At 33.9% G+C, this 72,089-nt stretch overlaps 1 protein-coding gene across 5 annotated transcripts; it reads left to right on the forward strand.

The window, feature by feature from the left end:
- Positions 1-2,181: 2,181 nt before the first annotated feature.
- LOC145662135 (uncharacterized) lies at positions 2,182-57,951 on the forward strand. Of its 5 annotated transcripts, XR_014126999.1 has the most exons (5): positions 2,182-2,336; positions 8,397-8,908; positions 48,404-48,576; positions 55,415-55,554; positions 57,865-57,951. XR_014126999.1 is itself a non-coding variant. In XM_081727488.1 (4 exons), exons 1-3 carry the CDS (start codon positions 8,884-8,886, stop codon positions 55,511-55,513), a joined length of 297 nt encoding a protein of 98 aa, XP_081583614.1. In that variant the 5' UTR covers positions 8,869-8,883; the 3' UTR covers positions 55,514-55,554; positions 57,865-57,951. The 5 variants fall into 5 exon arrangements, 4 of the variants coding, with proteins under 4 accessions (XP_081583597.1, XP_081583614.1, XP_081583619.1 ...); XM_081727488.1 differs by lacking the exon at positions 2,182-2,336 and having other exon boundaries at positions 8,869-8,908; XM_081727493.1 differs by lacking the exons at positions 2,182-2,336; positions 8,397-8,908 and adding an exon at positions 42,016-42,410.
- The last annotated feature ends 14,138 nt before the right edge of the window (positions 57,952-72,089 follow it).

Below are 72,089 nucleotides of genomic sequence, written 5' to 3' on the forward strand. Positions count from 1 at the left end.
ATTACAATCAAATCTTCGGAAAAACGTTAAAGTTATTGTCACCTACTGATTTTTTTCCAGTAGCTTCTCTGTACATCTTCCAGGAATCAATACGCACAACTCACATTGTGTTTCTTCACCATTTGATCCACGATGTCTACACTAAACTTCATCTGATTGTAATACATTATAGTTTCGCTATTTTTTCTTATAGTGTGCTGGAAATTGACACTGACTCACGCATGGAACTCAGCACACAGACACTTTTGTTGCTTTTACATTTGTAGACAGCTAATTCATTACCAATCTGATCGCGGTAAACATCACAGTGATACAGGTCTTTCAGATAGTTTTCTTGTTGTGAAGAAGTTATTATATTTCTCACATTTATTCCTTTTCCAGCAAAATAATTTATCAAACTAGACACTAGAATTTCACCTAACTCTGTCCCAGTATGACGTTACAAATAATTGTCCAGATATGGAAAGCCATTGAGGATAGGCTGATTGTACATCAGCTAGTAACCAGATTTTGATGCCAAATTTATCGGGTTTATTTGGCATATATTGCAGAAATCGAACTCTGACTTTCGTAGGATAAAGTTGTCCGTCAAGCTCACGTTGTCATGTGACTTGTAACATTTTATACCGTTCTCAATAAACTCATCCCACAGTTCCGACTCGAGTTTGTTCCCTTGATGTCATGCAGATCTTGTGCCTTTTCATCAAGTATCAAGTACCGTTTTGTTCCACAGAACCTATCCCTACTCATTATTTTCCTATAAATTGTGGTTCTCTTGATCTTTCCCACAAGACCTCACTGGGCAATGCTGAAACACCTCCATAAATAATAAGCCCAAATAAGACTGTAGTTTTGAAAGAGACTGTAGTTGTTGCTGGCTGCAGTTGCGTATATGATTCAAAATGGCGCACTTTAGGATATGCCTCATCATAAATTTATCAAATAGTAAACGAAAAGCACTACCACATTTTTCCTCAGACACTTGCCACTTGGCAACATTTGTCAGTCCTGGAACTTCGCGAACAAAATTATGCTTAGATGTACAGCCAACGTCACCTTGTCCCAAATCCAATTTTTTCTACAATGTTCCATCTGGAGCAATAAAACCGTCACCACTACTGGCGTTGTCATAACCATCACTGTCTTCCCCTCCTTCATCACTTGAATATAAAATGTTCTCTTCAGGTTCAAAATCACTCGTTTCCATACCATTCACTCGAATCCGCAGACTCATCTTCCAAGAGATTATGTAAAAGTATTTCTTGAGTTCTCATCGTAAAATGTAAATGTACACGGTTCAGCTCAAACAACTCCAAGTGCACACTAACATGTAGATATTGGCCGCATGTATCTAAACTAATTTGTTTTTCGACCATACAACACTGAGAGATATCTCATAACAAAAACATGAAGTTATAGTTGGAACTATGTATCGCAATATACCTAATAAAACAATAAATCATCTTCAATTTTTCTCTCTCAAATTACAATGCATAAAGGTGTCAATTTTTCTTTTGTCTAGAAATAAGAAATATTTAAAACTGTCATCTGTAACTTACAAACAGAAACACTATTTCCTATACTCTTTACAAGGCAGTCAAAATGACTGCTTCGTGCTTCTAGGTATAACTGACAATAGCGCCCCTGTAAAAAGAAGCATAAACTTATTATTAATGGTATCAACAAGTGGACACAAAAATATTAAAAGTCAATGAATTTCAGGGCCTTAGCGAAAATATTACAGACGTGATACAAAATTATGTTTCTTGAAGCAGTCAAAATGACTGCTTCGTGCTTCTAGTGATATATATATATATATATATATATATATATATATATATATATATATATATATATATATATATATATATATATTCAGGGGCGGATCCAAGGCTGGGTATAGGGGCCCTTGACGTTCAAATATTAACTGGATAAAATGGACTTTAATCCTGCTTTACACTAGATAAAGCCGAAACCTATGATTTAGCCCCTCCCTTAATCATATCCGGGATCCGCCACTATATATATATATATATATATATATATATATATATATATATATATATATATATATATATATATATATATATATATATATATATATAATAGGGGCAGGTCTTTCAAATTAGGTCCGAAAGATGATTTGAAAATCTGGCAGAATTTCCAAAAATCTAGCATAATTCAGGCCCGTGTTTGGGATCATCACAAGTCTCGAGTGTGGCAACCCTGGATGGTGCTACCAACGACGAAGAAGAAGAAAAGATATTGGACATACGGTCTGTCATGAAGTGCGTAGTATCTAAAATTTAGGCAGACCCATTTTCCAAAATTCACAGGTAAACTTCAATATTATGGATGAATATATGTACCGTTCAGGTCATGTTTTTGCATAAAACTGGAAACAATTGTTAAAAATTGTATTTCTGACGCTAATTTTCTTCTTATTGTTCTCTAAATTAGTTGCGCTGGGCAACTTGTCATTACCCCACGTGGTATAGATAAAATTCAAGGCGGGAAGCAATTGAGTAATAATTGCATTTCTTTCACAATTTCTGTATAGATACAGCGACTGGGCATATATCAGAAACCTAAGTGCAAAATACACAAACCAGCCTGTACCAGGTTGCTACTGAAAAATATGAATGCCATCTTACCGAACTAGACCAGTGTGAAGTAGTGATAGGTAAATTCCCGGGAAGATTCCCAAAATGGGAATTTATGTACAATCAGAAAGAAAATTGTATTCTATTACTATATTATGATTTCAAAGTTGAATTAATTTTTATATCACAGCATATTATTACTGTTGTCCACAGAGGATTCTTTAAAATCTATATATTCTGAACGGTACTATCTTACTTTATTAACACTTTATTATATTTAGAGAGTACGCATAAATGTATATTTATTTACAATATGTTCTATCAATTAAATATGTGTGAAAAAATTATATAGTAACAGTTTAAATTTATATGTAAGTGGATTTGGTCAACTTGACTCTATTACTGATATTATAAACACATTAAATTTATAAATGTTACAAACCAATTAGATTGGGTAAATGCTAGAATATACATGTCTCACCAATTTATCAACATTTGCGCCTACATATTTATGTTCACAAAATTTGCAAGATACTTACTTATCTTTATATTTTAGCACGCAACATTGCCATACACGACATTTCATTCTACTTATTTCTCGAAATTCCATACGTTAATTTACATGTAAAAGAAGTCTGAGTACCTCTTCAGAAATTCGAGTCAGAGGGAGGAGACAGACCGACGTCTATTACCAATGGTGGTTCAGGGTTTATTAATAGTACATCATCTCTATTTCTACATAATTCTAAATTACTTTACAAAATGGTTCCTTTTCATCTTTTGTAAATTAGTAATTTGCTAATTTTGGCTGTCCTTTAAAATTGGGGGCCAGCTTTTACACGTACTTTTTTGCGATATTGTATTCCGATGCGGTTGTTTTATGGTTTCATACGGTAAATTACGTTACCAACATTAAATTCAGACAGCATTGCAGAGCGAGCGTTAGCGAATGAAGGCGGGTTAGAGCCACCCCATGGCACGTTGTTTTCTATCTTCTTTAACAACAATTCACTTTCTTTTCTCACATAAATCACTTGCACTTACCTTTACGTTTTGTATAAATCCTCTACTGCTTTAAAAAACACATGTTCGATACTTCCTTGGCTACTTGAACATCACTATCAACCCATTTCTTCCGTAAATCATCCCATTTTTCGCTAGTTTTGTCCTCCAATACTAAATAATTACCCTACTTCTTAGTGCAAATGGAAATGCAACTTAAAATATCATATTATTATTTATATAAAGTACCATCAAATAATTTTAAATTTTTTAACTTCCAAATTCTTTAAAACCTAGAAGTAAATCATAATATAATAAAATAAAGTAAGTAGTCATATGGTTCTTATAATTTGGAAGATAAAGTAAAGAAAAGGAAATAAATTCCTTCCCGGGAATTTATAGGCCAGGGAAAAAACCCGGGAATATTCCCACTTTTTAATTCCTTCCCACTGGGAATATTCCCACTGCCCATCACTAGTGCGAAGCTAATAAGTGCGCGGAGGGGTACATCCGCGGAATACAGACGCGTCAGCATTGATGTATATGCATGAATGCAATAGGAATGACAACTTGTGGGTTTTTGCCATAGTATGAGTTCCCACTAGGGTAAGTCTTTACTTTGACTCCAACTGTGACTTTAATCGGTTCTTATAGGTTCAGTTACTTCCTGGAACTGTTTGTGCGTGAGTCACTTGTTAGAACTGTTCGTGCCTTTGGTGTGACGTCTTAGTTCATATTTTTCCCACTAGGTGTTTGTGTAGTCATATGGTAGTTGGTTAGTAATCACATGTTCTGTGTGCATGTATGTGTGTGCTGCTGTTTGTGGCATGCGGGAGCGCGTAATTGAATTGGTTGAATTGAGTTAGAGAAAACCTATCATAGTTGTGGTCTAAACTGAAGATATTTTCGACGTATTCTAAAAGTGGACGTTTATTGGTTTCTTGTTTGTAATAATAGCAAGTGTGCTCGGTTTAATAAAACGACGTGTGTGCGGAAAGGAACATTTTTCAGTAATGTTGAGTATTGTGCATGTGTTCTTGGTGTCTTATTTTTTCGTGTGTGGAATCAGCAGTTATGAGTTCATTATTCATGAGATTTCTCCTATGGCGAAATGGTGAGTGTTTTCTTTTTTTAATTCATATTATTTTTATTCTTGATTTGTTTTGCATTTGAGTATTAGGCAAAGTATTTGGTTTGCTGCTGCTTGTCCTATTGTCTTGTTGAGATGTAATTTTTTTTTCTTTGTCATGCACTGATTTATGATTAGAGACGAGTGTTTTTTTTTTAATTTTTCCCTTCTTATCTTAGCTTTATAGTAGTGGTGTGATTATTTATTATTATTTTGGATGTTTTTATGGTAGTTGAGCGGGGGGGTTGGGGGGCGGTAGCCCCCCATTTAGATCTCAAAATTCATAGTCACCGCTTCACCTGAATTGATGTTTAGTAACATTGTGGCCCTTGTACTTATAGTATAATTCTTAACTTCGTATAGTAACATTGTGGCCCTTGTACTTATAGTATAATTCTTAACATCGTATAGTAACATTGTGGCCCTTGTACTTATAGTATAATTCTTAACATCGTATAGTAACATTTTGGCCCTTGTACTTATAGTATAATTCTTAACATCGTACATTACTATCACTGTGTTAGTAATTGTAATCGATTCATGTGATCCGGTTCCGGGAGCAGTTTAGGAATGATTCCTAAACTGCTCCGGGAACCGGATCACATGAATTGGTTGAAGTCACAGTTGGAGTCAAAGTAAAAATTTGCCCCCACTAGTAACTGCTTTCTGTTCTTCAGATTGTACTTTTAATGATAGTTGTGTTTTATGACTGTAGTGTTTCGAGACTATATAGAAATCGCAAGAGCAATATAATCTTTTCAACACCTACATCTAGTGGCTTCGTTGAACTTTATCAGTGTAAAGAAAGATATTGCCATATTCCCGAGTGTAAATCGTCTAGAGGATAATAAATAGGTATTTAATGAAAAAAATGCGTATTTTTTCAACAATTATTTCAAGAAGTTTGCCTAAATGTCACCTGCATCAAATCAATGCTCATATTTCTAGTTCTATCGCCGTCTGGAACTAGGCCGTCGGCGTCTCCTCTGGGATGTAACTGAGTTATATAATTAATGAAGACAGAGGAGAAGGAAAGAAACATCTCCCGTGTTCAGCTTCTCTTTAGCCTGCATCATTTGTGAAGGCATAATCATTCCAAACTTCAACATTAAGAGAATACATAATAGAAGAGCCAAAGAAGTTTCATTTTGGGGAACATTAGTCGTTCAGATACTCTAGCTTATAAATCCGAACGCTATGTTGAATCAAATGCTATTTCACAATTTATAGCTTAAAATTTCTGATGTTAATTTGCCTTTTACATATAACCCTGTATTGATTGTCAATTTTATTTTTTCTTCTATCGTTTTCTATGCTCTTTCTTTTTTAAAATTGATGAAACCAAATAATATCCATCTATTAACATGCTAGAATAGCAATTAAGAACGACTGAGCTCAAACCTATAACTTTAGATTTCAAACCTTTGATTTACGGTTATTTGTGATTTCACGTTTATAACAAAGAAAAGAATTTTCAAAAGGTGTACTTTAAATAACTTACTTAAAGAGATCTTTTTTTAGAAAGTTTATCCTTTTTAATTATTGTTCAAAGCCTTTGCATTTTAATAAGCCTTCTCCGAAATAAATGCAAATGAATTGTGTTGCCATCTCTGGAGTTCTTTAAACTATACGTTTGTGGAAAATCGTTTCGACCGTGAGATTCGGAAACTACAGGCTCTAGAAAGATGACGATTTCAGTTATAGATGGCAAATTTGCGTAGATTGTCCAGTTCTAACTCAATATTAAAAAAAAAAAAAATGGGCATTATTTATTTATTACATTTTTACGGGTACACTGGAAGTGTTGAAATTAAAAAAAAAAACTAAAGCATCATATCCTACCTATGAACATTTCAACACCATATAATTGTATACAAAAGCTGCATATCTCTCAGGTGTTTGTTTCATCGCCAAATTATAGTGAAAAACGAAGGAAACCATTTCTTCAGTCTAAGTTGAATCTTTATTGTTTGGAGTGTTTTGTCTAATGAACATCATAAATCACTGGCATTATAATTGATTGTATGTGTAATATATTAGCTTATTTTAAAATGTATGAAACGATAATCATGCCTGTTGTTCTGTATGGTTGCCAAATATGGTCTCTTACTTCGAACGAAGAACATAGATTTAAAGTATTTGAGAACAAGATCCTGAAACGAACATTCGGACCCAAGAGAAGCGGGAATAAGGCATGGCGGAATCTTCATAACGAGGAAACACATAATTTATACGGTTTATCCAACAAATCTAGGGGGCTCAAGTGGGCAGGTAATGTGGCCAGGATGGAACAAAGTACGAATGCTTTCAAAATCTTAACTGGAAGACCAGCTGGAAAACTACCGTTAGGAAGACGTAGTCGCAGAACAATATTAAGATGGATCTCGCAAGATAAGAATATAGAGTAGAAACTGGATACAATTGGCTAAGGATAGAATTCAATGGAGAGCTTTTGCGAACACGGCATTGAACCTCCGGGTTCAACAGGCCATAGACACTTAGTTTATGTATTTGCTTATTACATACTACATGCATGAAGAAAAAAAAAACACAGATCATACATGAATTAAAAACTGCAACCGGAAGTAGGCTGAAAGCTTGCAAGCGGTACGAGATATTGAAAAAGTATCGAAAAAAAACTCCCCTTTACGGTATCTCTTGCCGCTTTTTACCAACACTTCTTTCACTTGTGTCTGCAAAGTGACATGTACAGATGTGAGGAATAACAAAAAGATTCATGCTCATATTTGAATTTGGCGCTATGTTCAGCTAGTACATTACTAATATCCTAGGTGTGAGGAGCATGAATTGGAAAGGTCAATGAAAATGAGTTTCCTGTTAGGTCCCTTTAAATCTCTTACAGACAATCAGGTGTCTGCATACCAATTTGGGACACTTTGATACATAATGAATTTGTATAGTGCTGTAGTCAATTTTACTATCATATTATAGTAGTATATGATAGATAAGAATTAAACGTTCACTGCGTTTTGACTTTCACTGCGTATTTGATGTTCTATGGGTTGGCAATATAAGTTCAAAATCACGAGTTACGTTTAGCCACAAAGTAAATATTTTTAATGGTTATGTCTTGCTGAAAATGGACTAACCTTTACTGTGAGTAATGGCACTAATACATTTACATTATTATTTCAAATAAAGTGTTTTACAGTGTGTAGCCTTATATCGACGTTCCGACTGTTACTTTTTAAAGACTTTTTGCATCTGTTTGAATGTCTACTTTTCGCCAGTCAACATTAAGTCTTAGGATTCCACAGAATTTCTGTTTACTATCACTTTCTGTTCGAATTTGGCAATACCTCATACAAATAATAGTCATACCACTTTTCCTTCTGTATAAATATATAAGTTTTTTTTTTTTTTTTTTTTTTTTTGTGTGTGTAATTCTGCAGTGAGTCTTGCACTTGTTATATACTGCTGTAGTTAGAGGTTTAGCCTCTCATGATCTTCCGTAGCTTTTCAGTTTCATTTAAAAAAAAATCACGATATGTTATATCCATTGCTTTGCACAGTACTTTGATGTTATATGGAAATATTGCTGGTCCTGCAAAGAGAAGTTTGGTAATTGATCTCAATATATTTTTGTTTGTTTGCTGTTAATGAAAAGTTATTTTGTATTTATTAACTTTTTTATTTTTTAGGTTTTGCTGCGTAGATAAAATGAAAATTCAACATGAATATATGAAGAACTGAATCATAGATCTTAATTTGTGTTTCGTAGTTGTAATCACCTTATTGAAAAAGGTCATCCGTACTATATAAAACACTGCACCAAAATGGAAGATGAATACGAAATAAAATATGAACAAAGTAATACAAAATGTAACATTTTCTCCGAAATTAAAAGCAATGTTTGTTCCGTTAAGGATGATGCAGTGGGCCGGAAATGTGTAGAATTAACTGAAATCAAAGACCTTCCTTTGCCAATATTCACAGATCAGAATATATTTGAAAACAAAAGCCCAAATTGTACGCGAACTTCCAATGAGACTTACTCAATGAATTCAGAAGCTAACCTTAAGAAGGATGTTACGATTAGGAATCCAGTAGTTTGTCTTAAAAGACTGGAAGTCGAAGGAACTAATATTCGTGTAAAATTAATCCAAAGTGGGAATTATGTTTTAGAATATGCAAATGATAGCAGACTTCGAAAGTAAGCATTTTTAATTTTTATATTGGTAAATTTCTATGTAATCATGTACTCTTGTATTGAAAAGTGCATGTTAAACATTATTTCCAATAGACTTTATGAGCAACTGTGATTGTTAAATCAATATGAGTGTTGTGCGCAGCGGTTTGTTACCGTTCCAAAATATTTACTAACACCAATTGCTCAAGATACACATTTTATATCTTGTGTAAAATCAAAATCTTTTTAATCATCTTTTCTGGAAATAAATTAGTGAAAATATGAGATCACCTTTTCTGGTATTACATGCTATTGATGTTTCTCGTTTCGACGTTCAGCAACGCACTTTCGATGCAACAAAAGAGAAAGTTGAGTTCTAACACTTCGGGCTTACAAATGGAAGGGACGATTTACAAATTGTTTTTCCTTGGTTAAACTTTTTAAATAGTGCATACATTAGGTTGTAATTTTATATTTGTTGCGAAACTAGATCTAGTATGAAGTATGACCACCGTCTGCTACGAGTGTGTAGGATACACTAGTAGGCCTATTTGGTAAACACCGGTTACATCACAGTCTTAAGCCGGATCCTTACCAACAAGAATGCATATCTGGTTACAAATCCTTGTCTGCGATTACATCCCGGGTAATCACGCGAGATATTGCACTTCGTGCTTTTGAACATAAGGGCAACTATATTTACTTTTCAAAAGTGTGCGATCTATTTCTGTAAAAAAAAAAAAAAAAAAAAAAAATGAAAGGAAGAAAACTTCCATCTGACCTTAGCATATTAAGTGTTGGTACCAGATTTATTATATTTATCTACTTAACAAAGTTCTTGATACTGTCTGTAGCATGGAAGCCCTGGTTCATCGATGGAGAAGCACCTCCAAAACTTTTTCCCGATGTTCATACTCTGATTGATGTTTTGCACTAATTTCTTCAGAAGTTAAGTTGCGAACGTAACGATATATTTGGCCCTGTACAACAAAATGAGTGACATCGAAAAATAAAACCTATTCTTTTGATTTTGTCCAAACCAATCTCGTCCTTTGCATTGCTGTTTTAAGGAGTTCTCTCTCCTGCAGTCTTACACCTTTTAAATCAACTATCCAGATGCCTTTGTCTCTCAGTTGAATCGTATCCTCTAACCCCAGGTCGGTTTAATTCTCTCTGATAATCACAAATTCTTATGTTGTGGTTATTTTTTTGAAATTCCGTGCAGAGGTCCTTCTATGCATGTTGATGTCCTTCCCAGTGCCCTCCTTTCAATCCTTAGCAAATTTATTTACAGTATTTACTTATACCTTATAATTCTTCGCAATTTGTCTCTTAGTCACAGATATGTGTTTATGGAGTGTTATAATTTTTTTTCTCAATAAAATATTCATGACATCAAAAAACAAATAACGGAATATCACATACACACAATACTCACTAGTCAAACAGCCATAATTTTACATTTCATTTTAAACAACTTGTAACTCAGGAACAGATTTGTTGCTACATTTACAGATTATTTTAACCGGAAAAAAAGTGCAGAAATGCTGCGAACTGAAACAGATAACTTAGTAGACAAATACGCAGATCTACCATCTTTGCTATAACAGGAGTGTAGATATGTTGTTTTATATTTTTTTAAAAAATACAAGTTCACATTAATTTTCACATAACTGTTTCTAATAGTCATTCATTTGTAAATGAATATCTATATACTCTTGAGACTTCTTAAGAAGCACGAAACAGAATGAAAATAACTTGGATTCATAAAAATATTGTTTCTAAGGACAACCGTTTGGAAAGGAATTGCAGAAGAAAATGTAATTGTAGGGGTAAATCATGTTTATTTTGTTTTACGGTACAGTCTACTTTCAGTTGATCATGGAGAGTCTACACATTGAGGACAATGTTTCAGTAAGTAAGAAGTGGAGAATTTAAATGTATTAATCTTAAAATAATATGACCTAACAGAATATTAAACTCGTAATATTGTGATGAAAGCCTGCTTGAGAGAAAGTACTTAACGGGATGATCTACCTTTTCCCGGCACAAAAAACTTTATATTGGACCTTATGGTTAGAACATGGATACCGAATTTCCTCATTTTCTAAGGAACTAGGTATCTCTAATGGGAAAGAAAAATTTTGCAGCATTCTACAGAAGTTTATTAACGGGTTGAAATACTTAAATTGTATATTTGTCTGCTAGTTTAGCACAAATAAATTATTAAAAAATAAATAAATTAGTTTTTTTTTTACAAATTATAATATGTCTAACTTTGGAACCAATTATGGTAGAAAGATCAACTTTTTTTTTTTGTTTTGTTTTGTTCCTTGGGAAGAAACGACTCTAATAGTTTTAATCCCAACCATATCTGATACGCCCATTAAAAAATAGTATTTTAATATAAGTATTAAAGTCCACCTGTCAAGAAGTTTGACGAGGGTAAGGCATCCGCGCCCACCCTTTTCTTCTGTTTTCGTCCCGGGAGATATGAAATGAAGGGTCTTCACAAATCTCTTTCAGCTATGTACCCAGACCGTTTTCACAGCGTGTGTCAATGCGAATGTAAACATCCTGTCCTCACGTTCAATAGCTCAAGTTCTGCCACTTTCTCTCTCTTACGAGGTGTTGTTTCTACCCTGTAAGAAAATTATAGATAAGTAGAGAAAATGGTGATCAATTATTTCTGATAACCAGATGATAGACAAGCATTCTAAAATGCCTTCGAATTCCAAAAATGTATCGACCATAACTTTACCATGTGGTTATTTTCAGGAGGCAAAAGTTATTATTATTATTATTATTATTATTATTTGGTCCCTTGTCCCCATATAACAATGCACAGTATGGACACCCTTCCAAATGAGTCTTATAGGAGCTATCATGGCAACATTTTTGAATAAGGCAATTGGTGTGTGTCGTCTGCATCGTTGTCTGGGGACAAAAAAGGGAAACATGTTTTTCAATAAATAAAGAAAGAAAGAAAGAAAGAAAACGTGCATTTTTCAATTCCCATATCCTCGTTCTACGAAGGCGCTTAGCGCAACGAGCCTAAACTTGAAATGCTTTGAAAGTTTGTTCTTTTTTGCGTATCCTGCTTCTTGTTTCAACTTCCTAGGACAGTGATGATTTCAGGGGTGATTCTGGGGGGAATTCTCAAAAAGAGCTACGAAATTCACCCTCGGGTGCTTGAGATCTTCGCAGAAATTTCTGTGGAGCACGCAATTTTTAGTCGCTTTCCCCTCTGTACGTGGTGCCTCCGGAGGAAATGATCTGAAATTAACACTGCTATAGGATAATTAGAGATTGGCTTACAGTGCTTAGTCTTAGCGAAGTAAGCACGACAAACCAGAAATATCACAAAAAACAGGGCTTTTGCTCCGCTGTTCCCCCGTGAACATGCACGGTTTACACAATACAGATTGGATCTAACGGGGCTATTTAGAGAACGTCTTATAGAACATTTGGTGTGCAGTGTTATCTGCGGACAAGGAGGCAAAACCGTGTTTTTCATTAAAAAATGGAGTATTTTAAATTTCCCTCGCTCCCTCAGGAGACGCTTCTTCAATGAGACCGTATCCTGCCTCTTTCTCCCATTCTCTAGACCAATTAGGACTGACAGGCATTTGAATAAGTCCATTACTTGGTTGCCTAGTAATTAGCCATCATATTGTCTGCCATATTGGATTTAGACATATGTTCTCTCATGTTAGCATGTAAAATATGTCTTGTCGTGATGAAAGTTACCAGAAAAAGTAGGTTTCCTTTAGTCCTGAGGAAGTATGCTACATCCTAGAGTAATGCTTGCATATACGCATTTGTAACTTTGTACAGTTAATCGTTGGACAACAGTGTTGCCAGGTTGTAAGGTTTCTAAGTGGCAATAAGCAATGCCATATTTAAATTCATCGGCCTCAGAAACCCCTCTCTGACACCAAAATTCTTTCTAAGTGCCTTGATTCACGATCTCTCTCTTTATATATATATATATATATATATATATATATATATATAGAGAGAGAGAGAGAGAGAGAGAGAGAGAGGGAGATATTTACGTAGGCCGGCGGCCATATTGAAAAATGACGGCTACCAGGAAAACACTTCAAATTTGATATATATTCCCAAGACATTATTAAAAAAATTTAGGAGACATTTTTTTACGGACACCTATATATGGGGACCAAGACTTTACATTGTCGGAATCCTGTGGGGGCACCCCTCTGCCCCCATTCACCACTACTCTATGCTATAATATTTGTTCAAAAGGGGAATATTCCCAAAATAACAGAGTTTTCTGATATATACTGTTCTTCCCGCGCAGTCTAGAATGCATCTTGATGAACTTCCAGAGGTAATATGGAAAAGAGGATACTTCACACCACATCGTCCAGTCTCTTAGTGTGGAACCATTGAGGGAGACAAACTCCATAAAGCTAACAGTATTTGGCAGCTGACAGGTAATCTCAGGAACTGGTCGAAAACCTGTTTCATTCAGACATCCACCCCCTTTTTCCTCCATTTCGCCAACCCCCGCCCTTTCCGCGGCCAAGCTTAGAGTGGGGCGTAACTTACCCTCGTCAAATTTTAATAAGTGGACTTTAATACTTTCATTAAAATACTATTTTTTAATTGGCGTATCAGATATGGTTGTGATTAAAACTATAAGGATCGTCTCTTCTCATGAAATAATACAAAAAAAGTTCATCTTTCTACCATAATTGGTTCCAAAGTTAGACATATAATTTGTATAAAAAGAAACTAATTTATTTATATTTTTAATAACTTATTTCTGCTAAACTAGCAGACAAATATACAATTTAAGTATTCCAACCTGTTAATAAACTTCTGTAGAATGCTGCAAAGTTTTTCTTTCCCATTAGAGATACCTAGTTCCTTAGTAAATGTGAAAATTCGGTAGCCATGTTCTCCCCATAAGGTCCAATATAAAATTTTTGTGCGGACCAAAGGTAGATCATCCCGTTAAGGAACTAAGATGTACATTTTATAAACAAGAAATGTTCTTAATTGAAGGAAGCATTAGTAAAAATAAGTAAATTTGCTGCTAAGGGATCTCTACTACTGAAACTATTTGTCTGCGTCAGGGCATGGTAAGATCTTAAAAACTTAACAGTTTATAAACTCTCTACGAAAAATTACGTATTATCCGCATAAGATAAGTAGATAAAAATAAAAATATTCACGAACCACAAAATATTAAAGGATGAAACGAAGAAGAAGTCTAGGAGAGTATGATAAAAAACCTGAAAAAATTTTAAATCATCAGGTAGAGAATATGGAGCATTGAGAAAAGACAATAAATAAAACTAGATGAAAGAAGAAAGGTAAAAGAATAACTTACAGAGCCCTGCGAGGATTTTGCCGATGAAGTACACTAAATTTAATGCTTTGATTTCAAGACCATTAATTTTTTCGTCATATCACTTATAAATTTTGTATAATCTATTCAATTATATGAAATACGTAACACGTGATGTATTTATAAGTAATGTTTTACCAACATGTGTATAACGGTAATTTAAACGTTTAGACATTTCCAAATGTCTTTTGCAAAAAAAAAAAAAAATCGTTCCTTAGAGAACAGAATGAGCTTGTTTCGTTATTCTGCGATAACATTTTTTCTCTGCAATATTTTTTAAACATTCACATCGATATCTTGGAAACTATTTGTCATCTGCTTTAAACATATCATAGAAAAAACTGTGCTGTTTCATTTTGAGCGTGCTTTTGCTGTGACAATACAGCATGTAAGCATACAATCAAATCAGAAAAGTATGTGTGTGAGAAATCCGAACTTTTTTTCTATATATGTAAATCTGAAGGTTTAATTGATCGCATAGCGTTTGTTTCTGTAATCAATCTGAAGAAGTTTAAAGGAATTTCTTCCAATTATTCTCCGTGCCAATACTACATTCTGTATCTCATAAAAATCATACTACCGTTTATTTATTCTAATGATAACATATAAGTACTGTTAGCTTTGATCTGAAGATGTGGTTTATTGGTCCAGCTACAAGGCTATACTAAAGCACCATGCTTATTGTGAGAAAGAAATAGCAGATCATGTGAAATACAATAGAAAGTTTCGAACAGATCCATAACAAAGATTTATTCTCAGGAACAAGAATTTAATGCATTCACCCTAATTCTCGGAACTCTCTATCACTCTTACATATTAAATTCATATAATCAAGCAATTGATCTAAGCATTTCGCATGAATATGTAATCCCGTATCTAACTCAAAGTTTTCGTTTCTTGCCGAATGAAAGAATATGGCGTATATTTTTGATGGTGGATATATTGTGAGCCCATAAGAGTTTCTTTGTTCAGAAATATCAGGAACAATCTGGAACTTTGGACATGGAACTCATTTATCAATGTTTTCAAGAACTTTCTCAGAAACGTCAAACGAGACAGATACAAACAAAATATCTAAACCATGCTTAAAAGAAAGCATGCTGCAAGTGCCACATCAGATGGAAGTTACGTTTCCTTCATGCTCTCCTTAAGTACCTTCCACTAACTTTAAACATACTAAGCAGAGAACAGTAGGAGAGGCCCACCAAGATATTAAAAGGTAGAAATTCAGTATTACGCTCAATCGCAGCATGTTCGTGATCGCAGGTTTCGCTAAAAGAGATAGTCGGCTTACTATCTTGCTAAAATATCAGAAACAATCTTGAATGATGTACTGAAGCGTCGTTTCGATGAATACTGATAGTGCTGATCTCGTTCCTGGGCACTTAAAACTCTTGCAAATTGGCAGCAGAATCTTCCCCTAGTAGTACACTAAGTTGATTTTCCATATCTTTTGTTTATGCTGCATGTCTTCAGTCTCCCTCGGTTCAAATCTGAACTGATACTATGGAAAGTGGTACACAACTTCAGCTACTGGTATGCAAGCGTCATTTCAGTTCCATTTGTGTTGAAATGAGTAGAACTTAGTAAGTTAAATTACTTCTACACTGTTTAATGTCCAAGACAAATTCCGGGAACAAATTTATCTCTTTTATTCGTATTCCTATCTAAATACAGTTATATTTAATTTCGCAATTTCAGTTCGCACGTGCGAGTCCCTACGAGAATTGGCTGTTTATTCTGATCGGAATATTGTAAATGTAGATTGTAGAATCTTTGTTGACTCATCATTTGTTATTTTAATTTCCACACAAATACAGAAATATTCCAAAACTTTTTTCCTGAAATTCCGAATAAGGACGGCCTCCACCCTTATTAATTGTTTTAGTGACGTTATAAACAGTTATCGGCTACCGAATGTGCAAATGGTTGCCCGCCAAGATGAAAAAACAAATTCTGTTGCCTTTTCAAATTTGAATACTCCACGTCAATACAGTACTGTATAAGCTGTAAATATTTCTTTGGCTTATTATGTAGTAGGGGAAGTTGCTGTACCTAAGGCCAAATGTACATAGGGACAATACTGCATTTCTCTGTTGTTCTGCAGTGAAAATCTGTAGCTTGTGGTTAGTGCAACCTCGCAGCAAGGTTCCGGAAGTCACAGTGAGTGGCCGAGTATGTTACTGGGAAGTAGTGCTACAGTGTACATGTTCATTTTTTTCTAACAAAAAGTGCAAATCTGGTAGGTTTGAAATATTTTTTTTTATAGTTTTGTTTACAGTTTACCTCAGAATTTTATAGACGCATGATGAAAGTAGTCTTTATGTGCGTCTATACTATTTATTTAAGATGGTAAATGCTATTGCTTGAGGTGTACTATCTTTACAACGAAAGTGTGCGCGAATATGTGCCTTGGGACGACGTACCTGGGGAAAGTGTCCTTAGGTACATACGAGTGCAATTTGTTTTGTTTCTCTTTTCTGAGAAATGTCACGAAGTAAAGAGAGTAGAAAGCGCCTTGGTCCTCAACCAGATGATGTCGAGAACACTGTGAAGTATGTCCTAAAGAACAAACTATCGATACGAAAAGCAGCCGGGAAGAACAACGTTTCAAAATCAGCACTGGCACGTATCATCGCTGACTTGAAGAAAAAATACCCGGATTCTGGCGTCGATCAGTATAAATACAAGCCTAATTATGATAACCGTTTAATCTTCCCTGAAACAGAAAAGGAGTAGTTTACGGAACACATTGTACTTAGTGCCCGTCTACAACATGGATTAACTACACAGGGGCTGAAAGAACTTGTGTACTTATGGGCTAAGAAAAACAAGAAGACTTATCCTGAAGAATGAGAAAAGAATTTATCTGCAGGTGACGAATGGTTTCGCGCATTTAGAAAAAACTATGAAAATGAAACATCTTTGCGAAAGCTTGAAAGCAACAGCATTCTACGGTTTGTATCTTTTACGAAAGAAAATGTTGCTTCGTTCTTTTCTGTTTACTCAGACGGTCTATTGCGTTACAAATTTCCACCGTCTAAAATTTACAATTTTGGTGAGACAATGATTTCCACTGTTCACAACACACCACGTGTTCTTGCTAAAAAAAGGGAAAAAAACAACTAGTAGCTGCAACTGCAGGAGAAAGAGGCCCTAACGTAACAATGATTTGTTGTATCAATGCTATAGGCAATACAATTCCAGCACTACTTGTATTTCCGCGTGTCAATTTTTGCGAATCTAGCATGCTAACATGCACCTCCTGGATCTATAGGTACTGCACACGTTTCAAGATGGTCCAACCAGGACACTTTTTAGAAGTTTCTGGAGCATTTTATAAATCACGTAAAACCTTCAAAAGAGAATCCTGTGGTATTATTATTAGATATTCACGAAAGTCATTTGGCAATAGCAATTATTACACTAGCAAAGCAGTCGTAAATTGTTCTTACATTCCACCCTCATACAACACACAGAATGCAGCCTTTAGATGTCGCCTTCTTTGGACCTTTCAAAACATTCTATGACAGAGCCGCAGCTGAATTCTTGGCCACATCAACTTCCAGTAATACCAAGGGATCAATTACATAATATGATGCTGCAAGTCTAGAAGGCACAGCCTACAAACAAACATTTATACCGTCGAACATAATTAATGGGTTTCAGATGTGTGGTTTGGTTCCATTAAAGATAAATCCGTTCAGAGATGATGAAATTACTAATTCTATTTCAACAGAGAAGAAAGACATTCCCACTTTTGATCAAAATTTTGCATCGATTGGAGCATCTGCTTCTGTTCAAGTGCTTATGTCAAATGAAGTTCAGGCATCCCCATCCACGCAATCCTCCACATCGGTTTTAAATTCTACATCTGTTGAAATTACTACATCAGAGCACTCCTGCATCATATCAAGCGTCGTTATGGGCTACTGCTAATCAATCTTTTTCACCGGTTCAGTCTTCAATTCCTAAGGTGCTAGTCGACCACTTCCTATCAGAGCACCTGAAACATCACGAAGAGGTCGAATAGGTCTGACTGGAAAAACACGAGTTTTGAAAGATGCACCAGAAAAACTGGAAATAGAACAAAGGAATATGCGCAGAACCAAAGGAAACTCAAAAAATAAGGATTCGAAGAAACTGAGGAAGTCACGAATGAGAATACGCTATACGCAGAAAGAGGAATCAGAAGAGGAAGAAGAGATAATCATGAATATATGCAACGATGATTCAAGTGATTATATGACAATGTTTGAAGAAATGATTACAGTTAAAGAAACTAAAGACTCTGCCTAAACGCAAAAGATTAATGTTGGCGATTTCATTTTAATCAAACTGGCTAGTAAGAGAACAAGTAAATACTATGTGGGAAAGATAGTCAACAAGGAATCTTCCGAAGAATTCTGCGTGCAATATCTCAACAAAGCGAAGTCAATTGGTAAAGAATATTTCACATTTCTTGAAGAATCGAATGTATATTCTCTAAGATTGGAAGACATCATCCTAAAATTGGCACCTCCAACATTTGCATGCGGTTCGTCCTCAAGGCATCTTCAAAAGTAATTTTTTCCTGTTTCTTTGAATGGCTATGACTTAAGTTAAAGACAAGTTGAGGATTCATGAGAAACATAATTTGTCTTTTATTTTCTGTTAAATATTTCGCAATTTCAAATAAGAGAGTTTTTCTCTTCGGATAAGTCTAGGGATACGTAAGGTATTAGTTGTTTTAAGGAAAAACTGATAGATTGTTTGGTTACTTTTACACTCCTTTATAGAGAAATATTCATGCTCTATAAAACTATTTGAAAATTTTCAGGTTATTCAAAAATGTGTTTTGAAACTGATACTATTTTCTGTTTACATTTTAAAAATCACACGAAAATAAAATTATTACCAAACATTCATATTCATTTGCGTTTTAGTAATATTATCACTACCTCGAAAACCTTGTGCATGTCACAAAAACCATGGTTTTTGTCTGTCCCTAGGTACATCTTCATTGTTCCCTGGTACATCAAGAAAATGTACCTTGGGACAAAACTAGACAATCGAAAGATAGGTAATTTTTTTTTTTTTTTTTTTTTTTTTTTTGTTAAATGCACTATCGAATTACTGGTCAGCGCAAGTGATGAATGAACCCTTGCTCTTGAAAATCATTTATTCAAATAATAGGAAACACAAATTCTACTTACGTAATATATCAAAATGTAAAAAATGTCCCTAGGTACAGCAGCTTCTCCTAACTAGTAGATGATAATTTCACTTTTGCGACATTCCGATATTTATAAAACTTGAGCTATTCCGTGTGGGAAACCAGTGTAATATGTACTTTCTTTTAAATTTTCTCGAAGATAGTTTATTCCCATTTTAAGGAAGTAAAATTTTCCCCCATGTTTTGAATTTGTAAAATGACTGAGCACATGTTGTTCCTCTACTGCCATTAGCAGGTACGTTCTTGAAAATCATTTTAAATTACAAAAGGGTCTACATTTAATATTTTCATTGAATATCCAATTGGTAAACTTTCCTTATAAGTCGCACTGTCGGTTAAATATGTATGTAAATTATTAACAGTCTCTAATAGTAGTAGTTTTCTTATTTCAGAAAATCTGTTACCTGCTGTAATTCCAGCAGAAATACTAAGAACCAAAAAATACACACTTCAAACGTGCCTCATGCACAAACAGAGATACAATGTACTTACGAATTTACGAAGACTCCTAGCCTTAAGGAACACAGAAAAGAATCCAAAGGTTTGGTTTCATATATTTCTGGAGAAAGTCAGACGTCCTTAGCAGGAAAGACCTCCTTCCGCAGAAAGTTGTTAATGAACGCGGCTGAGAAACAGCACTCCGATAAAATGAACAAGAAATTTTGTACATTTATGTATGAAGCTCATTCCTCCCAGCACTATGAGGAAATGTCAAGTGAAGTGAATAATATGAAAATACAGACGCTATTCCAAGCAGATAAAAAATATTTTTCCTGTCAGAAGTGTAGCAAAATTTTCAATCGTATGTGTGGTTTGGAAAAACACATGTTAGTGCATAAACTCAAGCCTTTAACTTGTAATGACTGTGGGAAAACATTCAGCCAAAAATCTTCTTTGAGGAACCACATCGTACTACACACGAAAGCCACACCTTTCTCTTGTAATGAATGTGGCAAAGAATATTTTTACGAACGTACTCTTAAACAACATATGTTAATACATTCCAAGGAGAATCGAGTATCTTGTCACAATTGTAACGAAACATTCAGTACACAATCTAAATTGAAAAAACATATGACACATACAGGGAGGCAATATTTTTGTTGCGAGCAATGTGGGAAAAAATTCACTAATAAATTCAGCTCAAAGGAACATAGTTCAATTCATACAGGCATTAAACCGTTCTCTTGTCACGAGTGTGGCAAAATGTTCCATTATAAAAATAATTTGAAGTCACATGTTCTAATACATACAGGGATAAAACCTTTCTCTTGCAGCGAATGTGGAATAGGATTTTACCGCAAGTTTTCTTTAATGGAACACACAAGAGTACACACAGGCGAGAGACCATTTGATTGTCAAGTATGTGGCATACGCCTAAAATGTAAAAAAACTTTGAAATACCATATGAGAACGCATACGGGTGAGAAACCATTTCCGTGTCTGGAGTGTGGTAAAAGATACACTAGAAAGGCAAATTTGGACGATCACATGTTGATACATCGAGGAGAAAAACCTTTCTCATGTCAGGAGTGTGGCGAAAAGTTTCGTATGAAAAAATTTTTAACAACTCATTTGTCAAAACATACAGGAGAAAACCTTTATTGTTGTGAGGAATGTGGAAAAATGATGTATCATAAGTCTAATTACAAAACACATATGTTACTTCACACCGATAAAAGGCCCTTTAAATGCGAAAAGTGTGGTAAGAGTTTCAAGCAAAAATCTGTTCTGCAAAAGCACAAGTTAATACATACAGTAGAGAAAACATTTTCATGTGATAAGTGTGGAAAATGTTTTAAGGTAAGTTCATATTTAAAGATGCATATGTTGATACATACAGGAGAGAAAAAATTGTCTTGTCACGAATGTAACAGATGTTTCTATAGTAGAAGTAATTTGGTGAGTCATATATTAACTCACAGGAAAGAAAGACCCGTCTCGTATAAAAAGTCTTACAAAGCTTGAAGAGGTATTCCTGTTTGAAGAACCATACATTAATGCACTCACCATGGAAAAAATTTTTTATCATTTATATCATAAAATGACAGCTAGAATTGTTATTCTCAACGCTGCAAGTTTCTACGTTAGAATTTGAAACATTCTTTAGCTATAAGTGTCTTAATTGTTAATTATAAAATTTGAAGTGCAAAAAAAAAAATAAATAAATAAATAAATAAAGAAGTACAAAACTGAAAATTATGTTCAATCGTAAATTGTAGTTCAAGCCGCAAACTAGGACAGTATAATAATACTTCCTCTCCAGTGATGAATTAACATTTGAAAGTTATGCTTGAGCTAAGCATACGTTTGGTAAGCAAGTCAAATATAAATTTGCTAGAATTTATGCGCTTCCTTTGAAGTTTTCATTAAAGATCAAAATTTACAGAAAAATGACCCACCTGAATACATAAATGTTTTTATTCGAAAAGATCGTAACGGAGTTTATAGTGCAAGCCTAGTTTGAAGTACGAATGTTGGTGAATATACAGTCTATGAAAAATAAAACCGCAAAACTAAGGACTTTGTTTCTCACATCAAATCAAATTATACAGGTGCAGAGGGACTTTAAGCTGTATTGAGGCCAGAAAATGGACAGCATAACAACTGGAAACGCTCTTCTTGGAGTGCATGACCTGTTATAAGAACTGCAAACCTATTTGGCTCTTTTTATGTACTCTGTTATGTATTCATAAATTTCAGTCATTCTGTACTTGTAAAACGAATTGTTGAGCATGGACCACAATAACGTTTATCATCATAAACTACTATGTATATCGGGTACACTTAGAATAATGATTGATAGCTCGTTAAATTCAACAACTCAACTATGTAGGTTTTTCATTTTTGGCATTTACGAAAACGTGCTTAATATGTGGGCACTGTGTACTTAAGGTGTATTTCCACTAGTATCAATACAAGTTTCGATGCTAATCTTGTTCAAGACTAATTAATGTCTTCAATTTCTATATAGATTATTTCTAGGTATATGCTACGTTCTTCTAGTAGTACACAAAAAAATGGATGGTCAGACGATATTGGTAATCAAGGGATAGTCACTGCCTCTTTCAAAGATAGACGGGCAGTGAAATGGAGATGTCAAATAAACGATGATGTTCCAGATGTTACGCCGTTTTGTTTGAACGACAATTTTCGTATGCCAATGCGAATGAGGGAATGTTGTAAATTCCAAGTGTCCCAACATGTCTTTCGGAACTTACTGTCGTGTTTTGCCATTGTCTTAAAAAATTTAAGACCCTACGATAAAGCTTGCCACGATACCATGTCATAATATAACTTCCATTAAGTTCAGTGTAATATAAAATTGCTCAGCACTCACTTACTCTCCCCAAAATTTTAGATTCCTCTTCACAAACTTTCAGATACACTGAGGTTCGTTAATATAGAGCGTTGTCAAGTTGATCATCAAACATTTCCAATACTGTCCTATGGAATTCCTACTCCCTTTTTTTATAAGCCGATAACTTCTTCATTGAACTTTGTACGAAAAGAGATTTAAATCTTTGTGCAATATCCTGGTCAGTAAGTCCGAAACCCCAATCAAGCTAATCTATATTTGGTCTAATTGTAAGAACTACGCAAAACATCTTCCGTTATCCTTTCGATATATTAGGTGTTAAAATTCGTGTTGATTCCCTCCTGTCCTTCCTGGAGATTTGCGTTGTTGATTACATATTCCGATTTTTCATTATTTGAAAAATTCTGGACAGAAAGTGCACTTCTAAACTTCCTCGCCAGGGTTACGGATGATTTCAGTTTTTCTTATACTCGTTCATTCTGCTTAACATTGTATAAACTCGCCCTCTTTCGTAATTCTATATATATGTCTGTCGGTAGATAGCCCTGAGATTAGTGTTGCTAGACAAGAAAGACAAAAACCTATTAGGTGCTTAATCAAATATACATGTATCGTTAATGTACATGTTTCCTATACGAAGTTATTAACGTTTATAATGGTGATCCTTATTGTGGCTCCAGTCCTAAAAATGAAGCTGAAAAAAGGGAAAATACTTCAAGTATTAGTTAATGGTAAATATTAAAGTATGAATATGAAATTAACACGTGTCCTGAAAATGAATAATTTCCGTTTCTTTTCTTTTTCTTGTACACTTTAGTTGCGGCATGTCTATCTCACAATAATGGAACACAACGCGGTTTATTTTACATTATCGGGGGAAAAAAAGGACTCCGGGGTAGACGGAGATGAGTCTGTATATATTCCCATACGTCTCTCGAGAGCTGTTCGTACAATGTTGTGCAACTTAATCTTGCAATTGTTTGGTACAGTGCGTAATTACGCACGATCGTCTTTGAATCAAAAATTTTCGTTTTCATTGTTCGAGGTCTATTACTTCTCAGTGTCAGAATCTATGGAATCGTTAATGACAAAGAAACACTTATTTTTATAATTTCCTTGGAAATTAGTTTTCATATTAACCACGATGTAAAAGAACCACTATCTTAAAATTTGTTAGATAATATATGTAGCTCTATTCGTTTGCTAAATAGTGAAAAATATCTCTTCATGTAAAGAATTTGCAGTGATTCAGACACGCCTATTTGAAATTATAATTCAATTTAAAAAATAATTAAGAATACATTAAAGCAAATGAAAAAAGGGATCTGAGAGATGCCCGAAGTTCAAATACTAAGAATTTTAAATTATTGATTATATTCTGAACAAAAACAAGTTAGAATTTTAATTAATATTTAATACGATGCCTGGACATATAATGTAACATGTTTTGACTTTTGGAGCTAAAGGAAACGCATCTAGTATCTAAAAAAATAAGATATATATAACATAGAAAATCTCTTAGCTTCCTATTCTCCATTTAAAGCTTAAAAATGAAAATTATTAAAATACTTTATATCTTATACATTTACTGTGATGAATATCTTCAAGTGTTTATGATCTAAACTGTTTAATAAAAGTGAACAATATTTTATATCTCTTGACTCTTAAAAGGAACACGTATGACAAATAACTGTGTTTCCTTCAACTGATAGAAAATTAACCTGTGTATTACGTTTTCACGACCGTTCCAAATTCAATGACATTATTAGAGCGAGAAATTTTTCCGACAATGCTTCATTATCTTGTATGGAAATTAAATAGTTAGAGTTACTTATATATTTATTTTTCACGTCTTAAATAGAAAATATTTGTCTCAAACGCTTTATTTTAATAGTCTTCAAGAGCACATAATCTTTCTCGCCTATGTTCAGTGCTCTCCCCCCAAAATATTCAAAATTTAAAAATTACATACCACCAATAATTAGCCAAAATTAATTAGCAATAAATGTGTTCACTATATCCCAAAATTTGTTCCCACTCATTTAAGAAAGCAGACCAAAAGCAAAGTGTTGATGTCTCATAATTGGTTTACGCTTATTTAAGGGGGTGAGAGCGCGAAGAAGGTAGGAGCTTAATTACATATTGCCCTCCTCACATTCAAAATTTAAAAATTGGTAAGAATTTCTTCATTACGTCCCATAATTTGTTAACGCTAATTTAAGGAGAGATAGACCAAACCAAACTGAGGGAGCTAACACTTCAGAATTTAAAAGATAGGTATAACCTGTAACTACATAATTATTCGGTTATTATATCCCATTATTAGTTAATTCATATTTAAGGACAAAGAGAGAGTAAAACAAGGTACGAGGCAACTTTACACAACAGAATCAATTTAAACCATACCTAAAATTAGGACACACTTTGTTCTCTATGTTCTGTAACATGCTCACGCTTACTTAAGAAGAAAAGGCGCAGTGCAAAGTGGTGAGACTAATTTCGTATTTGTATACTCAGTGTCATAGAACCAATCTACACCACTTGAATAAGCAAGTGATAATTTGTTTCATTTTATTGACTGTCCCTCAATTGTTGATTCTTACTTAAGGGGAGAAAGACCAAAGAAAATAGTGGAAGTTCATATATCTAAACCACTAACAACAATTATGTCATACTTTGCTCCAATTTGTTCATTATATTCCTTAATTTGTTTGTGCTTATTTAAGGAGGCCAAAACTGCCAACTACACATTTATATACTTAATGTCACAGAATCAATTAATTGATTGATTTTTGATTTAACGTCCAGTTCAGCAGCGAGGCTATATGAGACGTGGACCTAGTGATAACGGGGAATTAAAACCACATAAGCTCCCGCCGAGAATCGAACCCATGTCTCCCACGCCAAAGGCACGTACGCTAACCGCTTAGCCAAGAAGGAGGTCTTGTCACAGAATCAACCCAAACCACTACGACTAGATAAAAATTTGTTCAATTTGTCTCAAAAATTTGTTGACAATTATTTAGGGAGATCGAAACGACGCAACTTCACACTGCCATAAACAGTTTTGGAGATTCAATCCAAACCACTATTAAAAATTAGGTCACAAATTGTTTAATATGTCGCTTAATTTCCTTGTGTTTATTTAAAGAGAGACCAAAACAAAAACAGGGGCAACTTCACACTTGGCTTGTGAATATCAAAGAACAAATCAAAATAGTAAAAACATCATAATTAGTTCCAGTTTGTTCACGTTAATTTAATGTGAGAGAGACGAAGGCAAAGTGGATTGACGTAACTTCACACTTTCTACTCAATGTCATATAACAAATCCAAGCCACTAGCAATAATTGGATTGGTTGAAAGCCAAATGGACTAATGCCAAAGAATGCAAAATTGGACTAGTAATTTCATTCACTTCTATAAATGGGTATACGTACGAAACGATTTTTGTAAACAGGAATTCATAAAACAAAAGTACACAGTTATGAGTTTGGTTCCGAACGTAATAGAAATATTAATTGCTCATGAGATAACGAACGTCTGATTTCACTCCTGGGAGTTTTCACTTTTGGAAGTACCCATTTGGCACCCAGGCAATCCAGTTAAGTCATAAATTGTTTCAATTTCTTCATCATGTACACTTCTGGTCACGACACCCTAGCTGCCTTCCAGAGACAGTATAAAAAAAATACCATAGATCCTTACGAATTCCCTTTATGTCTGTATAGTTTTCAGTGCATTTTTGCCACAGTCTGTGTCGGGAATTCGTAAGGATCCCGACGATAATGTTGCAGTATACAAACGAAAATTTCGTTGTAAGAAAAAAACTTTAAATACAGGAAATTAGCGTAATTTTAAGTCGCAAATTTGACACATTGTTTATACTTTCAATCTAGAACGATTTAGAAAGCGATGGAAGTAGAGCAAATATCATAAATACAGACAGACTACAATTATCAACACTTTACTTCACACGATTTGCTTATTTTTTCACTGCCATTTGAGTGTCCCCGAAACTACCTTTCTTTGGTTATTTTTCTTCGAGAGGAAACTAAGGATCAATATGATACAGCCATCGAAATCAGCATTGTAAAACAAGAATATTTGACAACCTTTTTTTCCCCTAGTATAACATGTGATTTATCCTATCTTTCTTTTATAGTGGTTTTCAAAGCTAAACCAAGGTTTCTTATCAGCAGTAAAACTGTCATATGGTTGTTAGCAACCACGTGCGGTTTGTCAACCAGTTCGATGTTGCCGGTATTACAAAAGCTTAGCCGTTCTCCCTGTCGCCAGGGTAAACAATGAAGTCTCGAACTATTATTTCTGAGTGTTGCAAACCAATAAGCAGATACATAAAACCAGAATAACCATTTAAAACAGATAAAATACGTACAGGTCATTCAACAAGTAATTTTCTCTCCTATTAATATAATAATAATAATAATAATAATAATAATAATAATAATAATAATAATAATATGATAGTTTTTATGTCCGAGCCGTTTCGGGCTACTGTGCATTTTCGGTAATGCTCGGAAAATAGAATAGATCCTGGACCGCACGTTGGACCGATATTGTATTTTTACCCGTATGAATCGGGTTTGCCCGATTAAATCGTATGAATAGGGATGACCTGATAATCCTGTTTTTATGAAAACAAGCTTAGTCTGTCATTATTGTAAATGATGTGTTGCTTCACTTTATTGTCGTAACACAAATTGTTCTAATTATCATGTACGAACTCATATACGAACTCATAACGAGTCTATCGGGTCAAACGGTCCAAACAGGCCAAACACGGGTCAAACAGGTTTATCAGGTCTAAGGATCGAGTAAACCAAACGCAATGGGTATCGGGCGGGTACAGTTTACCCGAAAAGTTCAAGCACTAATTATAGGTTAAAGTCAATACTTAAGAGCTCTAATTATTTGCATTCACTTTTTTCTTTCTTTCTTTCTTTCTTTTTTTTTTTTTTTTTTTTTTTTTAGTTAGCCGACCAACGAACTTGCGGATACATAAATATAAATGCTCAAATCTAAATTATTGCAATGAGCATCAACGTGATTTACTATTAGGAGTTAGAGTGATGCACTAATGTTAGTCTTTTATAAATATTATTATTATTATTATTATTATTATTATTATTATTCCACAGGCCATCTGGCTATAATGACAATTTAAAACTTTTTTATTTTAAAAAAAGAAATTATTGAAAAGCATTCTACTAAGTACCTAAATCCTCATATGTATTAATGTATGCAGATTAATATCTGAGTAATAAAGCTATCATTATTAATTTCCTTTGTATAGAATCCTAATTTGTAGTTTGTCCAGTTTTTATAAAAAGTGACGAATCACATTAGAAAGAAACTAATCAATTATATATTGACCTGTATAACTATATTTTAAAGTTAGAAATAATATACTTACAAGCAGAGCAGATAAACAGGCAAAATTTTTATTAAGAATATTACTAATATTACATATTATTATTAGCAATAATAATAATAATGATAACTAAATTCCTGGCGCAACAGCCTTTAGAAGGCCTGGACTTATGGCACTCATTTCTGTGGGGTAATGTGTTTAGAGGTCTGCACGAGCTCGGGCTACTATGATAACCGTAATGGGGTTAGCCATACTGAGAGCTTTATACAGTTCTGCCTGAGTTGGAGCGGCAACGCCGGAATCTAGTTACAATGAAGGATTTATGGTAGAGACAAGTAAACCCTTAGATCTTGACCTTCGAGGAAAAAATTGGTTATGTTTTGTCGCGTACTATACACAGGAGGTTGTGAAGAAACTCATCTTTGTTTTTAAAAGGGTTGGAGATTTCAAGAAATAAAATAAAATCACATTTTCTTCAAATGTCAATATTAGAAACCAACAGAAAATAAATCTAATCCTGAGTAAATTTTGGTGTTCCTAAGACGAGTTTTTTTTTTCTATTTTCTTAAAGCTGAACCCTTAAAACAATATTCTTGTCAGGTAAAAGATAAAAACTTGCGAATTTATTTTTTGTGAATTACTTTAGTAAGTGACTTTGTAATCAGAATTCAAAATAAACATACAAACACGAAGAGAAGATTGTGGTGACTGAACACCATGTGCACAGATTTTCTCAAAGTTCTCCCGTTTCCTCCCATTTTCATAATTTCATCATTTCTTTCATTCTCATCACGGTCTCCTCTAGCCTACACTGCATAACTAAGGGACATAAAATTGAAAGATATAATTTCATTTTAAAAACCTTTAATAAGATGAATCTATAAAAAGTATATAAAGATATAAGAAAATATAAACTTTGTTTGTTACTTCTGTCTCTCGTGTGTGAGGACCCTGGCTTTTGTGTTAGACAAACATCATGAGTCGGAGTTCTCGGAGCCTTTCGTTTCATCCTGTTTTCTTCATTCTAACATTATAATCTCTCTCCTTTAGAGTTGGTGCATAATAGTCTGACGATAAACTAAACAAAACAGTTTTTCTGTTTTTAATTTAGACCCAAGAGAAAATTCTATTTTGAGCTAAATTTCATGGTAATTCTACAACTTGCCAAGAAAAGTAAATTGAATATTTAAAATACAAGAAAACTAATGATGTTTCATTACTAGTGATGGGTAAATTCCCGGAAAAATATTTTTCGGGAATATTCCCGGGAAGATTCCCCAAATGGGAATTTATGTACAATCATACAGAAAATTGCATTCTATTACTATATTATGATTTCAAAGTTGAATTAATTTTTATATCACAGCATATTATTACTTTTTTTCACAGAGGATTCTTTAAACTGTATATATTCTGAACGGTACTATGTTATTCTATTAACACTTTATTATATTTAGAGAGTACGCATAAATATATATTTATTTGTAATATGTGATATCAATTAAATGTGTGAAAAAATTATATAGTAAATTATATAGTAACAGTTTAAATTTACATGTAAGTGGATTTGCTCAACTTGGCTCTATTACTGATATTATAAACACATTAAATTTATAAATGTTACAAACCAATTAGATTGGGTAAATGCTAGAAGATACATGTCTCACCAATTTATCAACATTTGTGCATACATATTTATGTTCACAAAATTTGCAAGATACTTACTTATCTTTATATTTTAGCACGTAACATTGCCATACACGACCTTTCATTCTACCTATTTCTCGAAAGTCCATACGTTAACTCACATGTAAAAGAGGTCCGAGTACCTCTTCAGAAATTCGAGTCAGAGACAGGAGACAGACCGACGTCTATTACTAACGGTGGTTCGGGTGTACTAATAATACTTCATCTCTATTTCTACGTAATTTCTACATTACTTTACAAACTGGTTCCTTTTCATCATTTGTAAATTAGTACTTTGCTAATTTTGGCTGTTCTTTAGCATTGGGGCCAGCTTTTGCACCTATTTTTTTTCTTTTCTTTTTCTTTTTTTTTTTTTTTGCGATATTGTATTGCGATGCGGTTGTTTTATGGTTTCATACGTTAAATTACGTTACCAACATTAAATTCAGACAGCATTGCAGAGCGAGCGTTAGCGAATGAAGGCGGGTTAGAGCCCCGCATGGCACGTTGTTTTCTATCTTCGTTACCAGCAATTCACTTTCTTTTCTCACATAAATCACTTCCACTTACCTGTCCGTTTTGTATAAATCCCCTACTGTCCTAAAAAAAATGTGTTCCATACTTTCTTGACTACTTGAACATCACTATCAACTCATTTCTTCCGTGCCCCCGCCAAGTGAACTTTGTGGTGGACAAACACCGTGTGCGTGGGTTTTCTCGGTGTTCTCCCGTTTCTTCCCACTTTCTTCATTCCACCATTTCATTCATTACTCATCATCACCGTCTCCTTTAGCCTAACCGGCATAACCGTGGGACGTAAAACTCAAAGATTTCATTTCATTTTCATTTCTTCCGTAAATCATCCTAATTTTTGCTACTTTTGGCCCCCCAATACTGAACAGTTATATTACTTTTTAGTGCAAATGGAAATGGAATTTAAAAAATTGTATTATTAGTTATATAAAGTGCGTCAAATAATTTTAAATTTTTTAACCTCCAAATTCTTTAAAACCTAGAAGTAAATCATAATATATTAAAATAAAGTAATTAGTCATATGGTTCTTATAATTTGGAAGATAAAATAAAGACATGGAAATAAATTCCTTCCCGGGAATTTATAGGCCAGGGAAAAAACCCGGGAATATTCCCATTTTTTAAATTCCTTCCTACCGGGAATATTCCCACTGCCCATCACTATTCATTGCAAATAACTCTTACACATAATTAATGTCATCTGATGACTGAAAGAGAAATAGGATTCGTGTAGTACCATTCTCTACTAGAATTTCACTGGCTTATATATATATATATATATATATATATATATATACGCTGCTTCGCACTCAATAACAATCCCACTTGCGCCGATGAGGAAAACAAGAAAATTTACACCTATGCTTCTTGTTCCTTTGCTTTTCTGAGGCAGACCAATGTTAGACTGAAGTTCACAATTTCATTCATGCTTAAGATCTACCTTTATTTGTTTAATTGCCCCAGACTGATGTATCTACATCGTATTCTTTTTATATATGCTAAAGTTAATGCAATGCATGTTCCTTATGAATTCAAAATTTAATTTTTAATCCTATGGTCATATGAACTTGACATTTCATGAACCCGAAATTATCTTTTCAGAATAGCCTTAGGAAAACCGAATTGCACTCTTCCCTTTAGTCCTTCTACATGAACTAACAAGAAAAGAGGAATGCTCAACGATAAATCATTCGAATGGCAAGCTGCGTAAAAAATGCGAGAATGGTAAAACGCAAGGTCGGTGGTTCGAACCGTCTCAACGATTTGCGAATTTTGGGAGTAATCGAATGCAAAGGAAAAAGATATTAAGGGTCGATAGTATATCAGAATGAAACACAATTGGTAATGACGTAATTTGCACCAAAAAACACCTGTCTCATGCCCCTCCCCCCCCAAAAAAAACTCCCATATCAGGAATCAAGAAATTTCACTATTCTCTAGGTTTTATTGCTCAAAGTTGTAACGAACCAAGAAACAGCAAGTTGCTGTGCATTGAATTCTTAACTGTCGAATGAAAAACACGCTAAGTTTCAGTGTATCTGACCAAAAGATAAAACAAAAAGCCTTTGTCGTTATTTTCTGTTAAACCTTGTAGCTCTATGTCCTCAAAGAAGTAAGTTACATATTTTAAAAGGTTTTGTCTGAAAATATATTATACAAAACTTATTAGTAGGAAATGTGTTTAAATAAAATCATGTTTTATAAAAGTAATATTGGAAAAGAGAAGCTTTCAAACGATTGAAAGATACTTTGAATTATTATATAGATACACGCACACACAAATACATAAATACGTGTATGTAGGGGGCGACGGTGGCTCAGTCCCACACAGCAAGGAATATTTCCTCAACCAAAAGAAAATATTTTCCTTGATTTGCAAAAGGTTTTCCTTCTCTGGAGATTTCCATTCTGGTTTCCCTAATGTATTCCGAATATTTCCCGAAAATATTTTCTCAAAAATGTTTGTAAAACATTTTAGAAGTTACCGAGAGTACATTTTGAGAATGCTTGCCAGAAAGTAAATCCAGGAAAATATTCACAAAATATATTAGAAATATTGTTTTGGATGTATTGTAATATGTTTTCACTGTTCAGAGGGGAAATATTTTCGAAATGATACTAAAAATATTTTCCATATATGATACGGAAAACCATGAAATGAAATATATTCCATATATCTAAAAAATGTTTTCTAATACGTTATTAACAATATTTTCTATTTTTACGAGAAAACATATTGAATATATATTTTTAAAAACGTTTAGAATATTTTAAAAATAAATTCTTTCGTAATATAAGAAATATTTTTTAGAAATATTTTAAAAAGGTTTACTTAATTTTTTACAAAAGTATTTTGGTAATCTGCTCATATAACTTAAATGAAGCATTTCCGACCAATATTTTAGTATTATTTCCAGAATATTTTATCGAATTTTGAATATAAAACGTTAAGACAGGGAAAGGAAAACATATTAAAAATGAATAGAAAATGTTTTCCGTTATGTTTTGGAAAATATATTGTGTTTTTAGTGAACCACATTTTCCTATATATTATAGAAACATTTTTACATTGTTTTCAGAATATACTCTTTCGTTACTGGAGAAAATATATTCCTTGTTATATCTGAGAAGTATTCCAAATATTTACCGGAAATATTTTTTAAAAAATGTTTGGAAAACATTTTATGAAGTACAGAAAGTATATTTTTAGAACATTAGCAGGAAAATAATGTAAGAAAAAATACACAAATTGTACTAGAAATATTGTGTTGGATGTAATGTAATATGTTTTCACTGTTGAGAGGGGAAATATTTTCGAAATGATACTAAAAATGTTTTCCATATATGATACGGAAAACAATGAAATGTAATATATTCCATATATTTAAAAAATATTTTCTAATACGTTATTAGCAATATTTTCTATTTTTACGAGAAAACATATTGAATATATATTTTTAAAAACGTTTAGAATATTTTAATTTTTTTTTTTCGTAATATAAGAAATATTTTTCAGAAATGTTTTAAAAAGGTTTACTTAATTTTTTACAAAAGTATTTTGGTAATCTTCTCATATAACTTAAATGAAGCATTTCCGACCAATATTTTAGTATTATTTCCAGAATATTTTATCGAATTTTGAATATAAAACTTTAAAACAAGGAAAGGAAAATATATTAAAAATGAATAGAAAATGTTTTCCGTTATGTTTTGGAAAATATATTGTGTTTTTAGTGGACCACATTTTCCTATATATTATAGAAACATTTTTACATTGTTTTCAGAATATACTCTTTCGTTACTGGAGAAAATATATTCCTTGTTATACCTGAGAAGTATTCCAAATATTTACCAGAAACATTTTCAAAAAATGTTTGGAAAACATTTTATGAAGTTGTAACGGTATGGATTGGCATGAATTTTTAAATCAACCCTCGTATTTCCCCAGCCTCAATTCTTAGAAATGAAAGCAGCCAGCGAACAGTTGGAAGAGAACAATGCTTAGGAATTTGTCACCCAAAAGGTACCTCATTTATCCAGACAGCTCTGCTTCCTCCCGTCAGCCCATATTTGGAGCAAAAATTTTGCTACCCTCGAAAGAAACGCCCACGCAGTGAACTCTTATGATGATGATAGATTTTTACGTGACAATGTAGGAATTACCAAAAATCGCCAGTTCCATAACTTATTGGAATAATCAGTGTTTTTAATGTGATTTCTATTAACTTATAAACCATTCATTATATATATATTATTAGCAATATAATAACGTAAAAGGTTAATGTTTTCTACGAACTATATTGTAGTTTAGTCAGTGTATTCTTGCGCTGTAATCTGGCAACTATGTGAGGCGTGAAGAGAAATGTGTGTTTTCCTAGCCACCATGTGAAGTACAAGGTACCAAGTTTCTGTCTTCACTTAAAGTATAGACATACGTAAAGTTTCAGTGTCTAACTTCTAAAATAATGCAAAATAATTTATGGAACACAACGTTCGAATTTGAACAAACAAATTAGTGTCTTTTCACATACTAGTGAATAATAAAAACCACATTAAAATCAACGAAGAAACTTCTCTTTGATTCATCGTGCATTGCAGAAATAAAACCATCAAGTTATCATCTTCAAGTGACAATATAAACGAAATCTTCCTCATGAACGTGTATGGATGTTCACCGTTACGTCTGCCGAAATTGTCGTGCGCGGTTTGTGTCGTTCCGAATTCTTTGGGCCAATACATCATTGACTAAAATATTATCCACAATTTGCAAATGTTATTATTTTTGATTTATATGTAATCAGTACAGTGAAAATGAGTGATAATATAGTGCTACTTTAAAATTCTTGTTATTATTAATGAAATGAAAAGTGCTAACCATATGTGTTTAACAAGTCATATTTTCTTTTAGCGCTTTACATGTGTATAAGTTAAAGTGTATGCGGCATAAAGTGTTTATCAACAGGTAAGGTATTTCTAAGCAGTGGAGAACAAACATTACTTTCGTCTCCCACTATCCATCTGGCGTAAATCATGCATTGCCACCCCACTTTGTATTCTCTTATAGGCAGCGGACAGCATATCTTGGAGCTGACGCAACAGTGATGGTGGGTATACGGCTCATGCCTCTGATGTTTAACGCTCGAATCCCAGGACCGTAGGAGTGAGAATGTTTGTTTACTTACCAGTTCTTTATTGGATCTGCTAGTCCATTACAAATGAATGGTGTTCTTAAGAAGACTCCAAAAGAGATCCATGGTTCGAATCCCAGTATTATTATATCTGGCTTTCGTCACGTAAACAAACTCCTCTTATATCTGTCGCTCCGAACAGGAACAGTACCTCTTATAAATGACGCACCGAACAAAGACAGATGCTTTAGTGGGAAGAAAGCAAATTTTTGAACTTCACTGTTGTATTCAATGCCATTAATTTGCATGTTGTATTTTTAAGTATAATATTTTACAATGTCAACGCTTAGTGAAACGGAAACACTGTTTGAAACGATGAAACAATTATCTGCAGATTTGGCTGCAACTAATCAAATGCTAAAATCAAATCATAAAGAGTTGACTAAACTATTTGAGAACATAAAAGCAGATGTAGTTGAATTACGAGAAAAGTATGAAACGCACAAAAAGGTTGCAATTAATTCTCAGGAGCTGTTAAGTCAGCCAAACACTGCTGAACAAGCGCAGGTAGGTTCCAGTTTATGCATACAAGAATGCGAAACAACCACTGAAAAGTTAAATTGTAGACCTAGCAATTAATGTTTTTCGAAAGAAACAGTTCCTTGCATTTTTTTCACATGTAGTGTTATTTACATTTTTACATTTTTGTGTTCATTTTAGAGTATATAATTCATAAATCCACGTACAAAATGCTAGCGCTAAATTTAATGAATGTTAGGGCACAGATAGAATTACAGTACGCTAACGTAATAAATGAATATAAGTATAGTACTGATCCATTTTCCTTAGAAGAGTTTCAAAATGTTTTAGGCCTTGATGTAGAAACTCATAGTTTCAATAGAGTAGCGAAACTTGCTATTTGCGAATTTGTATTCAATTTTAATTGTGAATATAGGAAAAACCTAGAAAAGGAGGTTAATCTCCGCGTACGTGGTATTAGAAAAACTGCCCAGTACCAAAAATTGAAAGAGAAATGCGCTCGCGGCAAAAATGTATATTTTCAGTATGTAGCAAAAAAGTTGAAACTTCAATGTGATGACGTTAATGTCAAGAATAAAGTTATTGAAATAATAGTCCAACGGCTACAGAAAAAGTATTCCAATGATGTTAGTTCTCTTAGTGATCATGATAGTACGTTCAATGGAGAGGAGAAAGAATTATTTTCAAGCAATGTTGAAAATTCTCTTGAAAGTGTGGTTAGCAGTATCAAACCTATCCTCAAAAAACGTAGTAAGGATGTTAGTTTACATACTATGTCAAGTAATGTGGATCAAACCGAAAAGGAAAATAAAATCTCTAAAAAGGTTAGATTTACTGATGAATTTAACGTGTACCCGTTAGCACATGTTTGTCATAGTAGTCCTTCTGAGGTTAGAACTAAAAGGTGTAAGAGGAAATTGGAAAATGTTGCCGATGATATTGATTTATATCCAAATCTTGTCAAGAAAGGTAGGCTATCTGAAGTCCAAGAATCATATTTTGTTCAAATTAATGAAAGTGAAAACATTAAGTGGAATGAATTGTTTCAGTTGTTGGATAATAATTCCGTACAATTACAAAGCATCAAAAGCCAATTGGAAAATATGTCTGTCCTACAGAGTAATAATGTTTTTGCTCAGGGGAATGAAGTAAGTAATGAAAATGTCAGTGTAAATGTAAACGCCGTGCAGGTTGACTTCATGGAGGCTACCTCCAATAGTAGTACGAGCGTGGTTAACGTAACCACCACTAGGGAAATAAAAGGTGATACTGTTGTAGTATTTTCAGACAAGATTAATGTCTGCACTTGTCCCTTATGTGATAGGATGTGGGTGGATCAGCTGTTTCCCCCCCCCCAGCTCAATGCTACCTGCTTATAAAAAATGTTTGTCTGTAAGTCCTGTAATTTTTATGGTGTATACACGGCATGTTACGAATTACCCTAAAGTAAGCTGTATTAGGCAACCAATTCAGATTGGTGAGTTGCATTATTTTTCCAGTGGTAATATATCCTTAGTGTTGCTGAAAGGTACAGTATGCATATTCGTAATTGTATGTTTTAACAGAAATGAAACCATTCCATGTTCGCTTGGCAAACATCGTGCAACTAGTAAATCTATGAAATTGAGATTCAGAAGAGGTAAGAAAAAGTGTATTAAATTAAGCCAAAACGTTCAGATTGATTATCCACCAACCAATATTCTGTACTCAACTCGAAATGTTACTAAGAAATTTAGAAACAGAAATTTTTGCTTGGAAAGTAAACAAGGTAAGCAACGGTTTTTCCACCGTGCAAAAATGAAAAATAACTTGAAGATTCGCAGAAAGGTACGTAAAATAAGTAAGATATTACACATATGTAGAAAGTGTAAATTCTTTGCTACCAACATTTGTAATGACATTCAAATAATGAATGTCCCGAGTGTACAAACCATTCGTAAGGTAACTGCTAGTTCTCATAGTAAGGTAACACAAAAATCTACTGCTTACAGAATGTTGCGTTTTCATATCAACAAAACCCCATGGATGCCTACTATGGAAGTTAAACTCAAAATTCTTGAATGCATGACAATTTTAATTTACGATGTTGTACTAAATCCAATACGAAAAGGAATTGGGTAAACGACATTATTACATAGCCGGATTGCCCATTTTCCATATTTTTAACATGGCAATGGAAATAAATTCTGGATGCATTGCAGAAAATTTTGTACAAAATCCCTTTTGTTGTTAGTAACTATTTTTCATGCTATAAATATTTTTCAACACTGTTAGTGTTTTACAAAATTTTGCATGATTAAATAAAAGCAATAATATTTTACTGTGTATCATGTGAACGGCTATAGCCGATAGATTCAGGAAAAATTTTCAATATTAATTTTTTCACTTCATACATTGTTGCACCTTTTCGTTAATGCTTCATCACGAAATTTAATTTTTGAATCATAGAAAATATAGTGTTTCTTTTCGAAGTGCAAGAGTGCATTTGCGTAATGAAAATTATCAAATATAGTGAAAAAGAATAAATTTGCGTAGTGAAGATGTGGAAAATCTAAACAGAATACTCCATCACAGTGTTGTAATTTTCAAAATTAAAATGTTTTGAATCACAAATTTAAATATTTTGGTGAGAAACCATTCGGTAATAAATCTGAATGACCATATTCGAAACTAATTAGTGAAATTTTTCAATTTCTAAATAACAACTATGCGTCAATTAATAGTAATGTATATTTACGATGTGTTACGTCAATTTATTTGTTTTAACCAATCAGTATGCCTCTGGGATTACTAATCAGCTGAGGATACTTGAAGTTTGGTGTGATAAGTTATGGTAGTTATCTGTACCCACCTTCAGGCGCGTTGTTAAGTTGAAAAGAATATACAATGAGACATTTTACTATAAATAAGTACTAAGTAAGTTATGTACATGCTAATTGTTAGCAACTATTGTTGCCTTCACTTTGTAGTAATCTTTTCGTTGAATACGAAAACATGTCAAGTAGTACTTGAAGACATTGAAGCAAAGGTCCCTCCACTATTATGGGTTATCCATATTATGTAATGCCCGGAGTAGGCAATTTTCTTATTAGTCCCCTCTGTATTATTTTTAAATTTTACCCAAACGTCCTATCTTTTCACTTTGCTTCGGGGATGGAAATAAATGATATTTTAATGTGGGTTGGTATCTTCGAAATTTCGGAGGGCAGACACTTTGAAAAGTGTAATGGTCTGACAAACCATCCACTGCTCAGTCCATTCTTGGTCAAGTTTTAACCAGAATGTAATAAATGTAAACATCGTAATATTGAGTGTTACCGTAGAATTAAGTCATAATTTTCATACAGTAACCAATATTTTAAAAATATTTATGTGTGCTTGCATTTGAATTTAACTTGTGTGCCATATATTCGACTCCTAGTAGTAATGATAATTGAAATAATACTACTACTAATAATAATAATAAATGAAAACAGATATACAGTTATTGTGTTAGTTTTCAAGAATGTTAGAAGTAGTTTTCAATGATAGTAAATATTGAAAATGAATGTTTTTTGATAAAAGTCAGATAATTAATTCAAGTTACGTTTAAGAGTACAAGGCACTATATTAGTAAATATTTTAGATTACAATAATTATCAAACATTTGTAAAGACAATATTTTTGTGTTCGGTCGTAAACAATACCAGTAATTAGTTATTTAACTAGTAAAGGTGATATTTTGAAAGAAAATAATAATAATAACTTTGTTCATGTTTTAGTTGTGTTGTATTATTTTGAATGGTTCTAGTGAATAATTTGTGTTAATATGTCAATGAACATACATTTTTGAATTTTATGAATAATGTTGGTGTTTTCATTGCAATACATTTCCTACACACATAGTAGGAATGAATATCTTATTTTCATAAAAAATAATATTATGATAAGTTGAATTACTTAATGGTATATGCTATTCTTGAGTGATATTGTGTGTTCTATTTTAGAAATTAAGAAGTATTATTGCAGAATCTTAAATCAATTTTACTATTTCAAACTTATTGGTATACATTTAGTTTGTGTTATTGTGCATTTTACATACGGCATTGAATACGATACCTTATTGAATATAATACCTTACCAATATGTTTTATTGAATATATTAATATGTTTGTGTAACTTGGTTTGAATTTTGGAAAAACATTATGAAGTATAGTGTTGAATAGTACTTTGAATTACTAGTAACTATTGATTTATATTCAAATATTGAAACTATCTTGTGTTTATATTTCAAGGAATAATTGAAATAAACAAAAAATATAAACAAATAATAAAAATGAAAGGACTCAAAAGACATTTACGAAATGGCCCTCGTGTTATCGTAAATGGCCCTCGCGTTCGTTATTCTTCGAATTTCGCGATCATGTGCGTTCGAGTGAAGCTACAAACTGTTATTCTTCAGTGAGAACGAACTCAAAATGACATTAACCCTTTATGGACTAATGGAGTGCTGTGATTGCTGTAGTGTTGCAGTGGGATTATGAAGACTTGGATTCCAGGGTTCTTGCCCACTTCTGTGATACCTTCAGTGGACAGTCCGTTCGCCGCCAGTTGTAACGGTATGGATTGGCATGAATTTTTAAATCAACCCTCGTATTTCCCCAGCCTCAATTCTTAGAAATGAAAGCAGCCAGCGAACAGTTGGAAGAGAACAATGCTTAGGAATTTGTCACCCAAAAGGTACCTCATTTATCCAGACAGCTCTGCTTCCTCCCGTCAGCCCATATTTGGAGCAAAAATTTTGCTACCCTCGAAAGAAACGCCCACGCAGTGAACTCTCATGATGATGATAGATTTTTACGTGACAATGTAGGAATTACCAAAAATCGCCAGTTCCATAACTTATTGGAATAATCAGTGTTTTTAATGTGATTTCTATTAACTTATAAACCATTCATTATATATATATTATTAGCAATATAATAACGTAAAAGGTTAATGTTTTCTACGAACTATATTGTAGTTTAGTCAGTGTATTCTTGCGCTGTAATCTGGCAACTATGTGAGGCGTGAAGAGAAATGTGTGTTTTCCTAGCCACCATGTGAAGTACAAGGTACCAAGTTTCTGTCTTCACTTAAAGTATAGACATACGTAAAGTTTCAGTGTCTAACTTCTAAAATAATGCAAAATAATTTATGGAACACAACGTTCGAATTTGAACAAACAAATTAGTGTCTTTTCACATACTAGTGAATAATAAAAACCACATTAAAATCAACGAAGAAACTTCTCTTTGATTCATCGTGCATTGCAGAAATAAAACCATCAAGTTATCATCTTCAAGTGACAATATAAACGAAATCTTCCTCATGAACGTGTATGGATGTTCACCGTTACGTCTGCCGAAATTGTCGTGCGCGGTTTGTGTCGTTCCGAATTCTTTGGGCCAATACATCATTGACTAAAATATTATCCACAATTTGCAAATGTTATTATTTTTGATTTATATGTAATCAGTACAGTGAAAATGAGTGATAATATAGTGCTACTTTAAAATTCTTGTTATTATTAATGAAATGAAAAGTGCTAACCATATGTGTTTAACAAGTCATATTTTCTTTTAGCGCTTTACATGTGTATAAGTTAAAGTGTATGCGGCATAAAGTGTTTATCAACAGGTAAGGTATTTCTAAGCAGTGGAGAACAAACATTACTTTCGTCTCCCACTATCCATCTGGCGTAAATCATGCATTGCCACCCCACTTTGTATTCTCTTATAGGCAGCGGACAGCATATCTTGGAGCTGACGCAACAGTGATGGTGGGTATACGGCTCATGCCTCTGATGTTTAACGCTCGAATCCCAGGACCGTAGGAGTGAGAATGTTTGTTTACTTACCAGTTCTTTATTGGATCTGCTAGTCCATTACAAATGAATGGTGTTCTTAAGAAGACTCCAAAAGAGATCCATGGTTCGAATCCCAGTATTATTATATCTGGCTTTCGTCACGTAAACAAACTCCTCTTATATCTGTCGCTCCGAACAGGAACAGTACCTCTTATAAAGTACAGGAAATACATTTTTAGAACGATAGCAGGAAAATAATGTAGCGAAAATTTTCACAAATTGTACTAGAAATATTGTGTTGAATGTAATGTAATATGTTTTTAATGTTGAGAGAGAAAATATTTTGGAAGCAATACTAAAAATGTTTTACATACATGATATAGAAAACAAAATAGGTTCCAAATTGACTCTCCATAGGACGTTTAGTCTTGGAGCCACTTTTCATACCGATTTGCGTTAATGCAACGCAAAAGTAGTGTTTCATTTGGCCGGCTTTTAAGTCACGCAGAGGTTGGTATAGTTCTGTTCACGACATAAAATGGGCTATTTATGTATGCTGTGATATTTTCAGTTGAATCATGGGCTGATCCTGAAATACGAATTTAATTATTATGTTTCTCGTGCGTGTGTATTTTTTCAAATTTTAAAAATTTTATTCTGAGTTTTATGCAGGATTTATACTGTACCAATTATTATCCGGCGAAGTAAAGTACAGGAAAATAATGTATGAAGCTTAAATACTATCACGTTAAGTTGTGTGAAGCGAAGAGTTATCTAAAAGAAGGAATCATGTATTCTCCGACTTCTGATACGAGATCTATAGGGAAGTTAATGGATCGATTCAGAAGCTATGTAAATACTGAAAATACTTTTCCGAATAGACCTATAGCCACAAAGCTAAATTTTGACGACACATTCGACCTCTTAAATACAAGGAAAGGGGAAGTGATGGCCAAAGACAATTACGGAAAAAGAAAAAGGAAGAACCATCAGCAGAGGAAGGTAGATATCGACGTTGGAGATATTTTCGATAAAGTATCTTGTGAGCATAAAGTGTAAAGTTAATGTAAACTGAAATGAGTGTGCAATGAGTCTGAGAAAGCAAACTATAGATTAGTCTATTCCGTGCAGTTTTACTATCCGGATCCATAGTGTATGCAGTAGTAGGAGTAGCAGTAGAAAGGTTAGAAACTCCCCCCACCCAGGGATTCGTTGGGTTCTGTTCTCAACATAAAATGGGCAAATTAAACACTTTCCAAAATTTTTCTGTACATTTTACAATCTGTGGATCCGTATAGTAAAACTGCACCGTCTTTTCTGTTCTAATTTAAGGTTCCTGATTGTAAGGGCCAGGCTTGGGTAATAAAATGTGGGGTCAATTACATAAGGCGAGAATAAAATTAATCGTAATGTACAGAATAAATCTGGGATATAGTATACAACAGGTCCTCATCATTTTCCGAGGACTCAGGAAGTTCAGTATTTTACGGATTATTCATTGAGGACCTTGCAACTTGAAAATGGGGTAACAAAGCGATTTTCATTTACTTATCGACTGAAACTTGTACATGACATACCACCATTTCTATACGTGGTGCAAGAGTTTGAACTATCCTCGAGTACGGTGCACTTTATGTGCGCCTCTGTAGTGCCCTTGTACTTTATATTTCACTATGTGTGTGTGGAGGGAGAAGGGACTTCAACGCATATTGCATGTCTTGTGCTCGTGGATAGTTCTTACTGTTGCATTACGTACAAACGTGATGGTATTTCATGTAGAAGTTGTAATAGCACACATAAGAAACGCAGATCACGGTGTACTCATACTGCATGTTCCAGTGTGAGTACAACATGATCTGGGTTTCTTATGTGTTCTATTACCACTTGTACATGACATACCACCATTTCTGTACGTGGTGCAAGAGTAAGAACTATCCTCGAGTACGGAACACGATGAGGAGCTGTTGTATACTATTACCTAAATCTGCTTAACACTGAAAGATCTGGTAAATTTCCTTTTTTTTTGGGGGGGGGGATAAACTAACCCAAAATAGAGATGAGTTGTCAGAATACAGCAGCAGTAATGTATTAACGTATACTGCGCTATTCTATTTTAGGTCAGATACTGCCAATATTTATGTTAACTTATTTAATCGGAAAATTCACTGTTTACTAGCTTAGAGAGTATTTTCAAAGTGAAGAGCTACATTTCTCGAAGCAGATTCAGTCTAGGAAGGCTTTAGCTTTGTGCGAATAAATATAGTGTCATAGAGTTCGGATATACACCATGCTACAGTTCAAAATGACCCGTGCTATGTGGGAACTAGCAAGCACTAGTGCTGTCTGAATCAGAACGGTAAAGGTAGAGGAGGCAGCAAAGTGTAGGTGCGACTGCGAGTAAAGAGTGATATTGAAAAATAGAACAATTTACATATTTCTCCTGTACATTTTAATGGTTTATTCTCGCATATAAGAAGCAATTAAGAAGTTGTCTTTTACTGGAACATTGCCTTCATAACTTGAGTTCATGGTGGCTTCTTTGTGCAGTATGTAAATACAAGAGTATACTTTGAATCAGGGTGGATTGATTTAAATCACTTGATTTTTTAAATAAAAATCGTTGATTTAAATCAAATTCCGAAATAATTTAAAGTGAAAATAAGTAAAGTCTCGTTTCTGTTCTGTTATTCCGATTTTATGGAAGATGATAATCATAATACAATGAGACTCAAATGTACAGTATGTACAGCTTTGAAAACAAGTGTCATGCAGAGGATGATTAGGGAAAATCCCGTTTTGAACGGGTAACAGGGCAATCCTGTTTTCTTCTCTTCGTAACATAGGGTTTATATTGTAAATCGTTAGCTATTCCAACGGAGAAATCACCATCGACATTTAAGACGAAGATTCTTTTGTGTGTGCGTCTATATATTTGTTCCCAGATAATACGGCGTATTTAGAAGTGTCCTATCCCTCTCCGATTTTTTTTTTTGTTTGTTGTTGTTGTTGTTTTGTTTAGACTTTATAACTTTAGGCAAAATTTATGTATTTCGTGCCGCAAGCTAGTTACAATTTTCTTTAAAATATGCCCCTGCCAAATATCAGTGACTTTTGAGGAAAAAAGTGTCACTTTAATAAACGTTGCTGTACTTTTTCCTTAACGCTTAAACTTTTAAATTATATCACCTATTTTTAGGTGATAGGATAAAATCTTTATTATTCGATTAAAAAAGTACCAATAAAGCTTTTTACTTTGTTTTTTCAAGATTGAAGGAATTGTAGAGCACGTTACATATGCTTTCACTTATCTCTGCGACGAGACATAGGATGTGAGGACGTCATAAATTTAAAAAAAAAAAAAAAGATTTTTTTGTGTCTATTTTTATTATTTTTTGGCGGGCCTACATTTTGCATTCAGAATACTGAAATTCTGCACACTCGTTCAGTGCACCCTTAGTATTTTTCAGATGATTTCAGATCTCTGCGTGAAAACAGGGGGGTCCAGAGGGGCGAAAATGTAAAATAAAAAAAGGGATATTTTTAACAAAAAATAGCTTTCTTCGCGATTTACCCGCCTAAGATGGAGATATATGAATGGTACCATCTGAAAGGCTGTTCTGTTCCGAAGAGAATGATGTACGAACCATGATCTTAGGATAAATAGGGATGTTTCAGTAAACTGTTACCTGAGATCATGTTTTATACGGAAATCTGGGGTATTCGGGGATATTATTTTTCGCGGGCTTACTTTTGTATCTAGAAGTTTGAAATTTTAGACACTCATTCACTTCACCCCTTAGTATTTTTTAGATTTGTTTCAGATTGTTGCCTTTAAACACAGGCGGTACAGAGGGGTAAAAAGTAAAAAAAAAAAAAAGGGATATTTCTTAACAGAAAATCCGTTTTTTCGTGATTTTCCAGCCCCAGATAGCCTACACGATGGACACATTTGAATGGTACCGTTTGAAACTGTTTTATTCTAGGATAAATAAGATGTCTGAGGAAATTTTTATATTACACCCGTGTCATCTGGGGTATGGTGAGGATGTTTTTAGCTCATTGTTAAATATTTTTCCCGCCCTTATTATTCAAGATAGAAGCTTGAAATTTTATACACATTTAGTACACCCTTAGTATTTAACAGTTGATTTTGAGATCTGTGCGTTAACACAAGGGAGTCCAGAGGGGATCAAAATTTGAAAAAAAAAAAATTCAGAAAAAATCCCGACATCTCTCAAAATTTTCCGCTTCAGGGACATGATAGGGAAAATGTGAGTGTTACCGTTTTAAAGGCTGTTCCATTCTGAAGAGAATGAGGTATGAACCATCATCCTAGGATAAATAGGGATGATGCTTGACTAAAAGTCTATAATTTACCAAAAAAAAAAAAAAAGCCATAATTTAAAGCTAAGAAACATTGTTTGGGATTGATATAGGTTAACGATTGGGGATTATTTCAAAATTCAACCCCATTACTTTCACTTAAATGGCATAATTGGCATTTAATACTAATTTGTAATGCTTTTTCTTCAGTTCGCGAGTTGTATTATACGAGGAGAAAGATTTGATTTAAATCAAAAAAATCGATTTAAATAAAAAAAATCATCAAAAATGATTTTTTTAAAAAAAAATCATGATTTTTTCCACCCGCTTTGAATTACGTTTTAAAACTTACACGTCAGATTACGATTTTCATCTGATTATTTCATCCATATTCACATTCCTTATATTTTGATTACTTATATACATTCTTGAACAGAGTCAAATTTTAACTTTCCGGGATGAGTGCTGTAGTAATTTATGGCAGAACGAGCGGATGTATTTTTTGTAACAGTAGAGGTTATACAACTTGATTTTAATTTGTATTGTAATGTATTTGTTTTAGTTTACATTTACGTGGGAATGTACTATTTTAGGTCCGTAGAGATTTGCAAAATTTACAAAAGGAGTACTACTTTTATTTCAGGAGAGCAGTGTATAATTAACAGGGTTGGCTGGTTTAAACCAGCTGTTTTTTTTAAAAAAAAACAACTGGTTTAAACCAAGAAAAAAAAACGAAAAATGCTTTAAATCGTGTGAACTTCATGGTGACGTTTCCACATATCAAATCATCCGCATTACTTTTATCTACTTTCCACCCTTTAATCAAGGGGTCCCGTGTTTAATTCTCGGTCGAACCACAACCCATCTTTCAAGTGTAAACCAAGTAGCGATTCGAGGTGTCCCTCTAAGCAGGAGTCCTCTCCGTGATAAACTGGGTATTTCATAAGGATGTTAAGCCTAAACATACGAAATGAAACCAAATGATATATTTCTACTTGAATGAATGCCTGTTGTTTTATAAAGAAGCCAAGGTTGCTTAAATATATTGATAGAAATTGCCCAATTTATCAAGTGCCTACGTAGCTTCCAACATCAGCTTGGATTTGACTTGGTTTTAATTTTATTGAATGATATATACATACCAAATTTGTAATTTAATACCTCAATTGTAGCGTAGTGATTATGATCCGTTGACCTTAAAATTTTACATACAGATACATGTAAAGTAATAACAGGATTTTCCTAATGGCTAAGGCGGGAGTTTCCCGATTTATATATAATTCTAGGTATAATGTATATGTAAGTAGGACCATGTAAAGATCAGTACCACGTATTTTTATCAGAGGTCCTTCGTGAGTGAGTCGGCAATCGCATTTGTGACCAATTAGTCCCGGTTTCGTGTCCAAATAGACAATTTCTCTTGGATGTAAGTCGAGAAGCGGTTTGGATTCCGCTTTAAGCTTGTGACCCCTTCCAGCATAACCTTGTTGTTGCATAATAACACCAAGGGGAAACAAACTAATTTCTGTCCATATTTAATATGAATACATAGAGTAAATTATTTAAACCAAAAAACTGGTTTAAACAAACGAACAAAAAAAAGTTTAAACCTCCCCCCCCCAAAAAGTTTTTTTCAATAACAACCATGGTTTTGGCCAACCCTGGTAATTAATAACAATATATGATGATTTTAGCCTTTACGTAATCATTAGCTTACGCGCATACGCACCCTCGCTGACGCACTTATTCCTTTCGGACGCAACTTCACGCTGCCCCATTCCTTGTTGCGCTCCTGTCCTGACTCGGTTATGTAGCATTTGTAGTTTTTAGTGGCAACCACATACCCATGTTGGTTGGTGTTTATATCACAACCGTTTCAATGGCATTCCTTTGAACGCATATTTACACCCGTAACAAGTAAGCCTTTCTAAAGTGTCTTTCGCCCAGTAATATAACTCTTCCCGTAAGAAATACTTTAGTTGCTGAGACTGAATTTACTGATCAAAGATTTGAAATGTAATAAATTTGAGTATGTGGAGCTAGGACAGTACTTTATACTTTTACTTGTTATCTGGCGTATATTGTCTTTCACTTTGAGTTCTGTTACTATGCTGAATAAAATTAACAAGTCAAAATACAGATATAGGCGTAGTAACAATGCAGAACGGGCTGTTCTTTATATATATATATATATATATATATATATATATATATATATATATACAAGAAAGGGAATTTCCATAAGTGATGACAAGTTATTGTTGTGTTTGATCTAGTTACGTATCGTGGTTTTAGTTGTTAATTATAGAAACGAGCGTAGCGAATCTTCTACAATTCGACTCGATCGGCATTTGTTTATTTGTTTTTCGTTTGTTCTGTTAATTATCGTAAAAGTTAAAGTGAAAACGCTGCGTGTGTCTTTCTTCAACTGGCGGAAATAATTTTATTGCTTGGGGTTGTAAAACTTCAAATGAAACGTTTGTTTTATATCTTAACGCTTATGCCATATAGTCTAAAGAAGACGTGGGGATCACGGTGGTTCATTTGTAGAATGCTTACTTCTGGTGCGTTGGGTAAGCAGGTCACAATATTTCCTTGAGAATTCTTACATATTTATATAGAAAGCAAATTTAGGGAAATGATAATATTTATTTTTATTATTATATTTTCAGTTTTAGCTGAAAGGTTAGAAACAGTGGAAATGGAACTAGCTAGTTGTCATGCGAGGAACAAAGTGCTGGAATGCAACATGAGGGATCTTAAGACGTCGAAAGAAGAAATGGAATGTAAGCTGAAGCAAGAAAGACAAGCTCTAAAAATAGAAAGGGATCATGATAAAGAAAAGGTGAGTGAACTATGTATGTTCAAATAACGTTCCATAGTTATACTCTTTATGCTAAACGAGATGGATGAAGAATGAACGTAAATAATTAAGAAATTACATTTTTGTACTCTCCCGCAGGGAATCGAACGTGAGACTACGTGCCCGAAATGCACACACACTAGTAACTAGATCAGCGGGCAGTACTATGTATTTTCAGATTACGATATTCATTTCTTCTTTTTGTATTAGAACAAGTGTAATTTGTCAGTTAATTACGTTACACAGACACAGTTTATTCAACTGAGTGTGAAATTGGGGGGTGGAGGGACTGTAGGCACGGTATTAAATAGTAGATCTCTCAATGCACCTAGTTCGATCCTAGAGTATGTGAGTTTATGATGGACAACGTGATGAGCGTGAGTTTTCTTTTTCCCTCCACATTTTTTTTTCACCATTTCTTTCATCAGCATCCCTAGTTCGATCCTAGGCTGTGCGAGTTTATGATGAACAACGTGATGAGCGTGAGCCGCAGCTTGAGGCGTGAGCGTGAGCTTTGGCTAAAAGTGTAATAATTGGTTTCTTTCTTTACCAAAGTTTTACATTTAATTAACATAATAATGCCGAGTGAGCGTTAGCAAGTGGAGACGGGTTAGTGCCCCGCAGGGCACGTTGTTTTCTGTTTTTATTACAGCTAAATGGGAAGACGTTCCTGTGTTCTAGAAGATTGCTGCCTTCTTGGTTATGTCACTAACCGTATGTCTTGGTTATGTCAGTAAACAATATAACTTTCTCCACGTTTCTTTATATTAGTATATATCAGGGTTGGCAAAAACCATGGTTTTTATTAAAAAAAAAAAAAAACGTTTTTTTGGTTTAAACCAGGTTTGTTTGGTTTAAATAATTTGCTCTATATATTCATATCATATATGGACAGAAATAAGTTTTTTTTCATCCTGATGTTATTATGCAACAACCGGGTTATGCTGGAAGGAGTCACATAAGCTTAAAGCGGAATAAAAACCGCTTCTCGAGTTACATCCGAGAGAAATTGTCCTCCATTTGAACTCGGAACCAGGACTAATTGGCCACAAATGCGATACGTCTGCCGACTCACTCACGAAGGAATCCTGATAAAAATACGTTGAACTGATCTTTACATTCTTCTTGATATAATTGTCAAGAGTAATTTCGGAAGAGCAAAAAGATAAACAGTTGCACAAGTAAAACTATTATAGAGAATTACATATGGACAATTTCTAAGTACTACGGAGTACAGAACTACCTTAGTTCAAGTTAGTTAACAATGACTTTTATTGGTCCAAATTAAAGAAATACAACGACTTAATTTGCATATCAGTAAGAAAAGTGAATAAAGATACGAATTATTTGAGTCCACTTTGGCTCAGACTCATTTATACATAAATAGATACCAAAAATAGTTCTCATTTCACTAAATGCCTCTCGTGGGGTCTGTATGACCCCCCCACCCACCCCCACACACACACAAAGTACGGCATTTCGAAGTATTTTATCAATAGTAAACATTGAAACGAAACAATATTTAGAATTTTTCTTTGATTGCAATTACATAACAATAATAACAACTACAAAAAAATCACAAACATTTATAAACTTTAAAAAAAAAAAAAAAAATTGCTTTTGTAGTATAATCTTTTTGAGTAATGAATGGGGAATTCAGGTCTGAATATAACACGAATAATATATGGGAGTGAAACGTGATAACCCACAAATGTGTGTTCATCAAGATTTTACAAACACTTACACTTTTACGAACATTTTTCGTTTTTTGGTTTAAACCAGTTGGTTTTTTTTTGAAAAAACCAGCTGGTTTAAACCACCTTGGTTTAAACCAGCCAACCCTGGTATATATATAGGGTGTAAAAAAATTTAAAGCATCAAACCTACAGAGGTGATTTGTCACATCAGAGCAAAGGAATAGTTCATATGGGCCTGTGGTAAAAAGTCCATACTTTCGAAGCTATAGACTGTCGAAGACATAAGAAAATAAACTTTAAAAATCTATAGCTTCAGTGTGGGACCGAGCGCAGTCAAGGAAGACATCACTTAAGAACTAGTATGTGCCCTATTCAGATACCCATGTTTCAGAATTCTGCGGTGCTTGCGTATCAATGGACAGTTTATGAGCACTTCAACTTTTCTGAGTATTCCTCAACTGGCTCTATAAAAATTAATGTGTAAGTGCCGCAAGATTCTGAAATATGGATATTTGGATAGGGCACGTACTAGCTCTTAAGTAATGTGTTGACTCGACTGGGATCGGTCTTACAGTAGTGGAACTCTGGACCTCTAAATTTTCTTTTCGCACGTTTTCGGCAGCCTGTAACTATAGACGTTTGACCACGGGTTCATATGAAATTTTTTTTTTCTTTTCGTGTGCAGAGTAAGAATTAAATGATAACTTAGCTGCTGATAGCCGAATTTCGGTTAAAACTACGCTAGAAGTCGTGTAGCCGAATAGTAACCGAGTAGTACTCAGTGATACTACACTTTGCCTTTTCCTGGATTACTATAGTACGGAAGGTATAACGTCGTTGCTTTCCCGTGAAAACTTGTAGTGACGTTTATGGGGAGTTGCCAGCTTGGTTACTCGTGGCTCGCTGGGCGCAGTAGACGGTTGATAGTGATTTGCTATCCTCTTACCACACCCCCAGTGACGAGCAGGTCCAAGTGCGGGAAGCCAATGACGCTATACCTTCTGACCTTTAGTTACCAAGAAAATTGTCAAAAGGTGTTAACCAACTTACTTGGTTACATTAAGCAAAAGGAATAACAGCTGTACAGTTTTGCGGTAAAAATAGCCGTCTCGTCTTTGTAATTGCTCATTGCACTTAATTATTGCCGGTACTTGGGCTGTTATAGACAATTAGTTATTTTAACCCCTCTTCCTTGGTTGCAGGACTCAGTTATTCAGGATAAATTAACACGTCTCAATTGATCTTTCTTTTCGAGTATCGAAATGCTTATATAATATTAAATTAGCTGCAGTATGGGATATTTCGAAGTAAATTTTTCTGGTCACAGTATGAAACATCCTCAGATATGCTAGTTGTCATTGTCGTGTATGCGATGCACTAACCAATTAAAGTAGTGTATACTAATTACGGCTCTCGATAAATATATTCATCTTTATTAAAAATTAGTTGCTATATAGATGTATATGTAGTATATAAGCGAATTTTAAAGGGAAATGTAGACATAGTAACTCCCACAGGATTTTTTTACAGGGGGAAGTGGGCAAAATGACCGACATACAAGCAAAGACGCGGATACAAATACCTAGAACCACATAATATTTAATGTAAAAAAACAATTATTACAACTCACTGCTAACTTCACTAACTGTTGTGTGTGAATAAAAAAAAATTAGCATATTTTAATACTAATTAGGAAAATCCATTGCTAAAGCAAGTGCTCCCTGCAGCGGGCGGCTATGGTTACAGAATACAGTTTTAGTGTTATTGATACTTCGTAAGTGAAATCCTCATTTAGTTGGGCGAGGAATCTAGAATACAATAGTGCTATGATAAAGAAAAGAGTAAGTTTTTATATTTTAGGTATGTTTTGTATTTGTAACCTGTTCTTCTTTCAGCTATGGAGACAGATAGTTATAATTCTTGTTGTGGTATGTACACTCATGACAAAAATTATTGTCGCATGTCTATAAATATGTTGTAGGAATATAATTTGATAACGAATTCGTCCGGTATTTCTTATAATGTTAGTATGTGTATAATCGGGAAAGACGATGTATGTGGCAAATTTCATGTCAAAAGAGCAGTAAATAAGAACAATAAAACGAAAATAAAACTTTCTTGTCCATTTAGCAACATTTTGTTTTACTCATTCTAATTTTCGGGTTTGTAATTCTTTTCTTCTGAAATTTACTACGAATATACATTTCCCGATTATACATGTAGTATCAGTATTAATAGTACCCTGCAAAATCATTATCAAATTATATTCTTACAAGACAGTTATAGATATGCGACAATCATTTTGGACATGAGTGTACATAGGGATATAAATAAAATATATTTTATTATAGTTTGGTTTGCGCATGCGTATCTTTTGGTACATAAATTAACAAATGAACGTAAGTTTATCTCGAAAGTCGAAGTTTGCGTCGAGCACTTCCGGTTCGAATTTTAAAATTCTATTTTACGGTTGGTAAGACCTAGTTACGCACTTCTCGAAAAAAAAAAATTGTATTGCTTGTGTGTGCAACCGTCTTGTCGCAAAAAATTCGAGAAACCGTCAAATTTTCAAAAATCACCTTTCTCGAAATCACCATAATTTAAAATCCTGAAATGTTGTCAAATTGTTCAACTTTACATGAATAATAAACACCCCAAATAGCATTGTCGACCAATGCTTCATGAATGAACTACAGCCTCTTGAAGTTAGCGAAGTTTCATTAACTTCAATATCACCGTTGGTAACACTGAAAACAATGAAAGTGCAACAATTTGATGATGTTTGTGGTTCACATTCATTAAATAAAGAATAAAAGTTTTTCCTGGCTCCTTTTTATTATTTTGATCAAAAAGGCTCTCTCAAGTAATAAGATGAGCCACCCCTTCTCCGTTTTCTTAAACCGATGTAACCTGAGGTGTAAATTACGATTACGAAACAAAGTTTCACTGATTTTTTCCACTCTGAAGTAATTATTTGCTTACTTAGTGTCTTCTTCGCTAATAGCATGTAACCATGGCAGATGCTCCAATAGGTGTAGGTGCACTCACAACTCGTAGCACGTTGTCGATAGTCACAAAACACTTATATTCTCTTCTCTTATTCTCTTCTGGAAACCTGTACCCTGTTGAAGGTGCATGTGGAAACAAAGAAAAAATAATGAAATGAAATCTTGGGAGTTTTACGTCCCACGTATATACCGGTTAGGCTAAAGGAGACAGTGATTATGAGAAATGAGTGAAATGGCGGAATGAAGAAAGTGGGAGGAAACGGGAGAACCCCGAAAAACCCACCAGCACGGTGTTTGTCCACCACAAAGTCCACACGGCGCGAGCTGGGATCGAACCAAGGACCCCAAGCACCGGAGGTGAACGCTCTACCACTGAGCCACCGCGCCTCCTGAAAACACAAAGAACACTGCAATTTCATGTAATATTTGATTTATTGATAATATTTCTGCTATCCATCACTGGTTATTATATATGTATGTAACAAAAGTTAATTTTTGCAAATTTCTTAAATCTACACTTTGAATTGCAGAAGCTCGATTTTGGGGAAAGCATGAAGTTAGTCCATAGTGACCCGTTACTGCCATAAAAGCCAAAGATGACTTCGGTAAATACCAGTTACCGGTCGCACACTTTCTTTCTTTCTTTCTTTTTTTTTTTTATTATTGTCGAATTCGGTTTTTGGCAACAAGACGAGAGTAATACCCGGAGTTGGTACTTGCACTATACTCACGAATTTTTCTGCTGGTTTAATACTGTGAATCTGTTTTTCGTTTTCCCGTGTTGCCACATTCTTATCCCCCCTCTCCCCAATACGTCGCAGAGACCCTTACCACGGCCGGTTTCACTAAAAAGCCACTGCTTTATCGGACCTGTCTGCATCTTGGACATCTGAAAGCAATTTTTAAAGTGGAATGCAGCACCATCAGAAATCACTGAAACGGTTTATTAAATTGTAGACACTTATTTTCACGTACTCGAACCTTTTTCTATAACGCATATTTTCGCTTTTCTTCGAGTATTTTTAGAATCTTATTCATGGCTATGAGTACGAGCCGAATCGTGTGTTTTGTCATCGCTTATTATGGCAAAACTGTCAGTTGTTTCATAATAATATATCACTCCCGTAAAGGAGATTTGCTCGTTTCTCCAGTGATCACTCTGAACTTCCCTTTGCAGAATAACAGTCCAATTTAAGCGAAGTCCACATGCAGTAAAATAGAATTTTTATCTTGAAATTTTACACGGTGCTTTGCGGTAGCATTTTTTTCCACTTTCATTGTTGCAAACTGTGACTTCAAAGTTAACGAAAGTTCGCTAACTTAAAAAGGCTGTAGTTCATTCATGAAGCATTGGTCGAGAATGCTATTTGGTGTGTTTATTATTCATGTACAGTTGAACCATCTGACAAAATTTAAGAATTTGAAATTATGATGTTTTCGAGAAAATGACGATTTTGAAAATTTGACGATTTCTCGAATTTTTTGCGATAAAACGGTTGCACACAGAAGCGATACTTTTTTTTTGGGGGGGAGCGGGTAACTAGGTCTTACCAACCGTGAAAACAGAATTTAAAATTCGAACCGGAAGTCTCGAAAAAAAGCATAAACTTCGACTTTTCACATAAACTTACGTTCATTTGTTAATTTATGTACTTAAAGATACGCATGCGCAAACCAAACTATAATAAAATATAGTTTATTCATATCCCTATGTGCATACCACAACAAGAATTATAACTCTATATGTCTCCATTGCTGAATTGTGAGGCTCCGAATTTGACAATTTTCCACGTTTTCTACAATTCATGAATTGTACTCCCCGTCCTTGATGGCCCATTACTTGGTGGGAATTTTTTTTTCGACAAAAAAAAAAGCCCCTTAAAAACATGTCTAGTTCTATTAAAAAAAAGTTTGAACCATATCTGAGATGGCGATGGTACAATTTTATTATTTATTTATTTATTTATTTTTGCCTCAATTGGAACTCAGATATCTAATTTAAGTTAAAAACAATGTACATTTCTCATTAATTTTTAGTTACTATAAAGATGTGACTTAAAATTTGTAAAATACTGTACATATTTTAATTTTTTGCATTTTGTTTTTCTATAATAGATTATTAAAACACATGGTACAAAACGTAAGAAATGTTTATTAAGCACTGACCTGTTCCGAGAGATCAGAAAAAATGATTACGAGCTGGTTTTGGAATGAACATAGCTGTTCTTTATGCTATGTATTGGGTAGTTCAGGAAGTGAGTATTTATTGAATGTTTTATTATTATTATTCGATATGCCCATTAAACCATATAGTTGAGACTATTGTATTGATAGAAAGTTGAGACACTATAATATTAATAAATTTTCATAGAAATAGGCACTAACTATACATTTAAATAGGAAGAATGGGTCAAATAGAATTTACTGTAGGCAGCCAATGACACCCCAAAATAAACAAACTTCTGTTCTTTATAATATATTGCAGAATAATGCTGGATTTGGCCCATAATTCCGTCATGGAATGTTAATGTCATGGTAATTGTAACATAAGACAAAGCAAATTATTCAATAGGTATATTAGATTTCACTGTTGTTTCCTTTCCAATTATCTGTGTTGCAAATACGTAGTAATAAGCAGTAATGCAGTGTAATGAATTGCTATGAAGTTATGAATATCCTTTACGTTAGAGATATTGTAAAGATAACTTCACAGAAGTTTACTTTGGGGATGCCTACAGCAAATTTTATTTTAGCCCAATATAGATTCATGCTGAAAAAAATTTCTGCAGGTCATTGTCTCCGATTTTCCTGAAATTAGGATATATCATTCTAAAAACAAAATAATTAGACCCATTTTTTTCTGCACTATACACACACACACACACACACAAAAAAAAAAAAAAATAGAACTAAATTAAGCATTTGTTGCAACTGAGACTTTCAGTGACTGTTTGCCATGGCATTTTAAAGAAAATGTGGATCAAATTTAACCTTTCCGAACTTCTTAATTTTACGTTGTGCAGTTATTTTTTGAGTTTTAGTGATATTAATGCCTATTTTTAAGGCTTTTAGTACGTAATCATCCGGTTTCTATTTTTGAAGTACATTATAACCCATTTAAGTAGATTAACCTATTTAGATATACGGCTTTGCGTCCAAACGTCTCGCGCCCAAACGTCCTGCTCCGGTATCACAGGGTGGTATAGGAGCAGAGGGCTGGTGTTATTTATCATTAGCCTTTAAGATATATCTATAAGTGAGCATAGTGAGAAGGATCACATATACTTCTACCTTATTAATTTATACAGTATGGCGCTAAATTCGGTGTACAAAAGCAGAGGGTGATTCCTGAGAGTTAAAAAAAAAAATCCAATAAACATAGGGCGGAAACTCCATCGTTTATGTGTTATAGGCTGCTGAAATCATGAAAAAATGAACTTTAAAGGTTCATAGCTCCAAAACTATGGGACCTACCTTGGTCCGGTCAAGACTTCCCTATCCAAAAATGCGTGTTTCAGAATCCTAAGGTGCTTCCACAACAATGTTTATAGAGGGAGTTTGACTATGGGCCTATGATATAAAGTACTCTCCAACTACCTCCATAAAAATTGTTGCGTGAGTACCTTAGGATTCTAAAACATGTATTTTTGGATAAAGCACATATTAGTTCCTAAGTGAAGTCTTGACCCGACTTTGGTAGGTCCCATAGTTTTGGAGCTATGGACCTTTAGAATTGATTTTTTCATGTTTTCGGCAGCCTATAACACGTGAACGATGGGCTTCTCGCCCTAAGTTTATTGGAACTTTTGTTTGTTTTACTCTCAGGAAACACTCCTCTGCTTTTGTACGACGAATTTAGCGCCATACTGTAGGTATCGTTAAAAAAAATATAAATATTAAGCTAGGCTTAATCTGCACTTTTTTAAAAAAGTTTATATCTCTATTACTTTATGGCAGGCATGCATATAGCGGAGTTGGGATTTGGGCACCAGAGTCCAGCGGGCAAGCTCTGTGTCGGTTTTCTACATTATTTATTTACAAATACTGAACAAAAATTCAGAATAAATTAAATCTTTTAAAATTTTTTTTTCTTTTTAACTCTTTTTAAAGCGAGCTTATCTTCTTTATCTTTTAAGTCGAAGCAGGAAATATAAACCACCGAACGATTTCTGTGTATGAACTCTGTCAAACTCGTAACCCAGCTGAGTTACTTTCCTTCCTTCGCTCAGTAATACTCATGCATCTACAGTTTCCATTTTCATCCTAAGTTAAGTTTATTGTGTTCTGTAATATTATTTTAAGTTTGGATCATAGTTTCAATTCTATATTTACACTATAACTTTATTCAGCGTACCAAATTTGAGTGATAGTTATTAAGATATTTACTATATAACTTCCAAAAGTATAGGAAACAATGTTTTAGTATTTTGGATAGCCTGAGATAAGATAAAAAACCCGCATAAAACGCTTCGTTTGGCTTAACCTTGATTCTGAGATATCTTTCGTTTTTAAATTTTGTCACACATGCTACAAATAGTAATTTTACAACAATTGGTTTATTTTAGGAGTCCACTGTGTTTGGAGGCTATCAACCGAGATGATTTCAAGGTACGCCGCACACAGGTACTACATAGACGGTACCAAATTTGACCGTAAGTAAGGATGAATCCCAGAAAAAGGAAGAAAGTGTTGTGACTCACCTAGCATTTCAGTGTCTTCCTATGTGATAAACTATCATCCGCCTCCCATCATTAGCGCGCGGCTTGCTCAATTTGCAGATTCGACGAAAAACGTTTTATATATAGAGTGTTTGGCATAGAGACATTTAGTATAGGAAGCCCAAAGTTCATAGCGTCAACATAACACCAATTTAAAAATATAGACTGAAGATCTAATTAATTCTTATTGACTGTGATTTTTTTATTGGCGTAGCTCGCTTCGTGTGATGTGTATGGTACTCATTTAAGCTAATTTGCGGGTATATTATGCTTAGTTTTAATTTATGGCAGTTAAATCACACTTCAGATTCTAAAGTAATGTATAATATACCTATTTCGTACCGCTAAATATATTCTTAGATGAAGGTGACAGAGAACTTTTCAAGAAATAGTTTAACTTATTTTGTGTGTGTTGAGGGGGGGGGGGGGACGTAAGTAAACGCATGATTCTGCTGTTTGGTTTTCGGTGATTGGTACAGTCATCTTCTGAACTACAATACTAGGGTGTGGGGAAGAGTTTGTAAGGTGCAACTCTGTTCGAACTTTTCTTACAAAGTAAGTGTGCTTTTTTTTTATGTTAAATAAAACTTGTTAAAATTGATACACTGATGAGGTGTATATACATTTCAAACTATTATAATGTACGGTATGCAATTAGTAGACTTAAATTAATATAGACTTTTTGTTTATGTATTTACATTGAATATATTGTGTACTACAAATGTATACTTAATGTAAAATTTAATACATTATTACTGTAATTATTCTCAATAAATCTACAGGATTTTATTTTATGTATTGTCTTTTAAAGGTTCATTCCTTTATTTGGCTTTCGGTTTATGTAATTATAAGTAATGTAGGATGGTGGAATTTTGATCATTTTAAGGATAATTTCTTTATTATATACGATAACTCAAAGAAATAATCGATTGTATATCGCATTAAATATTTACATGATATAAAATAAGTTACTTTCCCCATTTATCATGTATAAATCTTACCACCAGTGGGGTTCTGTAGTATAGACACTGGTTGCCCAAGTACTTCACAAGTTGCGGTATAGTCAATGCGGTCTGGTTGCTTGAGCACTCTTCAGGAGTGGTAGAATGAATGACTATTCGGAAACAGTGAGTAGCCTAGTGGTTAATGCATCGACACGGTAAGTTAAAGTTACAGGTTCAAATCTTAGTCCAGTCTTGCATTTTCTTTCCTTTTGTAATTATGTACTTTAGCTTAGTAGACCTGATTTCTTTATACTCGAGTTATTTCATCATAACTTTCAACACAAGGACGACATGAACCACTCACATGTTGATAACTGGGATGTCTTCCTTGTGCCCTGTCATTTATTCTACGCACGACAATAGCTGTTTTAGTGTTGTGTAAAACATACAACGAAGAGCACAATTAAGACACCTCGACTGTGAACATCTGAGTGGTCCACGTCGTCCTTGTGTTAAGAGTCATGGTGCAATAAAATGGTTTCATGGTGATATGATAACGTTTTATAGTGATTCTTTATAAGAAAAACTCATTATATACACGTGTTTGTAAGTTTCGTATATTTTTAATACTTCTGTAAGAAACTGTACTATAGCATTTTTTTTAGTTCCATTAAGAATACTTTTCACAAAATGCATGTGATTTGTTCCGATTGTTATTGTTCCTCCATATCATTTTTCAATGAATATTGGCATAGATATAGAATGTGTGTCCGAGATAATTTAGTTTTCTTCACTTGTATTGCACAGTGCCCCCTGTGGTGTCGCCTTGTAATATTAAGGGATCCCGGGTACATGACAAAATATTTAGAAAATATTTTCTGTACATGATAGAAAATATTCAGAGAATATAAGGTAGACAAATCAAAAACATTTTCAAATTACTTTTCTTGGTGTTTTGTAGCAGTAGCAAATGTTAAGAAAATATTAAACTAGTTTCAGAGGAATTTGTGCTAACAAAGAAAATATTTACGATTTATTTTTCAAATAGCAATTGATATGTTTTTGATTTGTTATTGTATGTAGTTTCAGAACGTACTTAAAGTATTTTCTAACATTTTCTGGTTTTCGCAGAGAAATATTTTAAATTCTTTCTGAATATTTTTCCGTCATTACTACCATAACACCGACAGTTCGAAATACATTTCTTTCTTCAACCTATAAGTTAGAATACGAGAATTTATTTCAACAAATTTACGTGATGATAGAAGTTTCCGTATGTTCTAAACCGGTTCCAACATACACAAACTTCTACCACTCCATCAATTTGTACAAATGAAATCCAGATATTTTAACTTACAAGAGTTGAAAAACTGTTCAGTATTGAAGAAAGAAATGTATTGCAAACTGTAGGTGTTATCATGGTAATGACGAAAAAATATTCAGAAAGAATTTAAAATATTCTATGTGAAAACCAGAATTCGTTAGAAAGTATTTTAAGTACGTTCTGAAACTAAATACAATAACAAATCAAAAACATATCAATTGCTATTTGAAAAATGAATCGTAAATATTTTCTTTCTTAGCACAAATTCATATCTGAAACTAGTTTAATATTTTCTAAACATTTTCTACTGTTACAAAACACCAAGGAAAATAATTTGAAAATGTTTTTGATATGTCTACCTTATATTCTCTGAATATTTTCTGTCTTGTACAGAAAATATTCTCTAAATATTTTGTCATGTACAGAAAATGTTCTCTAAATATTTTGTCATGTACAGAAATTATTCTCTAAATATTTTCTGTCATGCACAGAAAATGTTCAGTAAATATTTTCTGTGATGTACGGAAAATATTCATTAAATATTTTTTGTCATGTATAAAAAATATTTTTTGGTATGAGTGGAAAATATTTTAAAATTATTATTTTACAGAACATTAATTTTTGTTAAAAATGGATTAGAAATCTTCAGAAAATATTTCAACTAAGTACCCAATACATTGTAAAAATATTTAGAAAAAATTTTTTTATTTTAGACAAATGATTTTCAGTGTTATTGGCAAATGATTTTAAAATATTCCATGCGAAACATTTTAAAAACCATTCCGTTAACATTGTATAAAACGTTTCAAATACATTTTCAGTAATGTGTGGAAATGGTACAGAAAACATTTTTTGGAAAACTTTTCTAACGGCGTATAAAATATTTCTACAACGTTTTTGAGTATATTGCGAAAATATTTTCAGTATTATTTGGAAAATGTTTTCAACAACATATAGAATATATTTCCTTAAGGGAAGTAGGATACATTTTCTGAAGGAAAATGATGGTACGTTTTAGAAACGTTTTGAAAATATTTCATTGCTGTGTGGGGTTGTACAGCGTTCAGCTCTGGCGCATGGGCTTCCGGGTTCAAACCCTGCTTCTGCCAAGTTAACATTGTGGTGGACAAACACCGTGTGCGTGAGTTTCCTCGGGGTTCTCCCGTTTCCTCCCACTTTCTTCATTCCACCATTTCATTCATTCCTCACCATCACCGTCTCCTTTATCCTAGCCGGCATTATCGTGCAACGTAGAACTCAAAAAATTCATTTCATTTGTCATACGTGTATATCTTGTCATAAACGAAAGCATAGATGACACATCTAAATATTATGTTGCAGCACACTTCTGTTCGTACGTGTTTAGTAGAAAACCAGTCGAAATGCCCGTTCTTTGGACTTAAGAATAAGTTCATGGAAAATATTTGAATTTAGAATGAAAGTGTAATTACAAATACCCATAAGATACTCTATTTTTGCGTATATTTTGAACTCTCGCATGGTATTGCGACATGTCCCTTAATCGATGTGACAAAAAAAAAAAAAAAAAAAAAAGCCTTCCGACATGAGTTATATTCCGAGATTCATTTCAAGCAAGTAACATATTTTCTGTTACATATACACAAACTACAGACAATGTATATTATCATGTGGCGAAAATACAGAGAAATTGCAATTTATGCTCCCTTGAAAACGAAATTTTGGAAAATGTTGGTACACATGTTTGCGTATTTGAGGCGCCTAGTATTAAAATCCGCCACATCCATTTTACTTAGTTTCGAGTAATCTCGCTCAACGTGCAGTGAAGCTCCATATACACGCATACAAACTCACGTATTTGAACTAGTTTTTTTTTTTTTTTTTTTTTTTTTTAAGTGTGAAATGTTAAGCTTTTAAACAAAATTCTGTTTCCGTGGGGTTCCTTTAGACAAACATATAACAAGCGGTATATAACTCAACTTCGGTTAAAAAAAAAAAAAAAAAGGATTTGGCGGCTTTTGATACTAGGCGCCTCATTTCTAAAGAAGAGTTTAAATGCAGCTGCGTCTTGAGAACTTATGACATACTCTGTTTACCGCATTAATTTTGAACCCAATACCCCCTTTGGTTACGCTCTTTAATGGAAGTATTATTGATTGAAACTTAGTTCGAAATCGATACTAACCATGTTTCCGGATTAGTTTCATAGTTTTCAGCTATTTTCCCGTGATGTGCTCACAATGTGGAGGAAAACAACAGACGACTTCCAATGTGGAGGAAAAATTAATAGAAAATGCCACTTTCCACTTAAAACTTTTTTTTGTTGTTAATGCTGGAGCACATACCAGCTTGTTTTCAATAGGGTGTTCATATGGTGAGTTTCATCTCCCTAACTTCAGGGACTTATGTTATACTCTATTTCGGGCAGAATATTTGAATGATCTCATCTTTACCTTCATTAACATACGTATTTCAAAAATTTCCATTCTTATTCTTTATTCTCGAAGTAAAAGGAGTTTTCTGCCAAAGTCTCACTTATCTATATATACTAACATGGCCTCAATTTTCAGTGAATCGTTTACTCCTACATAGATTCATCCATATTGTCCCCTTCAACAAGCAGAATTTTCAAAAACGTTCAAATATATGTCCCCTCTATTTTTAATTAAGAGTTTATGTAATGAATTTCACACCTCCAACTTAAGCGGATTCCTGCGTTAAGAATTCTCTAAACAAATAATGAGAAATCTTAATATTATAAAAATTGTCACTTATCCTTTTCAGAAAAAGAATTTCCGCAGCGCTAAAATATGTTTATCATTTTTATTTAAAGAAAATATAAAGCCAAGAAAGATTGTTTCTGTGCTAAGAGTTGGTGTTGCTTTCGCCCTATCTTTTCAACGTAAATTAACAAATACAGGAAATGATCAACGTCTTCTGTGATTATGAATTATTATCTTCGCTCTCAGCCTAATTGAAGATAATGATTGTGCAACGATTCTCTTTGTACAGATTCTTCAAATGTTGACTCGCTCATCGCTGAATTCAACTAATTGTTGCAGATCAACTCAATACCTCTTCCATTATCGGTTGCTCTATGACTTTGAAAATCTGGAATTTAGTACCGGATCAGATAATCTTAAAGTCTAAAGGTGCCAACTTTTTCACTTCGTGATCTCTCCATCGTTCCTAACGTTTAATTTTTGCGAAGAATTCAATATTTCTCCCATTATCGCTTCTTCTAAAATATTGAAATTCTGCCATTTAGTACAAAACCAAGCAATCTATGAATCACAAGTGAAAATTCTTCGACATTTTGTCCTTTGCCTTGTAATCGTTGTAGAGGAAGATAATGCCTGTTCCCTTGTCACTTGTTGTGATATTGTTTTCTGAAATCATGTCATTTACTACGAAACGAAGCAATCTATATATCACAAGATGGCAATTTTTATCATTTGTTTTTTTCATTGTTGTAAGCTGCTAATTGTTGCACAGGGAGTCAATTATTATTTCGTTATCGTTTGTTCTAGTACTCTGTAATTCAAATCATTTAGTAAAGAGTGAAATAATCTATGGACTCCAAGGTAGCAATTTTTCGATATTTTGTTCTTTCCATTGTAAGGTTTTAATGTTGTAAAGGAAAACAATATATTTCTCGGTATTGTTTGTTCTAGGACTCTGAAATTATTTAATTTAGTACAGAATCAAGTGATCTATGAATTTAAAGATGAACATTTTACTACATTTTGTTCTTTGCATTGGTGTAAGTGTGCACACCAACCATTGTTGTAAACCAACTTAATCCATTCAAAGCTTATACAGTACAAAATGTTGATTTCGAAAAATAGGCCTAGTTCCCGCATCATCAACACTTTGTTCTTTGAAATACAAAACAGAACAGGGATTTATTAGTTTCATTCCTTGAATCGAAGCTTCACGTTCTTTGAGTTACCCTCGTCTTGTTCCATAGGATATGTCAATATCTTTGCATATATTTCACAGATCCAGTCTCTCAATCAAATGAGCCCTCTTTAGTTCATCACAGGAGTTCCGAATGTCATCCAAAATTCGCTGCATAGTCATTCCTCCTGTCAATTTCCCTGCAACAATTTTAAAATATAAACTATACATTGTTATGATTGAAATTAAAGGCTTTCCTTATTAGCTAGATGTGTAATCACAAAAAACATTAATATCCAATGGCAATTATCACGAAAACCATTTAAGTTTTACATATTAAGCGAATGGAAAACATTGTAATATGTCAAGTTACTCACGTGGTAATATTTCTTCCAAATTTTTAGTGTTATTGTTAAAATTGAACTAATACTTGATTTTTGTCCTTTCGGTGATGCTTTAAAATTCTGACATGGTTGCAATTTTTCCTTCATCCGAATCCAATATGGCGGCTATCAAAGATGGCCACCTTCGCGAATGCACAGTGCTGTCTTTAAAAGCCTATATCTCCCAAACTATTTGGCCAATCATCATGCAACAAACAGCAAACGACGTAGAAAATAATGAAGTTTAAAAAATTGACAAGAATTGTTACTTATCAATGCAAAATTTTGCACATTTTATGATGTGTTTTCTTTATATATTTAAAGTAACAAGTAAACGGCAAATAATTGAGAACAACATTGTGTGCCTTTTAAAACAGTAATAAATTGTCTTTAAGTTGCCATGTATGTTATTCAGTTTGGTTAAGAAACAACGAAATTATAACAAATTAATATTTCCTTTCTTGCTTGAGTTTCCCCACATGAGTAGAATTAGATCAAGACCTATAAAAAAACCAATCATAAATCCGTGATCTACTCTCCAAGACAAGTAGTTTGATATGTCACATGCTATACCCTGACAGACACCTATTAGCGCACCTCAAGTATATCACCATTTATGCAAAATTTCTGGAAAGTTCCAGAAATAGCCATAAAATTCTAATGGAAAGTTCTAGGAGGCTCTATAACCTTTTATTAAAACGTTCGAGAATTTCTTCACCTTTTCTAACGGGACCCGGACAAATCTGCCAATTACCAAATGCGCCAAACGCGAAAATGACCAAATGTGCCATTTGTGAAAATGGACAAATCAGCCAATGGACAAGTCTGCCAATTGACAAATCTGCCAATTACCAAATCTGCCAATTACCAAATCTGCCAAACGCGAAAATGACTAAATGCGCCAACCTCGAGAAGGACAAATCTGCCAATTGACAAATCCGCCAATTACCAAACCTGCCAACTACCAAATCTGCCATTTACCAAATCTGCCAAACGCGAAAATGACCAAATGCGCCAATCGTAAGAATAGACAAATCAGCCAATTACCAAATCCGCCAATTACCAAATCTGCCAATTCACAAATCTGCCAAACGGAAAACACCCAACTCTCTTTGTATTATCATCAAATAACTAGATAATATAGTAAAAAGTATACAGAAAGAAAGTATTTATGAATATCAAGCAAGAAACTAAGAGTAATTAATAGAAAGTAATCAAATCATCGCCCAAATATTTGAGGATTTGAACGAGGTAACCATTTACAATAACAATAACGTTTATTTAAGGGGGGGAGATCGGGGCTGGTTGACGAACTGCATATAATTCCTTCATTAATTAACATAATGAGCTGTTGCTGCTGTCATAAAAGAGCGACCTATGGATGCATCTGCCTCCTTCATATGGAATTTGTAACTTGCGGATTATGGCGTCTATTAGATAAAGAGTGTTTTTGCCAATCTGAAGAATTTTTTTTTAGTTCTCCGTCACAACAGCACAGAATCGTCACTACTTGGAGTACAGAGGTAAGTAACAGGGCCGTGCTGGGATACTAATGAGGGCGGTGGACAAGTGTACTAAAAGGGCGCCCATACAAACAGGAATTTATATATATATATATATATATATATATATATATATATATATATATATATATATATATATATATAGAGAGAGAGAGAGAGAGAGAGAGAGAGAGAGAGAGACTTTGAAAGAAAGTATGGGTGCCATTTTATATCAAAATCACCACCAAATTTGTTTTAGTATTAACGTAAATAGCTAATCTCGAATCGAAATCCTCTTTACTACAGAAAAACTTTTTAGTTCTTGCAATAACATTTCTGTCAAATAAAAAGAAGCTAAATGTATCAACAACTTAATATAGCACGCCTGTGGACGCAGGAGGCTCATTGCCATGTTTACAAAAGCTCTCCATTGATTTCTGTCCTTAGAAAATTGAACCCAGTTTCTACGTTATATTTCAATCTCTGCGAGAACCATTTTAATATTGTCCTCCCATCTGCGCCTCGGTCTTCCTAACGGTCATTTTCCTATTTGGATTTCCAGTTACAACTTCGAAAGCGTTTCTAATTTCTTTCATTCTGGCTACATAACCTGACCATTTGAGCCTCCTAGACTTGATGATCCTGATAATGTTTGGTAAACGGTATAAAATTATGCAGTTCCTTATGAAGTTTCCGCCTTTCCTCATTCCCATTCTTTTTGGAGTTCGAATATTGGTTTGAGAATCTTGTTTTCAAATACTTTCAGTCTGCGATTTTCCCTCAGAATCAGTGACTATGTTTCGCAACCATACAGCACAACAGGCACGATTATCGTTTTATATTTTGAGCTACAAATTCCTCAACAGAATTAGGGACAACAAAAGATTTTTAACTGAATAATAGCACGAAATCCCTGCTTTCAGTTGACATCGAAGTTTTTAGTGATTATGGTTTTGGCCTGTTAATAATACAGGTAATCCTAGATATTTGAAAGTATTCACTTTGTCGAAAGAAAATATTATTTGGTATTTTAAAGCATCCATAAAATGCAGTATTACGATCCCGACAAACTTCCATTTATTTAGTTTTCTCTGCATTTACTTTTAAGCCTATAGCCCTGCAAGCGTTAATTAAGATTTCTGCTTTCCTTTCTATTATTTTGTCATTACCTATTAAATTTAGATCATCAGCATATGCCATAACCTGGCAAATGCAATTCAGCTCTAGGATCTGATTGTTGTCTTTGATTTTCCTTATAGTGTTCTCCAGAACAAAATTAAATAATAATGACGACAACGTATCTCCTTGTTTTAGGTCATTCTCAACGTGAAAGCTCGTGAACAAGAATTTCTCTACTCGAACCTTACTTTGGGATCCATTTAAACATATCTTAATTAATCTACTTTTTTCGGTATTGCAAATTCTGTAAACATGTTGTAAATGTTTCCCTCCTACCAGAGTTTAAAGTCAAGTTTGATGTGCCAGGATGTTGTATTCTCTCAATTCTTTTCAAGTATTAGTCGAATGGTAAATATCTGATCGATAGTTGATCGATATTACCTAAATCCGTTCTGATAATCTCCAATAATTTCATCTGCGTATGGAGTCAATTTTTCTAATACAATGTTCAAGAGGATTTATTGGATGTTGACACAAGAGAAATGCCTCGATAATTGTTAAATCTGTTTTGTTGCTTTTCTTCTAAACTGGAACAATGATTGATTCTCTTCACTCTTGTGGTAATTCCTCCTTGTTCCAGATAAGGAGAATGAGTTTGTGTATCTTGCTCTACAATTTTTCTCCTCCAGCTAAAATTAAGTCAACTAGAATTTCGTCTACACCCGGAGATGTGTGTTTCATTTTTTTAAATAGCGATTTCTATTTTTGTCTGGTTAGGTTCTGGAATATACGGTTATGCTGCATGCATTTCACTTTCTCCACGCGCATTTGTTTTTGGCTATGTGTTAAGCAAATCGTCAAAGAAATCTTTCCATCTATTTAAGATGCTATCTGTATCAGTGAGAGCTGTTCCTTTAGGTTTCTTTAATATATAAGCACGAAGTTGCCTTTCTTAAGTTCGTTGATACATTTATACATGTCCCGGATGTTTTTGTTTCTACTATTATCTTCAAGTTAATTAATTTTAACTTTCAAAAGTCGCGTTTCTGTGTTATAAAAGTTTTAGCAGTTTTCTGCTAGATGACAATGAAATTTTATGTAGTTATTTCGTTCGGATTTTGTAGCCAACGCAGTTTCTTCTGTTTTTCTTCTCTGCTACTTTAGTACATTCCTGGTTGAATCATGGTTTGTTCCTACTTGTTTCTGCGTGCTCCAATATTTCTTTTGCTGAAATTTTAATGTTATCTCTAATTTCAACCAAGTATATTGAAAACTAGTGCACTCCGAATCTTCTAAAACCGAGAATCTATTCGACACTTCAATCCGGCTCCCCTCTCACCTGACTCTCTTCTATCTAAAAAAAAAAAAAATAAATAAAATAAAAATAAAAAAATAAACCGCTCCGTTTTCAGATATTGAATATTTCCTTTATTCAACGATAGTCTCTCTCTTACTATGACAATCAACTCCTTTGAACCATCGAACATCAGTTGTGCTAGACTGTTCTTTTCTGTCTACTAAAACATGATCAGTTTGAATATGTGTTTTTCCATCTGATGAAGTCCAACTATATTTATGAATGTCGCGATGTTGGAATTTTGTAATCTTCACGATAATTTTTCTGGATATTACACAGTTCACGAGTCTAACGCCGTTGTCACAACCTTCCTTATGCAAACATTTATTCCCTATAATCGGTTTGAAAATACGCTCTGGTCCTACCTTCGCATTGAAACCGCCTCACAGAATTTTCATATGGTATTGCAGGAGATGATCAAATACCCGTTCTATTCTTTCGTAAAAACTGTATTTTTTTAAATCACCATCCTTATTTTCTGTTGGGGCATGTGCATTTAAAACAATAATATTAAATCACCGACCCTTAAGAGAAGTAAAAGAAAATCTATCATTAGCAAATTCAACCTATGTAATTGCTGATATTACATATTCGTTTGTGAACGGAAAGCCCTGTTTCTAGTTGGTAATTTTTAATTTGTTCCCCGTAAAATAACGTAAAACTTCCCGACTTGACTTCTCCATTTCCTTCTCATCTAACTTCCTGATATCCCACTAGGTCCAACCTCTATTTCTAAACTCATTTTTTACAAATTTTAACGCTCCTGCCCTATAGAGACTTCTTATATTTCATGTTCCAAATTTCATGTCGATTTTACTTTGCGGAGTTCGTGCCAAGTTATAAGTTCTGATCCGAGGATTCTGAGAACTTATCTGAACAATCCTTTTTTTACAGGATGAGATTGTTAGCCTCACACCAAATTCTCAGGCTGGATTTATCACCCCTTGTCTGTCCGCGACTGCTTACTCAGTATATTCGAAGCTAACCTCTATATCCCAGGGGCCTTCTCCTCGATCCCAACCTGAGGACACGCCGTGCCGTGGTGACAGGAAGACCACATTTTACGGAAATTAATACAGCTATATTTCAGAAATACAACAGGTACTGATTATCCGAACACTGCTTTAAAACACACAGGAACAATCAATATGCTCGGATATATGGATGCATATTAAGACTGTGAAAGCTTCGATGCCGTAAAAATCGTAAATTAGAGACTAGTGTCAGTGTAGTATTACATAAATGCATCGTACGTTTGACTATCCGAACTATTCTTGATGTATCACATTGTTTCGTTTTATAGCTATATAACTTTATAATATTTTTGTAAGTGATTATACTCTTTACCTGTTCTCTGCCAATAGCAACTGTACGAATTTATGATTCAAAACTGAAATACATAAGAATAAAATAACAATAATAAAAAATAATGTGATATTTCGCAGGGCATTTTATGTAAAGGGCGCCTTGTATTCTTCACAGGTTCTGTACTACCAGTCAGTATTTGAATTTATTAAACAAAGCTGGTATACAGGATAACTAAAACCACTTATCTATAATGTGATGTTCGTAGGGCGCCTTACGTAAAGGGCGCACTGTACCTTTCACGGGTTCCTCGTCAACAGTAACTGTGTGTATTTATTGTACAGAACTGTGCTGTACAGAAGAGTAAATAAAATAGTTCATCTTTGATGTGGTCTCGGAAGGGCGCCTAATGTAAAGGGCGCACTGCACCTTTCACGGGTTCTTTACCAATAAAACTGTAAGAATGTATTTCTAAATCTTGTACCTTTATTTATACTGTGATATTTCGGAGGGCGCACCGGAACACGTCCCGGTGGGCCAGCACGGGCCTGGTAAGTAATATAGCATTAGTGAGATCTGAACTTTGTTTTTATGGATATTCAAACAATAAAACGTAAATGCCAAACAGTTGCTGAGTAATTATGACTTTGTTGCACAACATGGGCATGGGGTTAGTTGGCGTATAGCATTTGGGGTTGGTTTGCAAGAGCGCCAAACAACCTCGTGTGAAATTTTATTTCATTTTACTTTTATTGTTACATTGTTTGTTTTTTGTTATGTATTTTACAGTTCTACTAATATTTTACTTCAATGTTGTAGGATAGCATGTACGTATTGGATTACTGTCAGAATTTAGAAATCGAAATAAGACTGTATGCCGGACTCTGAATTTTCCTGAATAGGCCTAATTCTCAGGATCAAGAATATTTTGTATTTGCTCTTTTGTTACAAAAATAGAGGCCTAGCTATTGCTTTTTCTTTCTTTGTGGAAAGTAGGAAATAAACTGCATTTCTCGATAATTCAGCTAAAACTTATCTTAGTCTCTCTTAGCTACTTTGTGAACAGCGGGAAATGAACTACCTTTCTTGATAGTTCAGTTATTTTAATTACATTTTTAAATAATATGAAGAATTAACCTACACCAAATCATATTAAAACTGATGTTGTTTGATAATCTTATAGCTTTCAATGTCATGACAACCAAGCTAGAATGAAAGAAAGAAGTTTTCATATTTCATGATGCTGATTCTTTTAAATGTTGTTAATAAGACATTTCAAACTACAAGTAGCCTACTTCATTGCAATATAAATATAATAGAATTTAGAAAAATAACGTTTATTTCTAATAAATCCACTTTTTTGTATGTGTTTTTTGCTATATTTAAAAAGTATGCCAACTAGTCCCACAATATTAGTCAACCAGCCCCTTAGTAGGGATCGGTTGGCATACTCCGTTTTAAAAGAAAGAAAAATGTATTTCTCGAAAATTGTAAGCAACAAAAGAAAACCAAAAATTGAATTTACTAGAGGAAACATTGGTCTGCCCGTACACATCCATTACATTGCAATACAGTGAACAATCTGCTCATAAATAAATAAAGAATGAAAAGTTTGCCAACCAGCCCCGGTCTCCCCTATATGTTTAAAAAGTTGGTTATTTTTGTGAAGACAGGAGAGACATATGATGTAAAAGTTGAATAAATCGTACAAGCTCTAACGCAATGAGAGATAATTTGCTTGTAATTATGTGTTAATTTTGATGAATTTATAACTGTTAAAAATGAATGTTCTTGTTATTTGCTGAAGTGATTGCCCCCTTTCTGCACTGAGGTTATATTTTGGGGGCGCCCTGGGGCCGCGGTGGCTCAGAAGTAGAGCGTTCACCTCTGGTTCTTGAGGTCCCGGGTTCGATCCCAGCCCAGCCAAGTGAACTTTGTGGTGGACAAACACCGTGTGCGTGGGTTTCCTCGAGGTTCTCCCGTTTCCTCTCACTTTCTTCATTCCACCATTTCATTCATTACTCATTATCGCCGTCTCCTTTAGCCTAACCGGCATAACGTGGTACGTAAAACTCAAAGATTGCATTTCATTTCATTTGGGGGCTCCCGAACTCTTGGACATTACCATATATACATGTTACAGTTGGCAATACTTCTTAAAATGACGTAGTTGCGAGAAATTTTTAAAGCGATCGTTGCTTGTTTTTGTACCTTTGGCACTTGACCAACATTTTTGGTAGTTGCGATTACCACATATTC

This window comes from Thermobia domestica, chromosome 1 (genome assembly GCF_964235325.1).
Source record: "Thermobia domestica chromosome 1, izTheDome1.hap1.1, whole genome shotgun sequence".
Lineage (NCBI taxonomy): Eukaryota > Metazoa > Arthropoda > Insecta > Zygentoma > Lepismatidae > Thermobia > Thermobia domestica.

Coding starts and splice junctions, on each gene's coding strand:
- LOC145662135 (XM_081727471.1), top strand. CDS start 8,532: ATGGAAGATGAATACGAAATAAAATATGAACAAAGTAATACAAAATGT. Junction 8,909..19,871: donor AATGATAGCAGACTTCGAAA/GTAAGCATTTTT, acceptor TTCTTATTTCAG/AAAATCTGTTACCTGCTGTA.